A 72089-nucleotide genomic window follows, 5' to 3' on the forward strand; every position below is an offset into this window, starting at 1 on the left:
ATTACACTTCAACTGTTTTTACCTTTTCCGTGATGGCCATTATCCGCTGTATAACGTTGATCACGTGACTGTAGACCGCTCACCGCGGCCCTCGGTCACTGCTTCAGGCTCTCGGCTACCTTTAGTAGCCAGGAGCAAGGAGATTTTAAATTTCCTGAGCCCTCCTCAGCTTCTGCGTTCGGCGTCCCTCATTTTGGCGACAAGCGCATGCGCCGAAGCTAGGGAAAGGTCAGCGGATAAGAATCCCGTCGGGGATTTTCCTAGAGGCCTTAGGTAAGTTATTTCGCCTCCCCTCACGGTTCAGATTCGTGACGGGAGGTGAAACTTTAGGTTTTTTTTTACTTTTACGTGATCGCCGTTATCCATTGCCATAATGGTGATTACGTGACTAAGAACCGCGTAACGCGGACCCCGTGAGATCTCCAGGCTCTCAGCTACGTTTAGTAGCCAGGAGCAGGGAGATTTTAAATTACCCCTTTAATCCGTGGTTTTTGTGTATGCGTCCGCCATTTTGGCAATTGATGCATGCACAGAAGCCGGGTTATATCCGGGCGCCTTAGGTACATAATTTCATCCCCCCTCATGGATGTGATCTGTGAGGGGAGGTGAAATTTAATCTTAATAAACTTTTTCTTTCTTTTTTTACTTTAAATGATCACTGTTATCCATTGGATAGCAGCGATCATGTGACCGGAAACTGCATACATCAGTCCCCAGAGATATCTCTCTGCTCTCAGCTTGGGGCGCGAACCGTTCTGTGTATGCGCCTGACGTATGATGTCCGGCATGCATGTGCAGAAGGCGACATCAGGTCCGAGAAGGACCAGAACGTTGCGGGACATCATGGAGGATGGGTTTGAGTACTTTCACCTCCCCTCATTGATCCGATCCATGAGGGGAGCTGAATCTTTAACTTATATTTCCTTTTTTTTACACTTTTATGCGATGTGACTGAGGGGGCTTCCTGCGGACCCCCATGACCGCTGCTGGTTGTCGGCTACCTCCGGCTAGCCGACAGCATGGAGCTGTCACGTCCACAGCCCATGTGGCTTTAAAGGAGATGTCCCGCGCCGAAACGGGTTTTTTTTTTTTTTAACCCCCCCCCCCCCCCGTTCGGCGCGAGACAACCCCGATGCAGGGGTTAAAAAACCCACCCGCACAGCGCTTACCTGAATCCCGGCGGTCCGGCGTCTTCATACTCACCTGCTGAAGATGGCCGCCGGGATCCTCTGTCTTCATGGACCGCAGGGCTTCTGTGCGGTCCATTGCCGATTCCAGCCTCCTGATTGGCTGGAATCGGCACGTGACGGGGTGGAGCTACACGGAGCCCCATAGAGAAGAGGAGAAGACCCGGACTGCGCAAGCGCGGCTAATTTGGCCATCGGAGGGCGAAAATTAGTCGGCACCATGGAGACGAGGACGCCAGCAACGGAGCAGGTAAGTATAAAACTTTTGATAACTTCTGTATGGCTCATAATTAATGCACAATGTACATTACAAAGTGCATTAATATGGCCATACAGAAGTGTATAGACCCACTTGCTGCCTCGGGACAACCCCTTTAATTCCCAGAGCGAGCGTGTTTTTACATCCCTGGGGAATAAAACCCACTAAACTAGGATGTAAAAAGTCTATAGGGTGGTCACAAAGGGGTTAAGAGGCATAAACCAGTCACAGTTACTGGTCCTAATAAATCAGCCCCATTGTATTTGAACATAGATGAAAACCATGTTGTGTCCCAGTCCAGCATAAGGACAGTCCTGGAACTGGTTGGGGAAAAGTTGGGTGGATCCCCAACCCTCATTCCATCCCATGAATTACACCTGCTGCTCTGACTGACCAGGTGAGCCGAGCTGACTCTTTATATAGGAGTACTAGTGAGTGATGGCTGTAAGACCGGAGCAGACGAGGGGTAAGAACAGGGCAGAGACTGCTGATGGGGCTGTGCTGCTAGTATGACCCTGCTAGCATGAAGGAGTACTAGTGAGTGATGGCTATAAGACAGGAGGGGTATGACCAGTGCATAGATTGCTGTTGGGGCTGTGCTGCTAGTATGACCCTGCTAGCATGAAGGAGTACTAGTGAGTGATGGCTGTAAGACCGGAGCAGACAAGAGGGGTAAGACCAATGCAGATACGTCTGATGGGTCTGTGCTGCTAGTATGGCCCTGCTAGCACGGAGGAGTACTAGTGAGTGATGGCTCTAAGACCGGAGCAGACAAGAGCGGTAAGAACAGGGCAGAGACTGCTGATGGGGCTGTGCTGCTAGTATGACCCTGCTAGCACGGAGTACTAGTAATGACCATAAGACCGGAGGAGACAGGAGGGGTAAGAACAGTGCAGGCTGCTGATGGGTCTGTGCTGCTAGTATGACCCTGCTAGCATGGAGGAGTACTAGTGAGTGATGGCTATAAGACAGGAGGGGTATGACCAGTGCATACATTGCTGTTGGGTCTGTGCTGCTAGTATGACCCTGCTAGCATGGAGGAGTACTAGTGAGTGATGGCTGTAAGACTGGAGCAGACAGGAGGGGTATGACCAGTGCATAGTCTGCTGTTGGGTCTGTGCTGCTAGTATGACCCTGCTAGCATGGAGGAGTACTAGTGAGTGATGGCTGTAAGACTGGAGCAGACAGGAGGGGTAAGACCAATGCAGATACGTCTGATGGGTCTGTGCTGCTAGTATGACCCTGCTAGCACGGAGGAGTACTAGTGAGTGATGGCTCTAAGACCGGAGCAGACAAGAGCGGTAAGAACAGGGCAGAGACTGCTGATGGGGCTGTGCTGCTAGTATGACCCTGCTAGCATGGAGGAGTACTAGTGAGTGATGGCTATAAGACTGGAGCAGACAGGAGGGGTATGACCAGTGCATAGTCTGCTGTTGGGTCTGTGCTGCTAGTATGACCCTGCTAGCGCTCAGGAGGTATTTTGGGTTGCTGGGATGAGTTGTTACTTATGTTGCTGTGAGAAATGTCCCCTCCATACAGCGGGATAATATACTGTAACATACAGAGAGGAGCCTCTGCTGGACTGTATAACCCCTTCGGAGATGGGAACACTGGAAATGCTGTGGATTCCCCATTGCAGTTTGTTGGGAACAATCTGCAGTATTTCACAGAACCAGGAATGTGGATGAGACTTCAGGAAACCTCGTCCACTGGAAAAATTAATTTCACTTATCTACTTTATGCTAGTAATTGGCATTTATGGTGTAAATGTGATATTCTGGTGCATGGACGGGCACACCAAGATGTGGCATAACGATTAATGGGCTCTTAATAAGCTAGGAGCATCATGTGCACTGGCGTAACTATAGAGGATGCAGGGAATGCGGTTGCACCCGGGCCCAGGACCCTTAGGGGGCCCATAAGGCCTCTCTTCCCCATATAGGGAGCCCAGTAATGTGAATAAACCATTATAGTTGGGGGCCCTGTTACAGGTTTTGTATTGGGGCCCAGAAGCTTCAAGTTACGCCTCTGATCATGTGGCAAGGTTTGTAACACATTCCAGTATTAGTAAAATCTCCCCCACAGCTTAATACTCCTAGTGACATCGCTGTGGAGGCTTTGTGGCGTTGCTCAGAATGAGTTGGTAGTAAAAACCGCAGTTGCTCTCTCTCTTTCTTGTTTTAGTTTCTTAAAGTTAGCACTTGGGCCGAATGCCCACGGATGGATTTTCAGTGCGGAATTTGTGGTCAGACGCCCACCGTAAATTCCGCAGCAATGTCCGTCCATAGCATGCTATGTATAGAAGATTCCCCCCTGCCCACGAGCGGAAATCAACTGCAATTTTCCGCTCACAGGCAAAAATTGCAGCATGCTTTATTTGGTGCGGAAAATCGCGCGGATGGCTTCCATTGTAATCAATGGAAGACGTCCGTCCTGCGGCACTTCTGCAATGAGCGCTGCAGAAGTATTGCGGGAATCCGCGTCATAGCCCAGCTCCAGCATGTCATGCCCTGCATTGCACACCGGCTGAGACACTCGTGGCGGATTCAGACAGGTGAGTATGGGTCTCTGGGGGTCACTGCCGGGGCACCGGGTCTGAATCCAAGCCGGCCGTGGGCATGAGGCCTTATACTGCACAATATATTCTCCCAGTTAAGACTACTTTGATACCTTGTATTTAATTTTTATGTTGAATAATTCAAAGGGTTTGTCCAGTTGTAAACTATTTATGGACTGTCCTCGGCGTAGAGCATCAATAGTAGATTGAAAGAAGCCTGTTATTCAGGAATCCTACTGATTATCTGTTCACTGGGCTAATGTACTTGTGCGCTGAGCTGATTTCCGCAGGAAGCGAACAGCTCTGTTCTCACTGCAGTGGCCAGGCTTGGTATTGCAGGCCAAGTTCCTATTTGTTTCAAGGGGAACTTGGCCAGCAATACCAGGCCTGGCCACTGCAGTGAAAACGGAGCTGTCTGTTTCCTGCAGAAATCAGGGCAGTACAGAAGTGTGCCAGCTCAGCATACAGCTGATTAGCAAAAGGTATGTCATTCAGGACCCACCCCCTCCACCCCACACCAATCTACTATTGATGATCTATCATAAGGAACTGGCCATGAATAATTGACAATTTGAAAACTTCTTTAAGGGCTCAGTGATACTAGAGTTTTACCTACATTCAGGCTTTCCATGTTTCTCTAGTTGGTCCAGAACAAAGGAATTAAGACTGAATTAAATGGCTCCACCCCCCACTTTGTTTTCAATGGGATTTTAAAAAACTAAAAGCAGACTGAAAACTGCTTTCATTACTTCCGTTCTGTTTAAAAAAAATTAAAATTTAGTGAAAAAAGATCGATTTAATTCAGTTGTAATTTTGTTGCTGTGTTCCAAAAATGGATCAGCCTAAACTGAGGCAAAACTGCTAGCGTGACCCATAACTGTCTCTTTGTGTTCTAAATTGTACAGTACCATGTGGTACAACATGTTACCCGTATTCTAGGGCTCGGTACAATTATGGTGGTTCACAATATATATGAGGCTTGTAATACTATTGTGCAATAACACATTTGCATACTGCATACTTTAAACTTACTACCCTTATCCACAAAGCTCTCCACAGTACCGCGCTGCCCTATATTGCTTCCCTCATCTCAATTCACCACCCAGCCCGCGCCCTCCTCTCCACTATCAAAATCAGACTAAGAGCGCCTTTAATTCGAACCTCTCATTCCCGCCTCCAAGACTTCTCCAGAGCAGCATCTGCCCTCTGGAATGCACTACCAAAAGCTATCCTGGTAATCACTGACACACTAAACTTCAGGCATGCTCTAAAAACGTACCTCTTCAGGGAGGCATACCACATCTCCTAAACCAAACCCGTCTGTACTCTGCCTGATAACATGCCCCCTGTCCTACCTACTGAAATTCCTGATAACCGTAATCAACTGCCACCTGCAGTCATACTGATTAAGCGCTGCGGAATATAAATATATAAAGAAAGCTAATTATTTTGGTGATTTGAAAAGAATTGCAAGGGTGGAATCCACTGTAGGGGTCTACAAGAATCTGCAACAAAATCCACAGCAAATCAGTCATATGTGAAAACGCCCTTAGTGGTACATTCACACATAGCCGAATTAGTGCAGAATTCCATACAGATTTTCTGCTGTGGAAAGTCTGCATCATTTACACAGGTTTTGATGCAGATCTACAGCAGACCTAACCCCTTTAATTTAGCCCCGGCAATCAACTGTTCAGCAGGGATCCCAAGTAGCAGATCCCAGCCAATCAAGTATTTATGACCTATCCTAAGGAAGAGACCGTAAATTGTAAAAATTCCAGACTGCTCCAAAATGTGATATCCCCCCCCCCCCCCTCTGCTTCTCATGGCCAAGATGCAAAAACATGGCAATTCTTGGAGTATCAGTAAAAATAACCCAGAACTGAGCGCTTTTTGTTTTTGTAGATCTCATTGAAATGAATGGGGGCTACAGAAACGGTGTAGCCCAGCGCACTACACTGTTAACAAAATTCTGTGAATTACGGAAACTGCATGGTGTACTGTGCTATGCAGTCCTTGTCACTTTCATTCATTTCAATGAGACCTACAGAAGCAGTGCTGCGCTAAACTATCTGCAAGCTCTGGACGGGTGGCTGGTAGCAATGCCAGTGGTTTCCCCCTTTAAGTAGTTGCCTAGCAATGAATGCCAATATGCCTTCTCATCAACCTTCATCTTGCTCTTGAGCCTGCCAGAGTATGATCCCCAGCTCAGAGCCTAGAGGGCCCGTAGGTAACAGCCAAGTCACAGGCTACTACTGTAAATATGTGTACCCCATGTACAGGTGGATTAAAAAACTGCACACATTGCAGTAAACAATAGGACTTTAATTGTCAGCTAAATTGGTGTTCGCTACAAACTTGGCAAAGTTTCAAATACTTTGGCAATGCTGACTTCACAATTCGTAAACATTCTGCCTGCCAGCCATTATAGGTACAAATAGTCACTTAAACTATGGGGTGGCGTCTGTGTTGGGTGCAGCCGGCAGACGTCTCTCCTGGATGGAGCCGGGCGGCATCGGTCTTGGGTGAGACCTCTGGCTTGGGTGGAGCAGGGCGGCTTCTGTTTTGGTAGAAGCCTCTTGCTTGGGTGAAGCAGGGTGGCTTTTGTCTTGGGTGGAGCCTCTGTCTTGGGTGGAGCTGGGTGGAGCTTCTCTCTTGGGTGGAGCAGGGTGGCTTTTGGCTTGGGTGGAACCTCAGGTTTGGATGGAGCAGGGTGGCTTCTGACTTGGGTGGAGCAGGGTGGAGCCTCTGTCTTGGGTGGAGCATGGTGGCTTCTAGTTTGGGTGGAGCCTTTGGCTTGGGTGGAGCAGGGTGGCTTCTGGCTTGGGTGGAACCTCTGGCTTGGATGGAGCAGGGGGGCTTCTGGCTTGGGTGGAGCCTTTGGCTTGGGTGGAGCAGGGTGGCTTCTGGCTTGGGTGGAGCAGGGTGGCTTCTGGCTTGGGTGGAACCTCTGGCTTGGATGGAGCAGGGGGGCTTCTGGCTTGGGTGGAGCTAATCTGGGAAAAAAGAAAGATAAGTGAGTATAGTAAATTAAATGTCTCGGCCGGTCTGCCCCGCGCCGGGGCCCCCCTCGGCCGGTCTGCCCCGCGCCGGGGCCCCCCTCGGCCGGTCTGCCCCGCGCCGGGGCCCCCCTCGGCCGGTCTGCCCCGCGCCGGGGCCCCCCTCGGTCGGACCCCCCCCCCCCCCCCCGGCCGGTCTGCCCCCTCGGCCGGACCCCCCCCCCCCCACAGTGGCCCTAGTAGTAAGGGTGACACCCACAGTGGCCTCAGTAGTAACACTATTACTACTGGGGCTGATATAGAGAACACTATTAATAATAGTGTCCCCTATGTCGACCCCAATAGTAATAAAGCCCCCTGAAAGCCATGTACTTACCCTCCCCTCCTGGTCTTCTGAGCACCACTGCTCCTCTTCTTGGCGCTGCTGCGTGCAGAAGTGTGTGTGTGCGCGCCTGCGGCAGTGCCTCCTCCCTTCTCCTCTCCTCTTGTGAAACCAAGGAGGAGAGGTCATGGGAGGAGGAGAGGAAGATCCCAGATGCAAATGCTGTCGTCGGTGTGTGCATTCCACAGCGGCACCACAGAGTGATTACAGGCCAGGGAGCTGCGGCACTCCGTTTGGTAGCCACTTTAAGGTTGACAGACGTCCTGAACGTGGGACAAATGGCTGTTCCAACTGGGACCCTGGGGAAAGCAGGACACAGGGTCCAAAAGTGGGACTGTCCTACCTAAATCGGGGCATCATGGAGTAACTCATTATGGAAAGATGGAGAAGAGATTGCAGCACAGAATAGCAGACCAGAAGCTGCAGGATGGAATTACAGAACCAAAGTTGCAGCATGGTACACATTTAAGATACCAGGATACCAGGCCAAGGCTTCCGGGGTTAGAGAGATGTAGTGTACAGAAGTTAGTGTACAGAACTTTCTAGACGTTTCTGAATGATCTATGTATGTCTTGTGCTGTCAGTGTCTTCTATGTGAGTGAATATGATGTGTATTGCACCTCTGCAGCACTGAATAGGTTACTGTCTGGGTTATGTCTGGAAATGTATCTTTTGTATGTCACGTGACCTTGATGTATATATGTAATTGCAAGGTACATAATTGGGGGTCTTGTCTGGTCTTTTTATTAGTCTGCTACTTGGTGTGATCGAGAGAGGAGCCTGTCTGCACACAGACACTTACAGTTTGTGTGTAGGAAAGATGGAAGAAGCAGAATGAATGACCTGTGTGTCCTGGCCCTATCTACCCAGGTCTCTTTGCTAAGAACCAAGAGAGAAACCGCAAGTCCGTGAAAGCCCATCGTGCAACGCTGAGTGCCTATCCCAGAAAGTAAGTGTGCACCGGTAGAGAGTTTGAGAGAGTGAGAAGAAGAGTGCCTGGGAAAAGATCTCCTCAGATAACTTGGTCTGTGGATTCATCTGTCCTCCCGTGTTTTCCACCATGTCACACTACTAAAACTTCTGCTTTCCTGCAGTATTGAAGGATGGGCCATCACCTGTCAAGCGGTACTGTGCTCAGTACAGACCACTGCATACTGGGGAAAGGAGTGCGCTGATAGCTGAAGACCTATTGCCACTAGTGAGCTCAATGCTGCTGGTCAGGTGATGTGGAAGTGGCAAGTGGTGCTGCACTGCACTCACTCTAAGCTGTCAGGTGCCCAGAATATCAGAAGTAAATTCATACATCGTGATAAACCATGCCCTAGCTACCCCCCTGCCACACACCCTTTTTGGTAGGGGTGTCTCCTGGTAAAGAAAATTTTCTCCAGGGATGCCCTAAGGCTGAAAAGGTTGGGAAACACTGTCCTATGGAGTGAAAGCCAGGCATAAAGTTACTTTTGTTAAGTAAAGTTTTTTTTGAAATAAAAGTGTGCTGCCTCTGCCGCCGTCTGTCACTGTCGCACCAAACATAGCATCACCTGGCTTTAATGACATTCATAGAAGTCAATGAGTTTCAGAAACAGCCTAGGCCGGTACGCTATGCTGAATTTGCAGCTCTTGAGTTATGGAAACTGAAGTCCTATTGACTTCTATGGGAGAACATTGTAGCACAGTCGGATTTGTTTCCTTAAGTCCTGACCACCCCCAGCTACTGTATTCCGCTAAGCTGAAGTCTGTGAGGGGCTAGAACTAGAGATAGATGCAGCTCCCAATGATGGGACCTGCATCTATCAGACTTTCATGGCATATCCTGTGGATATGCCATGAAAGTCTCCTTTTTGGTAAGTAGCTCTAAATGTGTAGCATAAAAAACAAAGGCAATGTATTATGACTAGAATTACGAATACCATTTCACCTTGAAAAAAATGTTTCAGAAAATCTATTTTAATGTTTACCTATTATACAAATTGATACCATCAGTAAGTACCATAACACTATTACCTAACAACAGAGGCCTAAAAGTTTGTAATGGAAGCCTTCTCAATGCAAGATATAGAACTTGTCTGTCTTCGGCAATCCCATAGAAGAGAATGAAGCAGAAGTGCCCATGAGTGTCCTCCGCTATACCAAAACTGGAATGTGCAGGGCTATTTTCCCAAAAAAGGCTTTGGTGAGCCAATCCCTTTAAGTCCATATCCAATAAATGTCATGGGGATAAAAAGTACTTCAGTATTCTGTATCATAATCCTCATCATCATCTATGTGAGGTTTCCCATTTGATACCTCAGGAACCTTCAGTTTTTTCTTAATTTCTTTGCCTTTGTCAAAAGTATAGGAAGTTTCACACTGTCTTAGCATGGAATTAGAAGACATCCACCTCTCCCCACGGCAATATGGTGGCTCTGCACACTCCCCTTCCTTAATGTCAGTTCCTTTTTCTAGTAGCAATCTTCTAACAGTAAGAAGACTGCAGGTGCAATTCCAGGGGTTCCCATCTAAGTAGAGGTGTCTCAAGCGAGGCAGGGATTCTAAAACTTTATTACCTATAGAAGTGAGCTTATTGTTTCGAAGGTTCAGAACTTGAAGTTGGTTCAAATGTTTTACATCATGGACTCCAACATGATCTATCTTGTTTCCTTTAAGGTCCAACCTTGTAAGAGTAAATGGAAGCCTAAAAGTTGCCAAGAAACAGAAGGATGTACAAAAAAAATGAAAACCCTGTTTTACAATAAGAGTTTTTGGTCAAAGTATCCCACAGAAAGCCTATAAGGTGGCATATGTTGGAGGCCTCCATTAGCGGTATATGTTGGTGAATACTTCTGATGTAGACCACTGACTGAAGCAAAATAATGACTATTGACAGGAGTGTTGAAATTAGTCCCACATCCCAGTTGTGTTGGATAATGCATTGGCCCTAGCTCGTCTACTCCCACAGATGTAATCATTGTGACACATCTGATTGGCATGTCAGACTTTGTTACAATGAGAAAATCCTCTTATAAGGGGTTTCTGTGATTCCAATATCAATGATCTATCCTTAGAATATGTCACCAATTTCTGATTAGTGGGGGTCTGCCATTCAGGACCCTCACCATTCACCTGTGTAAAGAGACGAGAGCACTCAGGTGAGCACTGTGGCCTACTCTTAGGCCAGCGATGTCGCATTAATTCGTCATGTCGCCTGACAAGTGAATGGGATTGAGCTGGCATAGCCGGCACCCGCATTATGACGTGTGATGTTCTGCCTGGTATGCAGTGAAGAAGCTGTGGCCTCTTCAAACAGCTCATTGGCATGGTCCCAAGTGGCGGACTCCAACTGATCAAATATTGATATCAATATTGGACTTCTGGAAAGCCCCTTTAAATTACTACAATTTAATATGAAAACATTCAATTTAATGGCTTAATAAGTACTTACCGTAACGGAATAGAAGTTAGAAGATTCTGCTCCATAGCCAAGTTGGACAAGTGAACACACCACTGAAGTGATTTGTCCTCAAATACAACCATGCCATTATTATCCAGGAAAAGATGTTGAAGGTTGGTCAGGTCTCTCATGTCTTTCTCTGTTACTCTTTAGTCAAGTCTCTGTAATTTAGAGGGTAGTTTTTGAGGGATAGCGGAGAGTTGGTTCTTAGAGAGATCTAAAGATGTAAGATTGGTGACAACTTGTAGACCATCTGCTGAAAACAACTGATTTACAGAAAGATTAAGATTAGAGATGAGCGAACGTACTCGTCCGAGCTTGATATTCGTGCGAATATTAGGGTGTTCGGGATGCTCGTTACTCGTAACGAGTACCACGCGGTGTTCCGGTTACTTTCAGTTTCCTCTCTGAGACGTTAGCGCGCTTTTCTGGCCAATTGAAAGACGGGGAAGGCATTACAACTTCCCCCTGTGACGTTCAAGCCCTATACCACCCCCCTGCTGTGAGTGGCTGGGGAGATCTGATGTCACCCGAGTATAAAAATCGGCCCCTCCCGCGGCTCGCCACACATGCCTTGTGACTTAGCTGAGGGAAAGTACTATCGTGCTGGAGCTGCTGTAGGGAGAGCGTTAGGAGTTAGTGTAGGCTTCAAGAACCCCAACGGCCCTTCTTAGGGCCACATCTACTAGTGTGCAGTACTGTGTTAGCACAGTATTTTTTCTTTTTTTTCCCAAAATTGGATCTGCAGAGCATTGCGCCCTGCAATAGGGACAGAAGTGGGGGTTAGGCAGGGAGAGTGTTAGGAGTTAGTGTAGGCTTCAAGAACCCCAACGGTCCTTTCTAGGGCCACATCTATCCGTGTGCAGTACTGTCCAGGCTGCTGTTAGCAGTGTTGCATTTTTTTTTTTTCTTCTCAAAATCGGCTGTGCAGACCATTGCACCCGGCATTAATACTACAGGGATAGAATTGTGTAGGCAGGGCCAGAAGACATACATTATATATTGAATACACGCAGTGTGGGTGTTCCTTGTAAAAAGCAGGGAAAAAATTCTATTTGGCCTGCCTCTGACAGTACTCAGGGCTCTGTGTACGTGTGTGCTGTGCGCTGAACGTTCAGAAAAAATCAGACGCAACCAGCTACGGTTGAGTGCAGCCTTACGCCAATTTCTTTCCTGCCTGGGAAATACCTGCTCTGCCACAGTTAGTAACTCTGCAACAGTAAATTTCTGTGACACTTTTGCAGGGCCGCAACACAGTTATTAAAATTATTATTCAGTGAATAGACGCAGTGGGCCTATCCTTTTAAACAAAAGGGAAGAAAGTATATTTGCCCTGCCTCTGTCAGTCCTAAGGGCTCTGGGTACGTGTGTGCTGCGTGGAGAACGTAAAAAAATCAGACGCAACCAGCTACAGTTGAGTGCAGCCTTGCGCCAATTTCTTTCCTGCCTGGGAAATCAAATCACTTGTAATACAGCATGCTGAGGGATAGGGGTAGGCCTAGAGGACGTGGACGCGGCCGAGGACGCGGAGGGCCAAGTGAGGGTGTGGGCACAGGCCGAGCTCCTGATCCAGGTGTGTCGCAGCCGACAGCTGCGCGATTAGGAGAGAGGCACGTTTCTGGCGTCCCCACATTCATCGCCCAATTAATGGGTCCACGCGGGAGACCTTTATTAGAAAATGAGCAGTGTGAGCAGGTCCTGTCCTGGATGGCAGAAAGTGCTTCGAGCAACCTATCGTCCAGCCACAGTTCTGCGCCGTCCACTGCTGCAAATCCGAATCCTCTGTCTGCTGCTCCTCCTTCCTCCCAGCCTCCTCACTCCACTACAATGACACATGCTCAGGAGCGGGAACACTCCCAGGAACTTTTCTCGGGCCCCTGCTCAGATTGGGCAGCAGTGGTTCCTCTACCACCAGAGGAGTTTATCGTCACTGATGCCCAACCATTGGAAAGTTCCCGGGGTCCGGGGGATGAGGCTGGGGACTTCCGGCAACTGTCTCAAGACCTTTCAGTGGGTGAGGAGGACGATGACGATGAGACACAGTTGTCTTGCAGTGAGGTAGTAGTAAGGGCAGTAAGTCCGAGGGAGCAGCGCACAGAGGATTCGGAGGAAGAGCAGCAGGACGATGAGGTGACTGACCCCACCTGGTTTGCAACGCCAACACAGGACAGGTCTTCAGAGGGAGAGGCACGGGCAGCAGCAGGGCAGGTTGCAAGAGGCAGTGCGGTGGCCAGGGGTAGAGGCAGGGCCAGACCGAATAATCCACCAAGTGTTTCCCAAAGCGCCCCCTCGCGCCATGCCACCCTGCAGAGGCCGAGGTGCTCTAAGGTCTGGCAGTTTTTCACCGAGACGCCTGACGAACAGTGGTGTGCAACCTTTGTCGCGCGAAGATCAGCCGGGGAGCCACCACCAACAGCCTGACCACCACCAGCATGCGCAGACATATGATGGCCAAGCACCCCACAAGGTGGGACGAAGGCCGTTCACCGCCTCCGGTTTGCACCGCTGCCTCTCCCCCTGTGCCCCAACCTGCCACTGAGATCCAACCCCCCTCTCAGGACACAGGCACGACCGTCTCATGGCCTGCACCCACACCCTCACCTCCGCTGTCCTCGGCCCCATCCAGCAATGTCTCGCACCGCACAGTCCAGCCGTCGCTAGCGCAAGTGTTGGAGCGCAAGTACGCCGCCACGCACCTGCACGCTCAATCGTTAACCGTCCACATAGCCAAATTTATCAGCCTTGAGATGCTGCCGTATAGGGTTGTGGAAACGGAGTCCTTCAAAGCTATGATGGCGGCGGCGGCCCCGCGCTACTCAGTTCCCAGTCGCCACTACTTCTCCCGATGTGCCGTCCCAGCCCTGCACGACCACGTCTCCCGCAACATTGTACGCGCCCTCACCAATGCGGTTAGTGGCAAGGTCCACTTAACTACGGACACGTGGACAAGCACAGGCGGGCAGGGCCACTACATCTCCCTGACGGCACATTGGGTGAATTTAGTGGAGGCTGGGACAGAGTCAGAGCCTGGGACCGCTCACGTCCTACCCACCCCCAGAATTGTGGGCCCCCAGCTCGGTGGTGGTATCTGCGGCGGTGTATGCTTCTTCCACTAAAGCACCCTCCTCCTCCAACGCAACCTCTGTCTCGCAATCTAGATGTGTCAGCAGCAGCAGGACGTCGCCAGCAGTTGGTGTCGCGCGGCGTGGCAGCACAGCGGTGGGCAAGCGTCAGCAGGCCGTGCTGAAACTACTCAGCTTATGAGATAGGAGGTACACGGCCCACGAACTGCTGCAGGGTCTGACAGAGCAGACCGACCGTTGGCTTGCGCCGCTTAGCCTCCAACCGGGCATGGTCGTGTGTGACAACGGCCGTAACCTGGTGGCGGCTCTGCAGCTCGGCAGCCTCACGCACGTGCCATGCCTGGCCCACGTCTTTAATTTGGTGGTTCAGCGCTTTCTGAAAAGCTACCCACGCTTGTCAGACCTGCTCGTAAAGGTGCGCCGGCTCTGCGCACATTTCCGCAAGTCCCACACGGACGCTGCCACCCTGCAACATCGGTTTAATCTGCCAGTGCACCGACTGCTGTGCGACGTGCCCACACGGTGGAACTCTACGCTCCACATGTTGGCTAGGCTCTATGAGCAGCGTAGAGCTATAGTGGAATACCAACTCCAACATGGGCGGCGCAGTGGGAGTCAGCCTCCTCAATTCTTTTCAGAAGAGTGGGCCTGGTTGGCAGACATCTGCCAGGTCCTTCGAAACTTTGAGCAGTCTACCCAGGTGGTGAGCGGCGATGCTGCAATCATTAGCGTCACCATTCCTCTGCTATGCATCTTGAGAAGTTCCCTGCAAACGATAAAGGCAGCCGCTTTGCGCTCGGAAACCGAGCCGGGGGAAGACAGTATGTCGCTGGATAGTCAGAGCACCCTCCTGTCTATATCTCAGCGCGTTCAGGAGGAGGATGAGGAGGAGGGGGAAGAGACACCTTGGCCCACTGCTGACGGTACCCATGCTGCTTGCCTGTCATCATTTCATCGTGTATGGCCTGAGGAGGAGGAGGATCCTGAAAGTGATCTTCCTAGTGCGGACAGCCATGTGTTGCGTACAGGTACCCTGGCACACATGGCTGACTTCATGTTAGGATGCCTTTCTCGTGACCCTCGCATTCAACGCATTCTGGCCACTACAGATTACTGGGTGTACACACACTGCTCGACCCACGCTATAAGGAGAACCTTCCCACTCTCATTCCCGAAGAGGAAAGGGGTTCGAGAGTGTTGCTATACCACAGGACCCTGGCGGACAAGCTGATGGTAAAATTCCCATCCGACAGCGGTAGTGGCAGAAGGCGCAGTTCCGAGGGCCAGGTAGCAGGGGAGGTGCGTAGATCGAGCAGCATGTACAGCCCAGGCAGTGCAACAGTCTTTAAGGGCCTGGCCAGCTTTATGGCTCCCCAGTAAGACACTGTCACCGCTCCCCAGTCAAGGCTGAGTCGGCGGGAGCACTGTAAAAGGATGGTGAGGGAGTACGTAGCCGATCGCACGACCGTCCTCGGTGACGCCTCTGCCCCCTACAACTACTGGGTGTCGAAGCTGGACACGTGGCCTGAACTAGCGCTGTATGCCCTGGAGGTGCTTGCTTGTCCTGCGGCTAGCGTCTTGTCGGAAAGGGTGTTTAGTGCGGCTGGGGGAATCATCACAGATAAGCGTACCCGCCTGTCAACTGACAGTGCCGACAGGCTAACACTCATCAAGATGAACAAAGCCTGGATTTCCCCAGACTTCTCTTCTCCACCAGCGGACAGCAGCTATACGTAAGCAATACGTAGGCTGCACCCGCGGATGGAAGCTACGTTCTCTCTCACCATCCAAAACGGGGACATTTCTGCTTCATCAATCTGTGTCTAATATTCCTCCTCCTCCTCCTCCTATCACGCTGAACGGGCAATTTTTCTTAGGGCCACAAGGCTCACTCATAATTTTTCTAAACAATTTTTATGTTTCAATGCTCTTAAAAGCGTTGAAACTTTAACTTGAACCAATTTTTAGTTAAACTGGGCTGCCTCCAGGCCTAGTTACCACTTAAGCCACATTAACCAAAGCGATTAATGGGTTTCACCTGCCCTCTTGGTTGGCCATGGCCAATTTTTTTGATGTACATTAGTACTGTTGATACAGCAATTTTTGTGGGCCCTCGCCTACAGTGTAATCAAATGAATTTTTAGCCCACCTGCATTACAGCTGACGTTACATCCGCTGTGTTGGGCAATGCAATGTGATATTTCTGTGTACCGCCGGTGGCTTCCTGGCACCCACCCATGCTGTGGGTCCACAGGGAATTATAAATGCATCTGATTCCACTTGTAAAGAACCCCAGTCTGACTGGGGCATGCAGTGTGGGCCGAAGCCCACCTGCATTAAGCACGACATTACTACCTCAGCTGTGTTGGGCAATGCAATGGGATATTTTTGTGTACCGCCGGTGGGTTCCAGGGAGCCACCCATGCTGTAGGTGCACACGGAGTTTAACCTACATGTGTCCACTTGTAAAGAACCCCAGTCTGACTGGGGCATGCAGTGTGGGCCGAAGCCCACCTGCATTAAGCACGACATTACTACCTCAGCTGTGTTGGGCAATGCGATGGGATATTTTTGTGTATCGCCGGTGGGTTCCAGGGAGCCACCCATGCTGTCGGTCGACAGGGACTTCACAATAGGGAGTTGTACCTGCCTGTGTCTATGAATTAAAAAGCCCGGTCTGACTGGGGCATGCAGAGACACCTTGACAGAATGAATAGTGTGTGGCACATAGGTTCCCCATTGCTATGCCCACATGTGCAGCTCCTGATGGCGGTGGCACAGGATTCTATTTCTCATTGCTTCTGTACAGCATTGTGGGCTATCGCCCCGCCCCTTTTAAAGAGGGTCGCTGCCTAGCCGTGCCAACCCTCTGCAGTGTGTGCCTGCGGTTGCTCGTCATGGAAGACGCACTTCTAAATAGACATGAGGGTGGTGTGGCATGAGGGCAGCTGAAGGCTGCGCAGGGACACTTTGGTGTGCGCTGTGGGGGGGAGGGGGGGGCGGTTGGGCAGCATGTAACCCAGGAGAAGTGGCAGCGGAGTGTCATGCAGGCAGTGATTGTGCTTTGTTGGAGGTAGTGTGGTGCTTAGCAAAGGTATGCCATGCTAATGAGGGCTTTTCAGAAGTAAAAGTTTTTGGGAGGGGGGGGGGGCCACTCTTGCCGCTATTGTGGCTTAATAGTGGGACCTGTGAACTTGAGATGCAGCCCAACATGTAGCCCCTCGCCTGCCCTATCCGTTGCTGTGTCGTTCCCATCACTTTCTTGAATTGCCCAGATTTTCATACATGAAAACCTTAGCGAGCATCGGCGAAATACAAAAATGCTCGGGTCGCCCATTGACTTCAATGGGGTTCGTTATTCGAAACGAACCCTCGAGCATCGCGATAATTTCGTCCCGAGTAACGAGCACCCGAGCATTTTGGTGCTCGCTCATCTCTAATTAAGATCAAAAAGATTTTCCAGTTGCTTTAAATCTCTTATAGACACACTTTTTATAAGATTCCTCTCTAAGCTCAAGGACAGGAGGGATTTAAGTAGTCGTGGTGGAACTTTAACAAATTGGTTTCCAGCTAACCTGAGATACTGTAAGCTTGGAAAATGTGTGAAGAAGTTTTCATAGAAGAACATCAGTTTGTTGTTCTCCATATTCAGATACTTGAGATTGGGAAGTCTAGCCACTCCAGTTATTGTGTGCATACTAGAGATGAGCGAGCATACTCGTCCGAGCTTGATGCTCGTTCGAGTATTAGGGTGTTCAAGATGCTCGTTACTCGAGACGAGCACCACGCGATGTTCGAGTTACTTTCACTTTCTTCCCTGAGAAATTAGTGCGCTTTTCTGGCCAATAGAAAGACAGGGAAGGCATTACAACTTCCTCCTGTGACGTTCCAGCCCTATACCACCCCCTGCAGTGAGTGGCTGGGGAGATCAGCTGACACACGAGTATTAAAATCTGCCCCGCCCGCGGCTCACCACAGATGCATGCTGACAGAGATCAGGGAAAGTGCTGTCTTGCTGGAGCTGTTATAGGGAGAGCATTAGGTGTTATTTTAGTCTTCAAGAACCCCAACGTTCCTTCTTAGGGCCACATCTGACCGTGTGCAGTACTGTTGAGGCTGCTCGGAGCAGTGTTGCACAATTTTTTTGTCTGCAGTCATTTTACAGAGTATAGGGGCAGTACTGGTGAGGCAGGGACAGTGGGAAAGGTGAAAGAGATATACTGGCTATATAGGCAGTGGGGTTGTTCCCAAAAAGTTCAAAAATATACAATATTTGGCCTGCCTGTCACTGCCTTCAGTTTACTGCGTCTCTGCTGGGGGTAGTAGTTGGTGAATTAATACCCAGCCTTGCGCATAATTGTTTCCTGCCTCTGCTGAGCGTTACGTACGCGAAGTCAGCCTCCAACAGGGAAATGGAAATACAGTGTATATCACAGGCAGTGTGGTTGTTCCCAAAAAGTTCAAAAATATACAATATTTGGCTTGCTGTCACTGCCTTCAGTTTACTGCGTCTCTGCTGGGGGTAGTAGTTGGTGAATTAATACCCAGCCTTGCGCATAATTGTTTCCTGCCTCTGCTGTGCGTTACGTACGCGAAGTCAGCCTCCAAGAGGGAAATCGAAATACAGTGTATATTACAGGCAGTGTGGTTGTTCCCAAAAAGTTCAAAAATATACAATATTTGTGCGTCTCAGCTGGGGGTAGTAGTTGGTGAATTAATACCCAGCCTTGCGCATAATTGTTTCCTGCCTCTGCTGTGCGTTACGTACACGAAGTCAGCCTCCAACCACAGGCCAATAAGCGGCACATTTAAATACAGCGTTCTGTTACTGTTAATCTCGTAATACACCATGCTGAGGGGTAGGGGTAGGCCTAGAGGATGCGGGCGAGGACGCGGAGGCCCAAGTCAGGGTGTGGCCACAGGCCGAGCTCCTGATCCAGGTGTATCGCAGCCGACTGCTGCGGGATTAGGAGAGAGGCACGTTTCTGGCGTCCCCAGATTCATCTGATAATTAATGGGTCCACGCGGTAGACCGTTATTAGAAAGTGAGCAGTGTGAGCAGGTCCTGTCGTGGATGGCAGAAAGTGCATCCAGCAATCTATCGACCACACAGTCTTCTACGCCGTCCACAGCTGCAACTCTAAATCCTCTGGTTGCTGCTCCTCCTTCCTCCCAGCCTCCTCACTCCATTACAATGACACATTCTGAGGAGCAGGCAGACTCCCAGGAACTGTTCTCGGGCCCCTGCCGAGATTGGGCAGCAATGGTTCCTCTCCCACCGGAGGAGTTTGTCGTGAACGATGCCCAACCTTTGGAAAGTTCCCGGGGTCCGGGGGATGAGGCTGGGGACTTCCGGCAACTGTCTCAAGACCTTTCAGTGGCTGAGGAGGACGATGACGATGAGACACAGTTGTCTATCAGTGAGGTAGTAGTAAGGGCAGTAAGTCCGAGGGAGGAGCGCACAGAGGATTTGGAGGAAGAGCAGCTGGACGATGAGGTGACTGACCCCACCTGCTTTGCTAGGCCTACTGAGGACAGGTCTTCAGAGGGGGAGGCAAGTGCAGCAGCAGGGCAGGTTGGAAGAGGCAGTGTGGTGGCCAGGGGTAGAGGCAGGGCCAGACTGAATAATTGACCAACTGTATGCAGTGCTAAGCTCTTGCTTCACGACCTGAGATGTGCAGGTTCAAACCCCGCGTACGTCAGGTAGCCGGCTCAGGGTCGACTCAGCCTTCTGTCCTTCCGAGGTCAGTGCAATGAGTACCCACTGGGGGGTAGAGTGACAGCTGAAGGCATACTGCCATCGCGACTAGGCGGATTACTGCCCGGCGCGCTCTACTTTTTACCTTAGTGGCCTAGGCTTCCTACCACACCCAACCCTCTGTGCTCTGTAATAAATGAACGGCTCATCTCACAGCCTTTTACTCTAATTAGAGAAGAATTCAAAACCGACAAAACTCAAACCATCACCGCACAACATAGTTCCGTTACACACTGCAATCTCCCTACCACACTCCCGTGGACGTACATTTTAACCCAAACAGTTTGTACATACAGAAGACCACAGAAAATCATTACAGGCCTCTTACATTCTGCACATGTCGCCAAGGCGCCATTTTTACCCGGAACCCGAACGCTGCACTGCCCACCACGCTGTTAGCCACCAAAAACGTAGGTGGCTATGGGTGACGCTGACCCTCACCTGGCTTGGCTCGCCGGGCCTCACAGCTCCACTGCCGCACCCCCTTGCCGTTGTGGCGGTCGACCCATAGTACCGCCCAATCGTGACTGTAAACCTGAGCACTATCTCTATGCCGCCAACCGCAGAGTCTTTGCCCTTGGGGAGACGCGCGCATTTTACTTATCACAACAGAACACAAAATTTGTGCTGAAATATTAGCTCCGCGTGCTGAAAACCCTGAAAGAGCCAACCGAAATTAACCATTAGGAGATTGCCATTGGAAAAACAGTGGCTTTGTCCCCTGCCTATCTGCTTATTCCACCAGCTCCTTAGCGTGCGTCACTACGCAAGCGCTGCGATTGACTGACACTGTAGCTTTACGGTTAGTGTAGCACCACCCGCAAGGCGATTCATTATGGGCATCTCAAAGCAGCCATAGGCCCGGGCCCAGGGTAACGGCTCCAAATTGGCATTAGAACACAGTGCGGCCGGTGGCGCTGCAGCTGAACCCCAGGGGCCTGAAAACTGAAAGCATTGTCGGAAGGGAGCTGATGACGGCTCATCTGTCAGAGGTGGTACAGCAGTGAACTGGAGCCTCCGTGCCCAACCGTATCACATCTTCTATGAAACCTGGAGCAACAGGGCACTAGAGAGTCCATGCCAGCCCGTATGACATCTTGCATCCAAGCAAAAGGTGGCCCTGCTTAGCACTAGAGCATCCATGCCCCCCGGGATCACATCTCGTATCCAAGCTAAAGGCGGTGAAACAGGCTGCTGCAGCTACCTTCCCCTTCTCCCACCCCCGTATCACATCTTATACGAAAGCTGGAGGTGTCCCAGCAGGGCACTAGGGATTCCATGCCCGCCCGTATCACATTCTGAATCCAAGCAAGAGGTGGCCCAACTTAGCACTACAGCATCCATGCCCCACCACACCGTAGCACATCTTGTATCCAAGCTAGAGGTGGTACAGCAGGGTACCAGAGCCTCCACGCCTGTCTATATGGCATCTCGTTTCCAAGCTAGACACTGGACCAGGATTATAGATGTAAACGGGCACCTAGTTACATTGTGAGCCTCGTGTGGCGCAGAGCATTAGGGCAGTGGTAGTGCTGCAGTGCTAAGCTCTCGCTCACGACCTGAGATGTGCAGGTTCAATCCCCGCGTACGTCAGGTAGCCGGCTCAGGGTCGACTCAGCCTTCTGTCCTTCCGAGGTCGGTGCAATGAGTACCCACTGGGCCCACTGGGGGGTAAAGTGACAGCTAAAGGCATACCGCCATCACGACTAGGTGGATTACTGCCCAGCGCGCTTTACTTTTACCTTAGTGGCCTAGGCTTCCTACCACACCCAACCCTCTGGGCTCTGTAATAAATGAACGGCTCTAATTAGAGAAGAATCACCGCACAACATAGTTCCGTTACATCTGCGGGCCACCTCAAGACTGCTGGCCACCTCCCGCAGTCTTGATTTTCCTTTTGGAACTACATTACGCATATATATATTAGTAGGCTGCTCCCTACTTATTGCAATGCAGGACTGATTGATATTTGCATTATAAAGCACAGCCACAATTGATTTATGCTTTGATCAGGGGGCTCATTCACTAAAAGAAGAAAAAGAGAAAGAAATGAAGCCTTGTTTTCTCTTTTTTTCATTCCTCTTTTCCTTTATTTCTGAATATGGATTCACAAGAGGGACATGTATTACAATCTCGGATGCAAAAATTGACACAAATGTTCAACATGACTGATACAGCATCTTCTTCCTCTGATCAGGATATAAAATTATTAAGATATAACCTGGAAAAACAAAAGAGGAGTGAAATTAAAACCTGGTGGGACAGGAACTCACTGGTTAAGTATCTGGAACTAAGTATGATTCCTAGAGGATTGCGCCTCAAAAAAATCCCCACCACACTATATAATGGGGAATTTTTAAATAAATGGAATCAAGCCCTATCCACCTGCTCTTTGGAATTAATTAAATTAATAGTGGACCAGGAACAGATTAAGCTGGACACTCTAAAACAGGAGATTAAACTATCTGAAGAAAAACTTATAAAATCAATGGGAAAAGATGAATATACAAAGTTTTTGGATAACATCAATATTAATATGCAGAAATTGGAAGAGAATATATTAAAAACAAAACGTTCCAAACTTGAACGGGATAAAAAGGACTATATGGAAAATAAAGTCTATGGTTGGAGAGATGGGCTTGCTCATCGCCCTAGATCCATTTTAAAAACTAGGAGGGGTCCCACACGACGTAACTCTACAGTCACCTTTTCCTCCTCAGATCAGGAAGGATCAGATAGAACGTATGATACCTCCAGCTGGGAATGCTCATATTCTGAAGAACAGGACCATAGAGTCCAGCATAAGTCATCTACTTCAAAAAACGACGCAAGCGATACAGACATAAGAAGAAGATATCCATCCAGGAGAAACAAATAGAGGACAATAACATCATAGTCCTCACACCACGGGTTTTGACACAAAATCAGATCAATGCACTTAATAAAGGACTCAATTTTGTTCCTGATATATCTTTCAACCTGTTTCATACTCTCCTGGATCTCAACAAATTTGTCCGCAATCTAATGGTGAAAAAACATTTCATTGAGGGTGCGGGCAGACGAGCGTAGGCGTATTTACGTTCGCACGAGCGCAACGTATAATCGCCCGAGCGATCGTTTTTCACCAATCACGACCAGAGCTAGAAAGCGTATTTTCGTTTGTTCCTACTTTGCAAACGGTCTTTTCGGCGATCGAATATGCGTTGGCGCGTATTTCGGTCGCATATGTTCCATTTTTTTTCGAATTGCCGTTTTTACGCGCCGTAAAATCGCCCATGTGAACGAATACATTCGAAACCATTGCCTCAGATGGTCACGTATATACGTTTGGTCGCAAAAACGCGCCGTTTATGCGCTCGTCTGCCCGCACCCTAATAGTGATGACTCTTCTACTCCAGCTACTAAAGGAGAATTTATACAGGACACCTTTGAGGATTTAACCCCGAAAGACACAGCTGCCCTTTTGGACTTACATCATTTACATAGGGAGTCAGTTACAGCTGATGTCCTTACACACAGGATCAACATAAAAACACCCAATCCTGACTTCTATCCAACACAAACCCGCACACAGGTTGTAGAAGATTTCCAAATGATTATGGAAAAAGAACTGAAGTCGTTACAAGCACAAACTAAGGACAATCAATATGGACATTCTGGATCCAATAATATGACGAAGAGGGAGAGAATTGAGCTATCGTGGTTATCTAAAGATGAAGACATCAGGATTTGTCAGTCAGATAAAGGGGGAAATATTACTATCATGGACACTACCCTATACATTAATTGTATTAACCACATCCTTGAGGATAGGATTACTTATAAAAAATTACAGGGAGACCCCACGACTGCTTTTTCAAAAAAATTGCATGAAATATTACAATTGGGATCCAACTCAGGTGTTATTACTACTAATATGGGAGAATATCTTATCCCTACTAACCCAAAAGGGAGTGAATTTCTTACCGAAAATTCCTTTTTCCCGAGTCATCCTGACGGCAGACATGGAGGTTGCACCTTGACCTCGTAGGGACAGGAAGCAAGAGACTTTAAAAAGGCTCCTCCCGTCTCCCATTCACAAGTGTCTTCTAAATTACTTACATGGACATGTCGTGGTTAATCAAGGAAGATATTTATTTGCTCCGAAAAAAATAACATGGTTAGTTTCATTTGAACATAAACAATAAGAGGGTAGCTTACCCGGACATAACACAAGATAATATGCACAAATTTTCCGCATAAAAGGAAATGTCCAACATAGGAGCCTCTGGGCTACAGATTCGTGCCCGCATAAACGTTAATATAAACGTGTGAATTTTTGGGAGGGAAATACGTGCTGTCAGGATGACTCGGGAAAAAGGAATTTTCGGTAAGAAATTCACTCCCTTTTCCCGGCGTCATCCTGACGGCAGACATGGAGTATACCAGATTAACTCTTTAGGAGAGGGACCACTGCCTGCAGGACCTTTCTCCCGAAAGAGAGATCGGAGGAGAGGTCCGCATTCGGCCTGTAATGTTTTGCGAATGTGTGCAGGTTGGACCATGTGGCTGCCTTACAGATTTGGTCCGGCGTCGCCATAGCCCTCTCTGCCCAGGAGCAGGATACTGCCCTGGTAGAATGGGCCTTGAGTCCCTCCGGGATAGCGCTGTTGCAGGACGAGTAGGCCTGCTGGATGGTGGATTTTATCAGGTGGCTAATGGGTCTCCTAGAAGCCGCTCTTCCTCTGCCTGGCCCCTGAAATTGAACAAAAGACAGTAAGCCTTCCTAAAAGGATAATGTCTGCTCTGGGTAGCATAGCATGGCCTTCCTTGCATCCAGGCTATGGTAGTCTCTTTCCCTATCGTTTTGGCGATTTTGACAGAAGGATGGGAGAATAATTTCTTGCTGTCTGTGGAATTTTGAGGCTACCTTTGGAAGAAAAACGGGGGTCTGTTTTTTTTGTATGACCCTATCGTCCTGGCTTAATAGGTAAGACATCTTACAAGATAAGGCCTGGAGCTCGCTTCCGTGCCTTGCTGCTGTGATAGCTACCAGGAACACAGTTTTAAACGTGAGGAACCTAATTGGAATCTGATCGATAGGTTGAGGGGGTCTTTGCAGAGGCTTTGGAGAACTAGGTTCAGGTCCCATGGGGGGGGGGGGGGGGGAACTGTACTACGGCTAACTGACCGCATTCTTTCTGCCGCTTTCATGAACCTGCGGATCAGTCTATGATCTGCCCAAGGTTGGTCTAGAATGGCTGAGAGCGCTGCTACCTGTACTTCCAGGGTTCCTGGTCTCAGGTTCTTATCTGAAGGAAGTCCAAAATCTCCGCCACCAAAGTGTCAGGATTGGAGACCTCAAGCCCCCTCCAGGAGGAGAATTTTTTCCCCGATCTTATTATAAGTAGCTGAGGTTACAGGTTTTCGGGACTGGCGTAGAGTCGCGATAACTCTGGAGGACAGACCTTGTCTTAGCGTCTGTTCCTCAATATCCACACTGCGAGGTTCAGTCTCTCTAGGTTGGGGCGCAGAACTGGGCCCTGCGCTAGAAGGTCCTTCCTGGATGGAAGGCGGATTGGCTCCGAGATGGCGAGCTTTAGGAGCACCGGAAACCATGCCCTTTTTTCCCCAGTGTTGGGTGATCAGGATCAGCGTGATGTTGCTCTGCTGGACCTTCTGAAGAACTCTCGGGATCAGGGGTATGGGGAAGGGGGAAGGCGTACGCCAGACTGAAATCCCAACTATGGGAAAAGGCGTCCAACCCCTCGGACTTGTCCCTCGGATCTAGGGAAAAATAGGCGGGACATTCTGAATTTTTGCTGCTCGCAAACAGGTCCACCTGTGGACTGCCCCAGGTTTCTGTAATGAGACGAAATTCCTCTTGATTCAGAGACCATTCCCTGGGGTCTAGGCCTCCTTGACTTAGAAAGTCGTCTGTTAGGATCTGGGATCCTTTGAGATGGACCGCTGTCAGGGACTGTACCGTGGACTCGGCCCCTCGGAAAATCCAGGCTGTTAATTTCAGCAGGTGGAAGTTTCTGGTGCCTCCCTGGTGGTGAATAAGTGAAACGGAGGTCCCGTTATCCGAGAAGATCTTAACATGCTCCCCGATGGCCCTAAGCTCTCTGAAATGTGAGGTCTAGGCACGCAATGTCGGACCCCATTTGCCCTGGAGCAAACGCTGCCCCACTTGCGCTCCCCAGCCAGGCTGGCTTGCGTTGGTGACTACGGAGATGAAGGGCTCTGTCACCCATGGGGACTCCGCCTCTAGGTTGCCAGTTGACCGCCACCAGCGGAGGGACCTTGTGACCGCTGATGACACGGGCATTCTGTGGTCCAGAGAGGTTGTTGCCCCATCCCAGTTGCCCAGGGTGGCTCTCTGTAGCGTCCTTGGGTGAGCCTGGGCCCAAGGAATAATACCGACACAGGAGGTCATGAGGCCCAGGAGCCTCGTTGCGTCCCTAATCGTTATTTGTTTCTTCTGGCCGCATTGCTGTGCTGCCAGCCTGAGGTTTTCCTGCCTGGGTGGAGGCAAAGACAAGATCTGAGACGCTGAGTCTATCTGTACCCCCAGGAGGTCTTTCGCGTCTCGGGGAGAAGACTAGATTTAGGGAAGTTAACTATCCACCCCAGTCTCTGACATAGGGAGATGATTCGGCTGGTATCCTCTTTGAGGATCTTCGGCGCGGATGCCATTACCAGGAAAGCGTCCAGGTATGGGACAATGTTTATGCCTGCCACCTGGAGATGCGCCACCATCTCTGCCACTATTTTAGAGAATATCCTGGGTGCCGATGAAACTCCGAGGGGTAGGCACTGGAATTGAAAATGGTGTACACGGCTGCGCATCCTGATGGCAAACCGCAGGTACTTGTGATGTTCCGACAGGACTGGGACGTGGTAGTACGCGTCCTTTAGATTGACGGTACTCATAAAGTCCCCTCTTTTGATCAGAGTTACTGCAGACCTGATGGTTTCCATCTTAAACCTTTTGTAGGTAATCAACCTGTTCAGGCCCTTCAGATTAAGGATCATCTGAAACTGTTGTTCGGTTTTTTTGATCAGAAATAGGGGTGGGTAGAACCCCAAGCCCTGTTCTACTGCGGGGACCTGGACTACCGCCCCCATCTGTAGTACCTTAGAAATTTCATTTCTAAAGATACCCTGCAGGGCAGGGGATTACGTGGGGGCCGGGAAAGCTCAATAGTCTGCCCCCCATCTGGTACTTGCCTACAGGGGAAGGGGTTGTTTTTGTCTTACTCCTGCCTCCTTTGGGGTAGGACCAGCACCCCGTCTTTCCTTTGCCTCGTTATGGCTTGAAGGGTGGCTGAGGTTTGTGGGGAAATCCCGTTCTTGCTTGGTCCAGGAAACTGTAGGTCCTGTCGGTAGCTCTTTTTAGGATCTCCTCCAAGTTCGCGCCAAAGATGTGCTGGCCATGAAACCGAGATGTTACACGGCCTTCCTTTGGAAGCCATATCTGCTTTCCATGTTTTCAGCCAGACCGCCTGTTGCTGATCTAAGTAGAGGCAAGCATTCCAGTAACGCAACTCTAGGGGCCTTCTGTTTACTCTGGTCGTCGAGTTCCCCCAACCAGAGGAACATCGACCTCGCCACAGAAGTCGCTGCGATATTGGACTTCAGCGTATAGGCCGTTGTTTGCCAGGCTCGTTTCATCAAGGCGTCAACCCTGTCCATCAGGTCTTTAAGATGAGGAGTCCTCGAATGGCAGGGCTGTCTTTTTGGCCATTATGGCCACCTGTGCCCGATGCCGCGCGCGACCGCGCTGGCATGCCTGGAGGAGAGAGGCATCTGAGCCTGTGGCCCGCCGCTCTTCCCAGCTGAAAACAACTGCGCCGAGCTGTGGCAGAGGAAGGAGGGGCCCAAGGACCTCTGGTCCGCCGCTCCGACGGTGGACCCTGGGCGGTCAGACCTGTGGCCCGCCGTGCTCCCGGACCGCGCATAGATGCTCATGTCTTTCTCCGCAAAGCGGAGTCCCTCTTTATATTCGCGGGACAAATAGAGGTGTTTGTCCGCGCAGCGCACTCATCCCTGATTACTTTCTTCAGGGTATCATTAACCGGAAACACTGTGCGGTTCCTTGGTCTGAGCCCGCCGGACATGTCGTCCTGTACGGACCTTTGCTCGACCACATCCTCGACCTTCATCGTATCCCTGACTGCTTTGATCGGGTCAACCAGGTCCCCAGATGAGAAATAGTACTTTTTATTCTCATCCCTGGCGTCAGGGGGACGGTCAAAGAGTTCGCCATCTGACAGATCGCCCAGGGATTGCTCAAACTCTGAGCTCATTAGCGGTATGTGGCTCGCCCTTTTAGCGGCCCTTCCTTCCCGCTGAGCTGGGGGGAGACTGGAAATTGATGCCCGGACCTCCTCTCTAACCAGGGATCTAATATCTTCCCTGAATGCGGCCTGTTCATCCGTAAGGATCTTGGAGATACAATCGGGGCATAGCGGGTTTTTTTTTTTTTTTTTAAAGACACAGAGCGCCTTCCCTGTGTTTTTTCTTTAGGTCCTGTTTAGACCGGGTGGATTCCCTGTCCTGCAGAATATACATGCATGCACATAAGGGAAAACCCCCCACACAATGCTAAATCCCTGAGCATAACATTCCTGCAACAAGTAACACTTACAGTTTGCAGGGCTTCCATCTCTGGTTCCTTTATAGTCATGATGCAGAAACACAGACAGAACCAGATTAGACAGATGAATCCTTCTCTGAAGGTGTGCTGTCAGTGGAAGCTTGCCGGGGGGTCTCCATTTTCAAATATCCCACTGTTCCGGGTCAGCTGACGGCGTCTGACGTCACGCCGTGTCATTGGCTCCGCCCCCCGCCGGCGTGCCTGGAGGAGAGAGGCATCTGAGCCTGTGGCCCGCCGCTCTCCCCGGCTGAAACAACTCCGAACTGGAAGAGGAAGGAGGGGACTCAAGGACCTCTGGTCCGCCGCTGCGGTGGTGAACCCCGGGCGGTCAGACCTGTGGCCCGCCGTGCTCCCGGACCGCGCTGACTCTCCGGAGGGGAGGTAAACGGGGAAGCAGCCCTGTGGACCGTCAGCCCCGCTTGTCAGCAAGATTCCTCTTGGGAAGGTGAGAGGGGAAGCGGCCCTGTGGACCGTCGATCCCGGTTGTTATACTGCAGCTCCCTGGAGGGAGCTCCTCTTGCATGTCCCTGTAGGGACAGGAAGCACTGGTGAATGGGAGACGGGAGGAGCCTTTTAAAGTCTCTTGCTTCCTGTCCCTACGAGGTCAAGGTGCAACCTCCATGTCTGCCGTCAGGATGACGCCGGGAAAAGTCCCATTTATGTATGGCCTCCCCAAAACGCACAAGGACTCTTTCCCTCCTCCTATGCGCCCTATTATTTCAGGAATTGACTCTCTATGTGAAAGACTTAGTGCTTGGGTAGACAAATCTTTACAACCACTACCTATGTGAGTACCGGGTTACCTGAAAGACAGCAGTAGTGTTTTGAAAAAATTGGATAAATTTGTGTGGCAGGAGGATTACATTTGGGTAACATGCGATGTTGTCAGTCTCTATACTTGTATACCACACCACGCTGCCTTACAAGCTTTACACCACCATTTGAGAGAGTATAGCGAATACAGTAGTGAACTGAGAGAATTTATTATGCTTTGCACAGAGTTTCTTCTCACTCATAATTTTTTCATTTTTAATAATCAATTTTTCTTGCAATTGGTAGGAGCTCCTATGGGGTCGAAATTCTCTCCCACTTTAGCCATACTTAATATGGCTTGGTGGGAAGAATCTTATATTTTCTCTATATCTAATCCATTCATTGACAGCGTGGTGTGGTATGCCAGATACTTGGATGACATCATTATTATTTGGAGACAGGGATCTCTCCATTCCCATGATGTCACCATTTCTGGTGCCCACTCAGAATTATCAGAATTCCTGAGTTATATCAATAAGAATAATTGCAACTTACAGTTTACCATCAACAGTGATCAGAACAAAATTAATTTCCTGGATCTCCTATTAGAGGTCAGTTGCTCTAGGGACAGTATCAATGCTTCAGTATACCGTAAACCCAGCAGTGGCAACACGATACTTAAAGCGACTAGTTGTCACCCCCGACATACAATTAATGCTACACCACTTACGGAATTCATTAGGGCAAAACGTATATGTACCAATACATCAAGTTATAATATATCAGCAAACCAAATCTGTACCCACTTGGCGAATAGAAGTTATAACTCACAAACTTTGAATAATGCTAGGGACAAGGTTAACAAAATGGACAGAGAGACATTATTATATAAGGATAAAGACTTATCTGATGGTATATCCAACAAAATTGTCTTCACTACACCATACAGTAGGGAATTCCCACAGATAAGAAAATTATTTTTCTCCTATCTTCCAATTTTAAAACAGGACGACGATTTAAAATCTATCTTAGACAAAGGCGTGTTATGTACCTCTCGCAGAAATCGTACTATTGGAGACAGGGTATCTAAGAATTTCATATGTCAGAAACCCAAAAACAACTGGATTAATATTAATGGATTTTTTAAATGTGTGACCCACGTTGTGGTTGTTGTCAGTACACCCTTAATAAATCTAGGGAATTTAATAACCCCCAGAACAACAAAAAATACAAAATCAATAGCTTTATTAACTGTAAAACTAGTGGAATAATCTATATAATAGTATGCACCCTATGTAATTTACTTTATGTAGGATGCACCTCTAGGAGATTACACACTAGAATAGCAGAACATCTGAGGGACATCCAAAAAAATCTATTAGGAAAATCAGGGGTTGCAAATCACTTCATTCTAAAACATGGTGGTGAAACAAAAAATTTCTCATGTTTGGGTATAGACAGAGTTTGGAAAAATAGGAAACAAAAAGTAGAAATGAAGGATATTCTTCGTAGGGAAGCGTATTGGATTTTGGAATTAAATACTAGATTCCCATTTGGTATGAATTATAGAACGTATTTATTCTGTGTTTATTAACAAACAGTAAGGGGGGAGTATAGGTAAAAAAGAAAGAAGAAAATGTGTATATATATATATATGTGTAATTTTTTTTTTTTTTGTCTTGCTTTTTTCTCTTGAAACTCTGGTGAATTTATATACCCTGCAATCGCTTTATGATTATGCGGGAACAGCTTGTGCAACTATATATTTGAAAAAAGAGATAAGAATGGGAGAGAAAAAGAAAAGATCTAAAAAATTTTTTTTTTTAAATAGATTTTTTTTTTTTTCTCTTTCTTTCTTTTTTTTCCCCCTTAGATTCTTTACCTATTTATCGCTATGTAAATGTATTGAAGTATTGTTTCCCAGATATCCACATGCATACTTGTTTCTCTATCTGTCTGTTTTGAATCCTCCTGCCACAAATCTCTGTATGCTGGTTGTAACATGTGCTGTAATTAGCTCTTGAACACACCCTCTATACCAGTGATGGCGAACCTTTTAGGGACCGAGTGCCCAAACTACAACCCAAAACCCACTTATGTATCGCAAAGTGCCAACATGTCAGGGGGCGGGGCTTATCACAATGTATGATTTTACCCCCGTCGTTATAAAAAGGACAAGGCTGTTTCAGAATAGACCGGGTGCAGATTCTGACTGCTTTTTGGACGCGGAAATACTGCAGAATGTCCTAAGCGGAGATTTCTGTGGAAAATTCTGCAGCGTTTTTGCATCTAAAAAGCAGTCAAAATCTGCACCCGGTCTATTTTGAAACAGCCCTGCCCATTTCTGCCGCATGTAAACATACCCCAGCGGTAATAGTGACATCCCACAGCAGTAATAATAGTGACACCCCCCCCCCCATTAGTAATAAGAGTGACATACTCCAGCGGTCCCCCAGCAGTAATAATGCCCGCTCCCCCCCCAGCAGTCATAATACCCCCCCAGTGGTCCACCAGCAGTCACAATGCCACCCCCAGCTGTCCGCCAGCAATAATAATGCCCCCCTCTCCCCAAGCGGTTCCCCCAGCAGTCATAATGGCTCCCCCCCAGCGGTTCTCCTGGCAGTCTGCATGCCCCCCTTCCCCCACAGCGATTTTCTTGGCAGTCACCATGCCCCCCCTCCCCCCCAGTGATTCTCCCAGCAGTCATAATGCCTCCCCCAACGATTCTCCCAGCAGTCATGCCTCCGCTCCCCCGCCAGCGATTCTCCCAGCAGTCAGAATGTCTCCCATCCCCCCCCCCAGCAATTCCCCCAGCAGTCAGAATGTCTCCCATCCCCCCCCCCCAGCGATTCCCCCAGCAGTCAGAATGTCTCCCATCCCCCCCCCAGCGATTCCCCCAGCAGTCAGAATGTCTCCCATCCCCCTCCCAGCGATTCTCCCAGCAGTCAGAATGTCTCCCATCCCCCCCCCAGCGATTCTCCCAGCAGTCAGAATGTCTCCCATCCCCCCCCCAGCGATTCCCCCAGCAGTCAGAATGTCTCCCATCCCCCCCAGCGATTCTCCGAGCAGTCAGAATGTCTCCCCCTCCCCCCCCCCCAGCGATTCTCCCAGCAGTCAGAATGTCTCCCCCTCCCCCCCCCCAGCGATTCTCCCAGCAGTCAGAATGTCTCCCCCTCCCCCCCCAGCGATTCTCCCAGCAGTCAGAATGTCTCCCATCCCCCCCCCAGCGATTCTCCCAGCAGTCAGAATGTCTCCCATCCCCCCCCCCCCAGCGATTCCCCCAGCAGTCAGAATGTCTCCCATCCCCCCCCCCAGCGATTCTCCCAGCAGTCAGAATGTCTCCCATCCCCCCCCAGCGATTCTCCGAGCAGTCAGAATGTCTCCCCCTCCCCCCCGAGCGATTCTCCCAGCAGTCAGAATGTCTCCCCCTCCCCCCCCAGCGATTCTCCCAGCAGTCAGAATGTCTCCCCCTCCCCCCCAGCGATTCTCCCAGCAGTCAGAATGTCTCCCATCCCCCCCCAGCGATTCTCCCAGCAGTCAGAATGTCTCCCATCCCCCCCCCCAGCGATTCCCCCAGCAGTCAGAATGTCTCCCATCCCCCCCCCAGCGATTCTCCCAGCAGTCAGAATGTCTCCCATCCCCCCCAGCGATTCTCCGAGCAGTCAGAATGTCTCCCCCTCCCCCCCCAGCGATTCTCCCAGCAGTCAGAATGTCTCCCCCTCCCCCCCCAGCGATTCTCCCAGCAGTCAGAATGTCTCCCCCTCCCCCCCAGCGATTGTCCCAGCAGTAAGAATGTCTCCCCCCCCCAGCGATTCTCCCAGCAGTAAGAATGTCTCCCCCCCCCCAGCAGTAAGAATGTCTCCCCCCCCCCCGCCTCTCCCAGCAGTAAGAATGTCTCCCCCCCCCCCCCCGCCTCTCCCAGCAGTCAGAATACCCGCCCCCTGCCCCACATACTTACCCCTCCTCCTCGTAGGAGCGCCGCTCCTCTCCTGCTTGCTCTCAGGTGCACACTGAAAGCAGTGTGCTTCTGTTGGATGCCTTCTCCCCCTGCTCTTGCGGAACCAAAGTAGGAGACGTCGGGGGACGGGGGAGGAGGATCCTGGTGCACACCGGCATCAGCACAGATAGCAGCGCTGAGTGAATGTCAGCAGGGGAGCCGCGGCCCCTGCAGGCATTCACTAAGGTGGTGAGCGGCCGATGGCGGCGCGTGCCAGCAGGTAGGGCTCTGCGTGCCGCCTCTGGCACGCGTGCCATAGGTTCGCCACCACTGCTCTATACCATCCCTCAACCATTTTTCCCCCTGACAAGCTAACATACACAAGTATCTCTCCATTGATTTTAATTTGTATTTGGTCTATAAATGTCTTATGCACTCCATACCTCATAGCTGCTGACAAAGGCTTTTTGCCGAAAAGCGTTCAGCGTGTACCTGTGAGCTGTATGCTTTGTTTTATTCAATAAAGAAGAAAATTTTTAACGGTAGTAGCTCCCCTCCATCTCTATTTTCTGCTCATATAGTTCCGTTACACACTGCAATCTCCCTACCGCACTCCCGTGGACGTCCATTTAACCCAAACAGTTTGCACATACAGAAGACCAGAGAAAATCGTTACAGGCCTCTTACATTCTGCACATGTGGCCAAGGCGCCATTTTTACCCGGAACCCGAACGCTGCACTGTCCACCACGCTGTTAGCCACCAAAAACGTAGGTGGCTATGGGTGACGCTGACCCTCACCTGGCTTGGCTCGCCGGGCCTCACAGCTCCACTGCCGCACCCCCTTGCCGTTGTGGCGGTCGACCCATAGTACCGCCCAATCGTGACTGTAAACCTGAGCGCTATCTCTATGCCGCCAACCGCAGAGTCTTTGCCCTTAGGGAGACGCGCGCATTTTCCTTATCACAACGGAACGCAAAATTTGCGCCGAAATATTAGCTCCGCGTGCTGAAAACCCCGAAAGAGCTAACCGAAATTAACCATTAGGAGATTGCCATTGGAAAAACAGTGGCTTTGTCACCTGCCTATCTGCTTATTCCACCAGCTCCTTAGCGTGCGTCACTAAGCAAGCGCTGCGATTGACTGACACTGTAGCTTTACGGTTAGTGTAGCACCACCCGCAAGGCGATTCATTATGGGCATCTCAAAGCAGCCACAGGCCCGGGCCCGGGGTAACGGCTCCAAATTGGCATTAGAACACAGTGCGGCCGGTGGCGCTGCAGCTGAACCCCAGGGGCCTGAAAACTGAAAGCATTGTCGGAAGGGATCTGATGACGGCTCATCTGTCAGAGGTGGTACAGCAGTGAACTGGAGCCTCCGTGCCCAACCGTATGACATCTTCTATGAAAGCTGGAGCAACAGGGCACTAGAGAGTCCATGCCAGCCCGTATGACATCTTGCATCCAAGCAAAAGGTGGCCCTGCTTAGCACTAGAGCATCCATGCCCCCCCCCCCGGTATCACATCTCGTATCCAAGCTAAAGGCGGTGAAACAGGCTGCTGCAGCTACCTTCCCCTTCTCCCACCCCCGTATCACATCTTATACGAAAGCTGGAGGTGTCCCAGCAGGGCACTAGGGATTCCATGCCCGCCCGTATCACATTCTGAATCCAAGCAAGAGGTGGCCCAACTTAGCACTACAGCATCCATGCCCCACCACACCGTAGCACATCTTGTATCCAAGCTAGAGGCGGTACGGCAGGGTACCAGAGCCTCCACGCCTGTCTATATGGCATCTCGTTTCCAAGCTAGACACTGGACCAGGATTATAGATGTAAACGGGCACCTAGTTACATTGTGAGCCTCGTGTGGCGCAGAGCATTAGGGCAGTGGTAGTGCTGCAGTGCTAAGCTCTCGCTCACGACCTGAGATGTGCGGGTTCAATCCCCACGTACGTCAGGTGGTCGACTCAGCCTTCTGTCCTTCCGAGGTCGGTGCAATGAGTACCCACTGGGCCCACTGGGGGATAAAGTGACAGCTAAAGGCATACCGCCATCCAGCTAGGTGGATTACTTCCCAGCGCGCTTTACTTTTACCTTAGTGGCCTAGGCTTCCTACCACACCCAACCCTCTGGGCTCTGTAATAAATGAACGGCTCATCTCACAGCCTTTTACTCTAATTAGAGAAGAATTCAAAACCGACAAAACTCAAACCATCACAGCACAACATAGTTCCGTTACACACTGCAATCTCCCTACCGCACTCCCGTGGACGTCCATTTAACCCAAACAGTTTGCACATACAGAAGACCACAGAAAATCATTACAGGCCTCTTACATTCTGCACATGTCGCCAAGGCGCCATTTTTACCCGGAACCCGAACGCTGCATTGCCCACCACGCTGTTAGCCACCAAAAACGTAGGTGGCTATGGGTGACGCTGACCCTCACCTGGCTTGGCTCGCCGGGCCTCACAGCTCCACTGCCGCACCCCCCTTGCCGTTGTGGCGGTCGACCCATAGTACCGCCCAATCGTGACTGTAAACCTGAGCACTATCTCTATGCCGACAACCGCAGAGTCTTTGCCCTTAGGGAGACGCGCGCATTTTACTTATCACAACAGAATGCAAAATTTGTGCCGAAATATTAGCTCCGCGTGCTGAAAACCCCGAAAGAGCCAACCGAAATTAACCGTTAGGAGATTGCCATTGGAAAAACAGTGGCTTTGTCACCTGCCTATCTGCTTATTCCACCAGCTCCTTAGCGTGCGTCACTAAGCAAGCGCTGCGATTGACTGACACTGTAGCTTTACGGTTAGTGTAGCACCACCCGCAAGGCGATTCATTATGGGCATCTCAAAGCAGCCATAGGCCCGGGCCCAGGGTAATGGCTCCAAATTGGCATTAGAACACAGTGCGGCCGGTGGCGCTGCAGCTGAACCCCAGGGGCCCGAAAACTGAAAGCATTGTCGGAAGGGAGCTGATGACGGCTCATCTGTCAGAGGTGGTACAGCAGTGAACTGGAGCCTCCGTGCCCAACCGTATCCCATCTTCTATGAAAACTGGAGCAACAGGGCACTAGAGAGTCCATGCCAGCCCGTATGACATCTTGCATCCAAGCAAAAGTTTGGCCCTGCTTAGCACTAGAGCATCCATGCCCCCCGGGATGACATCTCGTATCCAAGCTAAAGGCGGTGAAACAGGCTGCTACAATCAAGGTAGAAATTTTAAAACTATTTTCAGTATATTATATAGTACATTCGATAATACTATTGAAAAATATAATTCTCCCCACAAAAAAAAACAAGTCCTCAAACAGCTCTGGCAATGGAAAAATAAAAGAGTTTTTAAAAGTGGAGAGGAGAAACCAAAATTTAAAAAAGAAAAAATGGCCTTAAGGGGTTAATGCCCCACAGTTCTATGCTGTGGCTGGCGATAGGGGGGTATATGAAAGTCCCCTCAGATTGCCCATGTTTCAGACCACAAAGCCTATAGATCTATAATATGGACTCTGTGGGACTCCATGTACCGCCATACATGCAGCATTGTCATGTGAATGAACCCGTACTTGAACTTTTTTCATACCTTGTTAAAAGGTCACACCCCTTCACTGAAGATGTCGTTTTGGGAAATATTGGAGCCATAATCATTATCAACATTATAAGATCAACGCTGTGACTTAAAGAGGGTTTCCAGGGAAAGGAAATAGTTAACCACTTACCCAGTCTAGCCGTTTTGGATCTGACACCGGTTCACGGGGTATGGTCCTTCCGTTGCCTGTAATGTCATCACAGGAGGCTAGCTGTTTGGCTTATTCTAAAGGCCCTTTTACACTGAATGATTATTAAGATTCCTGTTGGATGGCGGGAATCTGAACAATATTCATTCAGTGTAAATTCCTGCGCAATCTGAAAGACGAATGAATTTGTTCATCGTTAGGATCGTGCAGGCATAAAAATCAAACGACAACCAACCTGTGTAAAGGCCCATTTACACGGGCAGATGTTCGCTCAAAGATCGCTCAAATGACAGTCTGAGTGACAGCTTTGAGAGATCATTTTGCATAAAGTATTAAGTAGCTACTCAGCTACTTAACAACTAATTAGGTGTGCAAATGAAGCCTTCAATGAAAGCCGTTAGTAGCCTCAAATCTTTTGTTCTCCATGGGGAAACCATGCCATTAGCACTCCCCGTGGAGAACTTCTGATAAGAGGGAAGAACGATTTTTAGGTTGCCCGAAAAGCACGCGATGGGCGCATATTTACACGCACCGATTATCGCTAAAACGATCGCTGATTAGCAATTTTTTTAGCGATCATCGGCTGGTGTAAATGGGCCTTAAGGAGGCAATCATATATCTATGAATGATTGCCTGTTTACTGTGAACGGAGGCAAGCAGGCAGCAGTGATCTCCGGCCCGCCTTTGTCCATTCACGGAGCGATGATAACTTCTGTGTAAAAGCACAGGAACAATTACTGCTGGGACGACTGTTGAGCGCTTTTGTGCCTGACTGTCATCCCATGTAAAAGGGGTCTAAGCCGACTCCCTTCTCTGTCATGACCAATGCAGAAGCAGAGACGCGGGCTGGTTTTAGTTACTCAAGTTAGTTGAAAAGCTAGCTCCTTGTAATGACATCATGAGCTATAGAAGGGCCATACCATGTAATCCTGTGTCGGAAGTTGCCAGAAGTGGAACTTTCGACATTGATGGACTGACTATTTCCACTCCCTGGACAAGCACTTTAAATGACACAGGGCATACAGTTAGGTCCTGTGCATTCAGTGTTTGTATGGAGGGGGATCAGGAGCTGATCCGGCTCCATACAATGCGGGTGCCGGCTGTTTCTTATAGCTGACACCTGCCGGCAACAGTCAGTATCAGAGTAAATGCTGATTGCAGCTGTTAACCCTTTAAATATCGCGGTAAGTGGCATTCAAATCCCCACATGGAAGTCTGGGGCTCCTAAATATGCCCCCATTATGTGAATGCAGAGTGATGTTTGGTTGTCCTGTGAGGGCTCCTAGAGCTGCAATGGCTGATCAAACCATGCCTGTAGTGTGGCTTGGTAGAATGCCTGCCACATTGTAGTACAATGTAATACTATGGTATTACATTATACTGCATGAGTAGGCAAACGATTGCAAGTTCAAGTCCCTTGTAGGGATTTTTTTAAAAAAAAAGCAAAAACAAGTAAAAAAAAACCCTTAGTAATAGTGACCCCCACAGTGACCCCAGTAGTAATAGTGTCCCCTATATTGGCCTCAGTAGTAACCGGCTTCCAGTTCACAGGGGTTTGATCAGGTGCGGTGCGGCTGGTCAGGTGAGGCCACTATGGCCGCTAGGAACCAGAAGCCAGAGGAGGTAAGAGAGGAGGGGGGAGCGCCGCATAGTATGAAATCAGCTGCAGAAACGTGGCTGATTTCCAGTCAAAATCCGCACCAACGGTACAGATTTGGACCGTTTTTGGATATGAAAATGCTGCATAATTTGCCATGGAAATGTCCACTGCAGACATTTCACATTTCAGCCACATGTAACCATACCCTATGTCAGCTTGAGGTATGCTGCCATGTGCAGAGTGGCCTCAGTAGTAATAGTGATCCCTATTGTGAATTCCACAAATCAGATCCGTCCGTGGCCATTGGGCTTTAGATTGTGCTTATATGGGACGGAAATGCTGTGGAATGTCCGCAACAAATTCCGCACCATTTCTGCATCCAAAACAGAGTCAAAATCCGTACCTGAGGCTGATTTCAGAAGATATGGCGTTCACTGCTGAAGTCTTTGGCTGTCAGCGCACTCCTTCAGCCGATACCTGGTGGCCTGTACTGTGCGCAGTGCCATTCGTCAGATAATGAGGAAGTGCCATCACCTGTCAAGCGGTACTGCATACCGGAGAAAGGAGTGCGCTGATAGCTGAAGACTTCGGAAGACAGCATCATTTTGACTTTGTTGTGGATGCGGAAATGCTGCGGAAGGCCCCCTGTCCAATCACGCTGGCCAACGCTTCCCATAGCATTGCTATGGAAAGCGCCGACACCTGTCGGTGGTTCTGAGCCAATCTCTTTAAGTCCATATCCAATAAATGTCATGGGGATAAAAAGTACTTCAGTATTCTGTATCATAATCATAATCCTCATCATCATCTATGTGAGGTTTCCCATTTGATACCTCAGGAACCTTCAGTTTTTTCTTACTGTCTTTGCCTTTGTCAAAAGTATAGGAAGTTTGACACTGTCTTAGCATGGAATTAGAAGACATCCACCTCTCCCCACGGCAATATGGGGGCTCTGCACACTCCCCTTCCTTAATGTCAGTTCCTTTTTCTAGTAGCAATCTTCTAACAGTAAGAAGACTGCAGGTACAATTCCAGGGGTTCCCATCTAAGTAGAGGTGTCTCAAGCGAGGCAGGGATTCTAAAACTTCACGTATACAAGTGAGCTTATTGTTTCGAAGGTTCAGAACTTGAAGTTAGTTCAAATGTTTTACATCATGGACTCCAACATGATCTATCTTTTTTCCTTTAACCCCTTCCCGCCCCATGACGTAAGGGTACGTCATGGGGATAGCGCGAGATCATAGCAGATTTCGCGCTATCCCGCAGCGGGAGCCGGCTGTCACTAGTAGCTGGCGTCCCGCTGCAACAGCGGGGGGCATCGGAGATGCGCCCCCTGCTGTTGACCCCTTCCCTGCCGCGATCTAAGTAGATTGCGGCAGGGAAAGGGTTCACAGAGTAAGCTCGCTCCCTCTGTGACTCCAGCCGGCTCTCGCGATAACATCGCGAGAGCCCGGCTGGTTGCTGTGGCAACAGGATGCCAGATACCAGCGTCCTGTATTGCCATGGCCTGTATTCGCTATAATAAGAGATAAGGCATGGCAGGAGATAAGTCCTGCCATGCCTTATCATAGCAATCTGCAGTGCTGCAGTAAAAGTCCCTCAGAGGGACACAGACTGTGTAAAAAAAAGAGAAAAATAAAGTACAAAAAATAAAAATGTTTTTTCTCATATTAGCATAAAATTTATTTTTTTTTAATTAAAAATCCCACATATTTGGTATCGACGCGTTTGCAACGATGCGTACAATACATTGAATGCACTTATTATCCTGCACAGCAAAAAGCATTAAAAAAAATGCTAAAAAACTGAGGTCAAATGCTACTTTTTAGCATTTTGCCTCCCAAAAAACGCACTAAAACTGATTTAAAAAAACATGTGTACCCCAAAATGGTACCAATAAAAAGTACAGCTCGTCTCGCAAAAAATAAGCCCCCAGAGTGCTCCGTCCATGGAAAAATAAAAAAGTTATAGCACTTTGAATGCAGCAAGTTTAGAAAAAAATAATAATTTCCAAAAAAAAGGGTTTTTATTGTGGAAAAACCTAAAAAAAATATAAGAATTTTGGTATCGTTGTAACCGTTCCGACCCGCAGGAAAAAAATGTGTGTGTCATTTATGCTACATAATTAACACTTTAAAAAACCAAAAAAATCTATGGCAGAATTGATGCATTTTCTCTCCCTACGATCATAAAAAAAATAATAAAAGTTTTACAATGTAGTCTATGTACCAAAAATTGTACCAATAAAAACTACAGTTCGCCACACAAAAAACAAGCCCTTATACAGCCGCGTCAACGGAAAAATAAAAAAGTTATGGCTTTTGAAAAATGGAGATGAAAAAATACCAAAAATCGTTTGGTCCTCAACGCCAAAATAGGCGGTGTCATTAAGGGGTTAAAATCCAACCTTGTAAGAGTAAATGGAAGCCTAAAAATTGCAAAGAAACAGAAGGATGTAAAAAAAAATGAAAACCCTGTTTTACAATAAGAGTTTTTGGTCAAAGTATCCCACAGAAAGCCTATAGGGTGGCAAATGTTGGAGGCCTCCATTAGCGGTATATGTTGGTGAATACTTCTGATGTAGACCACTGACTGAAGCAACATAATGACTATTGACAGGAGTGTTGAAATTAGTCCCACATCCCAGTTGTGTTGGATAATGCATTGGCCCTAGCTCGTCTACTCCCACAGATGTAATCATTGTGACACACCTGATTGGCATGTCAGACTTTGTTACAATGAGAAAATCCTCTTATAAGGGGTTTCTGTGATTCCAATATCAATGATCTATCCTTAGAATATATCACCAATTTCTGATTAGTGGGGGTCTGTCATCCAGGACCCCCACCGTTCACTTGTCTGAAGAGACCATGGGACTCAGGTAAGCACTGTGGCCTACTCTTAAGCATTCATTCGTCATGTCGCCTGACAAGTGGATGGGATTGAGCTGGCATCGCCGGCACCCGCATTATGACATGTGTGATGTTCTGCCTGGTATGCAGTGAAGAAGCTGTGGCCTCCTCAAACAGCTCATTGGCAGGGTCCCAAGTGGCGGACTCCGACTGATCAAATATTGATATCAATATTGGACTTCTGGAAAGCCCCTTTAAATTACTACAATTTAATATGAAAACATTTCATTTCATGGCTTAATAAGTACTTACCCCAACGGAATAGAAGTTAGAAGATTCTGCTCCATAGCCAAGTTGGACAAGTGAACACACCACTGAAGTGATTTGTCCTCAAATACAACCATGCCATTATTATCCAGGAAAAGATGTTGAAGGTTGGTCAGGTCTCTCATGTCTTTCTCTGTTACTCTTGAAACCTGATTATTGCTGTAGTCAAGTCTCTGTAATTTAGAGGGTAGTTTTTGAGGGATAGCAGAGAGTTGGTTCTTGGAGAGATCTAAAGATGTAAGATTGGTGACAACTAGAGATGAGCGAGTATACTCGCTAAAGGCAATTGCTCGAGTGAGCATTGCCTTTAGCGAGTACCTCCCCCGCTCGAGACTGCAGGTTCGGGTGCCGGTGTAGGGGAGCGGTGAGTAGCGGCTGTCAGCAGGAGGGAGCGGGCGGAGAGAGAGAAATCTCCCCTCCGTTCTGCCCCGCTTTCCCCCACAGCTCCGTGCCCGCTGCCGGCACCCAAACCTGCAGTCTCGAGCGGGCAGGTACTCGCTAAAGGCAATGCTCGCTCGAGCAATTGCCTTTAGCGAGTATACTCGCTCATCTATAGTGACAACTTGTAGACCATCTGCTGAAAACAACTGATTTCCAGAAAGATTAAGATCAAAAAGATTTTCCAGTTGCTTTAAATCTCTTATAGACACACTTTTTATAAGATTTCTCTCTAACCTCGAGGAGAGGAGGGATTTAGGTAGTCGTGGTGGAACTTTAACAAATTGGTTTCCAGCTAACCTGAGATACTGTAAGCTTGGGAAATGTGTGAAGAAGTTTTCATAGAAGAACATCAGCTTGTTGTTCTCCATATTCAGATACTTGAGATTGGGAAGGAAGCAGATTGGTGACTGAATGAAGGAATTGAATTATCACCCAATTTTAGGACTTCCAGTGTTGAGGGTAGTGATCTGGGAATTGCAGTCAGTCTATTGTTCCATACTTCCAACATCTTCAAGTTATTCATTGCTTTAAACGTATTTTTTTCAATGGTTTCTATGCCACTGGAAAATAGTACCAATTCTTCCAAGCCTTGCATCTCACTGAAGCCTGAAAACTGACAGAAAATATGATATATCAAAAGCTGGTACTGTACTGGAGCGGTTATTATTGTCACACTATCATGGGTACATAAGACATGAATAGACCTTACAATAACTTACTAGCGCTGAATAGGTTGCATTCGAGATTTCTCTAAAGTGCATGGCATAGCAACATGATCACCCCATGACCACAATCAAAAGCTTGAAAACCAACATAGAGAAAACTGATGCCCTCCAGGTTGTGCCTGGCAAAACATATACTTATATATTCATCCAGGGTCATTCCACGTGTCTATTATAGGACTTAGGCTTCCTAATATACTGTCATCCATATAATCTCTCCCACTAGCCGCAGAAATAATCGCATTGTACAGTGGTCTTTTCTAGCCAGGATGGCTGCCCTTCATTATTTATTGGAACATTCTAGCTGCTGGCAATATTGAACATCTTATGTAAGAGACCATAAAACCAGAGTTACTATCATGTTTACACTCATTGTAAAAATAATCCCTTCCCTAGAAGTAGTTGTCGGAATCGAATGAAGCTTTCTATGTTAGACTGTAACATTGATATAAGTAAGTGATTACAATATCAGAGGAAAAGGATGATTTATTGCAGAAAACTGAACACTTGAAGGGAGGCTCTAGTACCCTGTTGTACCACCTCTAGCTTCGATACAAGATGTGATACAGGTGGGCATGGAGGCTCTAGTACCCTGTTGTACCACCTCTAGCTTCGATACAAGATGTGATACAGGTCGGCATGGAGGCTCTAGTACCCTGTTGTACCACCTCTAGCTTGGATACAAGATATGATACAGGCAAGCATGGAGGCTCTAGTATCCTGTTGTACCGCCTCTAGCTTCGATACAAGATGTGATACAGGTGGGCATGGAGGCTCTAGTACCCTGTTGTACCGCCTCTAGCTTGGATACAAGATGTGATACAGGTGGGCATGGAGGCTCTAGTACCCTGTTGTACCGCCTCTAGCTTCGATACAAGATGTTATACAGGCAGGCATGGAGGCTCTAGTATCCTGTTGTACCACCTCTAGCTTCGATACAAGATGTGATACAGGTCGGCATGGAGGCTCTAGTACCCTGTTGTACCGCCTCTAGCTTGGATACAAGATGTGATACAGGTGGGCATGGAGGCTCTAGTACCCTGTTGTACCGCCTCTAGCTTGGATACAAGATGTGATACAGGTGGGCATGGAGGCTCTAGTACCCTGTTGTACCACCTCTAGCTTGGATACAAGATATGATACAGGCAGGCATGGAGGCTCTAGTACCCTGTTGTACCACCTCTAGCTTCGATACAAGATGTTATACAGGTGGGCATGGAGGCTCTAGTATCCTGTTGTACCACCTCCAGCTTGGATACAAGATGTGATACAGGTAGGCATGGAGGCTCTAGTACCCTGTTGTACCGCCTCTAGCTTGGATACAAGATGTGATACAGGTAGGCATGGAGGCTCTAGTATCCTGTTGTACCGCCTCTAGCTTGGATACAAGATGTGATACAGGTAGGCATGGAGGCTCTAGTACCCTGTTGTACGGCCCCTAGCTTGGATACAAGTTGTTATACAGGCAGGCATGGAGGCTCTAGTACCCTGTTGTACAGCCTCTAGCTTGGATACAAGATGTGATACAGGCAGGCATGGAGGCTCTAGTACCCTGTTGTACCACCTCTAGCTTGGATACAAGATGTGATACAGGTGGGCATGGAGGTTCTAGTACCCTGTTGTACCGCCTCTAGCTTGGATACAAGATATGATACAGGCGAGCATGGAGGCTCTAGTACCCTGTTGTACCGCCTCTAGCTTGGATACAAGATGTAATACAGGCGGGCATGGAGGCTCTAGTACCCTGTTGTACCACCTCTAGCTTGGATACAAGATGTGATACAGGTAGGCATGGAGGCTCTAGTATCCTGTTGTACCGCCTCTAGCTTGGATACAAGATGTGATACAGGCGGGCATGGAGGCTCTAGTTCGCTGTTGTACCGCCTCTAGCTTGGATACAAGATGTGATACAGGTAGGCATGGAGGCTCTAGTATCCTGTTGTACCACCTCTAGCTTGGATACAAGATGTGATACAGGTAGGCATGGAGGCTCTAGTACCCTGTTGTACGGCCCCTAGCTTGGAAACAAGTTGTTATACAGGCAGGCATGGAGGCTCTAGTACCCTGTTGTACAGCCTCTAGCTTGGATACAAGATGTGATACAGGCAGGCATGGAGGCTCTAGTACCCTGTTGTACTGCCTCTAGCTCGGATACATGATGTGATAGGGGTGGGCATGGAGGCTCTAGTACTCTAGATTGGAAACAACATGTGATTGCTTCATTCGCAGCCATTCATCAACCGCTGGCTGTGATTGGCTAAGTGTCAGCCAATCACAGCCAGCGCTTCATAAAGGCAGGGATTTTTTAATTCCCGTCCAGAAGAGAAGAAGATCAGTGCCGGGACCCGAGGAGAAGATGTGGCTGGGCTGACAGCGCGTCTAAGGTGATGTATGTGCATTTTTTCCCCCTGCAGCTAAGGCTTAGTTTAGGCCTTGACAGTAGGTTTTCCTACTATCAAAGTTGCATCGCACCGCACAAAAACCGCGTTTTTCTGCAATGTGATGCAATAGAGAAGAACGCTCCAAAGGGAAACATGGTCTACAAAACCTCACGAGTTGCATGCATATCGCCGAACCTGCATGGTTTTTGTTTTGGGGTGTTGCATGTTACAAAACATGGCATGTGTGAAGAATCCATAGGAAAGCATGGGGTTCTCATACATGCAATTTGTAGCAACGCTACAAAATCACGCGACTTTGTCGCCCGTGTGAACGAGGCCTTACTCCCGCAGCATACATAAGCTTTATGTTGTCAACATTGAATTTCTACTGGTTGGTACTCTTCTTCATCTTGCACAGTTTGAGCTTTTTGAGATGTGGGGGCACTATTAGTATTGGGGCCACCCCAGGGGGCGCTGTTAATATTGGGGCCACTCCAGGGGGCAGTGTTACTATTGGGGCCACTGCAGAAGGCACTGTTACTATTAGGGACACGAGGGGAGCAGGGCACTGTTACTATTGGGGTTGTTCCAGAGGGAATGGCCATTCTACACAAGAATTTGCAGAATTGTGGGCCTGTACAGAGCGGCCATTCCGCCTGGAGCAGGGGCGTAACTAGAGGCTCATGGGCCCGGGTGCAGAAGTTTAGCTTGGGCCCCCCTCCCCATGCTCTTAGGCTAGATTTACAAGGGCGATCGCAAAATTGCAGCAATATTGCAGTTTTTCTCATAGAGCGTCAGCGATGCTTTTTTCACAAAACCATCGCCGTCGTTTGCAGTTTTCATGCGAGAAAGACAATAGGAGTTTCTAATGTTAAAAATCGCATTGCACTAAAATCGCAAGTTCGTGCGATACGATAAAACGAAGACTCCATAGGGAAACATGGGCGATAAAAAAGAGCAGAACGCACAAAGATAGGGCAGGCAGCGATTTGTTTTCCCACGCAACATCACATCAGTGAAAACATCGAAAATGTGAAAGAAAGCATTGAAAAGCCGGGGCTTCATAATTCTGCGTTATCACCCGTGTGAGACTGGTCTTGGGGTCTGTGCCCAAGTAGTGGAAAACAGCTCTTGTTTCAGTCGGCCGATCCGCACAAAATTTTGCATCAAAACCGCAAAAGAAAATTGGAAAGGTGAAATCTGCTGCGGATACACATAAAACCTGCGCCAAAGCCTTCACCAATGGCGAGGATTTTGACATTTTTTTCTGATGTGGTTTTGATGCGGAACTTGTGTGAATTCTCCGCTGCGGACAATCTGCGCCATTTTATGTACTTAGGAATATACCCTTAGGCCACATTCACACACAGCGCTTTTTTACAGCGTTTACCGCGGCGTTTCAAACACGGCAGTAAACGCTGTACAACGCCTTCATTGATTTCAATGGAACTTGGCAGACTGACGTTCGGATGAGGCGTTTCTAACTCCGCGACTTTCGAGAGCTGCTGCTCTATTTTCATGTGTTTAAGCACTTTTTAACACCCCTCATCTCCCCTTATAATGGTGGGGTGCGTATAAATCGCAGTGTAGAGCTGTACAATGTGTTCTTAACCCCTTACTGACACGACCTATTTTGGGCTTAAGGACGCAACGATTTTTGGCAGATTTTCATCTCCAATTTTTAAAAGCCATAACTTTTTTACTTTTCCGTCGACGCGGCCGTATAAGGGTTTGTTTTTTGCGTGGCGAACTGTAGTTTTTGATGGTGCCATTTTTGGGAACATAGACTATGTTGTAAAACATTTATTATTTTTTTTAATAACAGGGAGAGAAAATGCATCAATTCTGCCATAGATTATTTTTTTTACAGCGTTAATCATGCAGCATAAATGACACAATCCATTTTTTCTGCGGGTCGGTACGATTACAACAATACCAAAATTCTTATTTTTTTTAGATTTTTCAACTTTTCTGCAATGAAAACCCTTTTTTTTTTTTTCTAAATCGCTGCATTTAAAGTCCTGTAACTTTTTTTATTTTTCTATGTACGGAGCTCTGTGAGGGCTTATTTTTTGCGAGACGAGCTGTACTTTCTATTGGTACCATTTTCGGGAATTTATGGCTCTTTTGATCACGTTTATTGCATTTTTTGGGAGGCAAAATGCTAAAAATTAGCATTTTGCCTCTGTTTTTTAGCGTTTTTTTTACGCTTTTTGCTATGCAGAATTAAAAGCGTGTTTAACTGATTATACAAGTCGTTACGGACGCGTCGATACCAAATATGTGCCATTTTATTTATTTTTTTACCCTTTTTATGCCAATATGAGAAAAAGCGTAAAACAAAAGGTGCTTTTTTACATTTTTCTTTTTTTCACATTTTTTTTTTTCTTTTTTTTTTTACACAACTTGTGTCCCTCCGAGGGACTTACAGCACAGCACTGATGATCGCTGTGATAAGGCATGGCAGGACTTCTGTCCTGCCATGCCTTATCGCTTATACAGTGATCATAGGCTCTGGCAACACAGACGCCGGTATCTGGCATCCTGTTGCCATGGCAACCAGCCAGGCTCTCTGCAATTATATCGCGAGAGCCCGGCAACTTCACAGAGGCAGCGCGCTCCCTCTGTGAACCCTTCCCATGCCGCGATCTACATACATCGCGACAGGGAAGGGGTTAACAGCAGGGAGCGCATCTCCGATGCACCCCCGCTGCTGCAGCAGGAGGCCGGCTATGACTGACAGCCGCCTCCCGCTGTGGGATAGAGTGACATCAGTCATGATCTCGCGCTATCCCTACGACGTAAGGGTAGTCATTTTGCGGGAAGTACCCGGCTCCCATGACGTACCCTTACGTCATGGGGCGGGAAGGGGTTAAACACCACTCAAAATCGCGTCTTTAAATGCAGCGTTTTACTGATGGTGTGTGTGACCGTGGCTTCAGGCCGCTCTCACACAGGCGCTCGGCAAAACTCTGCCATTTGGATTGCGGTGTTTTGCTGGATTTTACGTTCATTTTTGGTCCATACTGGGGTTTAGCGCACGTCACTGATGAGGAGCGCGAAAACCGGCAAAATACAGCAAACAGCGCTTCAAATCGAGCAAATGTCTGCGAGGCCCCATGGAAAACAATGGGAGTGTTTTACTGCGATTACCGCAGCGTTCAAAGAGCCGCAGTAATCAGCGCCAGTGTGAGAACGGGCTTATGGCTCTGCCATCACACAGGATGCCCATGCATGGTACATCCCATGCCCCTTCATGGCTGTCTCTCCCCCTTCTGACACAGGATGCCCTAGCATGGTACATCCCATGCCCCTTCATGGCTGTCTCTGCCCCTTCTGACACAGGATGCCCTAGCATGGTACATCCCATGCCCCTTCATGGCTGTCTCTACCCCTTCTGACACAGGATGCCCTAGCATGGTACATCCCATGCCCCTTCATGGCTGTCTCTACCCCTTCTGACACAGGATGCCCACGCATGGTACATCCCATGCCCCTTCATGGCTGTCTCTGCCCCTTCTGACACAGGATGCCCTAGCATGGTACATCCCATGCCCCTTCATGGCTGTCTCTGCCCCTTCTGACACAGGATGCCCTAGCATGGTACATCCCATGCCCCTTCATGGCTGTCTCTGCCCCTTCTGACACAGGATGCCCATGCATAGTTCACCCCATGCCCCTTCATGGCTGTCTCCCCCTTCTGACACAGGATGCCCATGCATGGTACATCCCATGCCCCTTCATGGCTGTCTCTGCCCCTTCTGACACAGGATGCCCTAGCATGGTCCATCCCATGCCCCTTCATGGCTGTCTCTGCCCCTTCTGACACAGGATGCCCTAGCATGGTCCATCCCATGCCCCTTCATGGCTGTCTCTGCCCCTTCTGACACAGGATGCCCTAGCATGGTACATCCCATGCCCCTTCATGGCTGTCTCTGCCCCTTCTGACACAGGATGCCCTAGCATGGTACATCCCATGCCCCTTCATGGCTGTCTCCCCCTTCTGACACAGGATGCCCTAGCATGGTACATCCCATGCCCCTTCATGGCTGTCTCCCCCTTCTGACACAGGATGCCCTAGCATGGTACATCCCATGCCCCTTCATGGCTGTCTCCCCCCTTCTGACACAGGATGCCCTAGCATGGTTCATCCCATGCCCCTTCATGGCTGTCTCCCCCTTCTGACACAGGATGCCCCTACCTGATTCCCTTCCCCTCTCACGCTGCCTGCTGCTCTGACCCCCCTCCCCCACTGAGACAGACATGTGTGAGTCAGTACTTACACTTTCTGTCAGGCTGCTGCTGGACGATCTACATCCGCTCCCCTGCTGGCTGAGGATGACTGTAGGAGTCGGGGAGGGCGGCACGATGTAGAGCCCTCGGTCTGCCTATCACTAGGCACTGTGTGCACCGCGGGGAGCTTCTCCTGCACGGAGACACTTCCTCCCGGACCTCCGCTCAGACTCCTCCCCTCTGGTGATCGTGGAGGAGAACAAGACAGGGGAGGAGACTGAGCGGAGGTCCGGGAGGAGGCGCCGGCGTGCAGGAGAGGCCGCAGAGCGCCAAGTGACAGTAACTCTGCAGTCAGTCAGCGAGTGGAAAGGGCGCCCTCTGGGCCCTCCTGGCTTAGGGGCCGGGCCCCAGCGACTCCTCTATGTACGCCAGTGAGCTGGAGATAACGGGTTGCGGTGTCCTGTCTCTATTATTCCTGACACAGAAACAGAAGAAGGAAACTTGTCAAATGAAGCCACATATTTCTCATCCTTTCTGTAGGTATCAGTTCCTGAGCAGATAGAAATAGATACTATAGTGTGTGCCAATTATAAGACGTCTCTCAGACTAAGGGCTCGTTCACATGCAGTGAATAGAACTCATTGATTTACAATCGCAGGGAAACAATAAGTGGCATGTCCTATCTCAGTGTGTATTATGTACATGGATATATAGTGTGTATTATGTACATGGATATATAGTGTGTATTATGTACATGGATATATAGTGTGTATTATGTACAGGGATATATAGTGTGTATTATGTACATGACTATATAGTGTGTATTATGTACATGGATATATAGTGTGTATTATGTACAGGGATATATAGTGTGTATTATGTACATGGATATATAGTGTGTATTATGTACATGGATATATAGGGTGTATTATGTACAGGGATATATAGTGTGTATTATGTACATGACTATATAGTGTGTATTATGTACATGGATATATAGTGTGTATTATGTACATGGATATATAGTGTGTATTATGTACATGGATATATAGTGTGTATTATGCACATGGATATATAGTGCGTATTATGTACATGGATATATAGTGCGTATTATGTACATGGATATATAGTGCGTATTATGTACAGGGATATATAGTGTGTATTATGTACATGGATATATAGTGTGTATTATGTACAGGGATATATAGTGTGTATTATGTACAGGGATATATAGTGTGTATTATGTACAGGGATATATAGTGTGTATTATGTACAGGGATATATAGTGTGTATTATGTACAGGGATATATAGTGTGTATTATGTACAGGGATATATAGTGTGTATTATGTACAGGGATATATAGTGTGTATTATGTACATGGATATATAGTGTGTATTATGCACATGGGTATATAGTGTGTATTATGCACATGGGTATATAGTGTGTATTATGTACATGGGTATATAGTGTGTATTATGTACATGGGTATATAGTGTGTATTATGTACATGGGTATATAGTGTGTATTATGCACATGGGTATATAGTGTGTATTATGCACATGGGTATATAGTGTGTATTATGCACATGGATATATAGTGTGTATTATGCACATGGATATATAGTGTGTATTATGTACAGGGATATATAGTGCGTATTATGTACATGGATATATAGTGTGTATTATGTACATGGGTATATAGTGTGTATTATGTACATGGGTATATAGTGTGTATTATGCACATGGGTATATAGTGTGTATTATGCACATGGGTATATAGTGTGTATTATGCACATGGGTATATAGTGTGTATTATGCACATGGATATATAGTGTGTATTATGCACATGGATATATAGTGTGTATTATGCACATGGATATATAGTGTGTATTATGCACATGGATATATAGTGTGTATTATGCACATGGATATATAGTGTGTATTATGCACATGGATATATAGTGTGTATTATGCACATGGATATATAGTGTGTATTATGCACATGGATATATAGTGTGTATTATGCACATGGATATATAGTGTGTATTATGCACATGGATATATAGTGTGTATTATGTACATGGATATATAGTGTGTATTATGTACAGGGATATATAGTGTGTATTATGTACAGGGATATATAGTGTGTATTATGTACAGGGATATATAGTGTGTATTATGTACAGGGATATATAGTGTGTATTATGTACAGGGATATATAGTGTGTATTATGTACAGGGATATATAGTGTGTATTATGTACAGGGATATATAGTGTGTATTATGGACATGGATATATAGTGCGTATTATGGACATGGATATATAGTGCGTATTATGGACAGGGATATATAGTGCGTATTATGTACAGGGATATATAGTGCGTATTATGTACAGGGATATATAGTGTGTATTATGCACATGGATATATAGGGTGTATTATGCACATGGATATATAGGGTGTATTATGTACATGGATATATAGTGTGTATTATGTACTTGGATATATAGTGTGTATTATGTACAGGGATATATAGTGCGTATTATGTACAGGGATATATAGTGTGTATTATGTACAGGGATATATAGTGTGTATTATGCACATGGATATATAGGGTGTATTATGCACATGGATATATAGGGTGTATTATGTACATGGATATATAGTGTGTATTATGTACTTGGATATATAGTGTGTATTATGTACTTGGATATATAGTGTGTATTATGTACAGGGATATATAGTGTGTATTATGTACATGGATATATAGTGTGTATTATGTACATGGATATATAGTGTGTATTATGCACATGGATATATAGTGTGTATTATGTACATGGATATATAGTGTGTATTATGTACATGGATATATAGTGTGTATTATGCACATGGATATATAGTGTGTATTATGTACATGGATATATAGTGTGTATTATGCACAGGGATATATAGTGTGTATTATGTACATGGATATATAGTGTGTATTATGCACATGGATATATAGTGTGTATTATGCACATGGATATATAGTGTGTATTATGTACATGGATATATAGTGTGTATTATGTACATGGATATATAGTGTGTATTATGCACAGGGATATATAGTGTGTATTATGTACATGGATATATAGTGTGTATTATGCACATGGATATATAGTGTGTATTATGCACATGGATATATAGTGTGTATTATGCACATGGATATATAGTGTGTATTATGTACATGGATATATAGTGTGTATTATGCACATGGATATATAGTGCGTATTATGTACAGGGATATATAGTGCGTATTATGTACAGGGATATATAGTGCGTATTATGTACAGGGATATATAGTGCGTATTATGTACAGGGATATATAGTGTGTATTATGTACAGGGATATATAGTGTGTATTATGTACAGGGATATATAGTGTGTATTATGTACAGGGATATATAGTGTGTATTATGTACAGGGATATATAGTGTGTATTATGTACAGGGATATATAGTGTGTATTATGTACAGGGATATATAGTGTGTATTATGTACAGGGATATATAGTGTGTATTATGTACAGGGATATATAGTGTGTATTATGGACATGGATATATAGTGCGTATTATGGACATGGATATATAGTGCGTATTATGTACAGGGATATATAGTGCGTATTATGTACAGGGATATATAGTGCGTATTATGTACATGGATATATAGTGCGTATTATGTACAGGGATATATAGTGCGTATTATGTACAGGGATATATAGTGCGTATTATGTACAGGGATATATAGTGCGTATTATGTACAGGGATATATAGTGTGTATTATGTACAGGGATATATAGTGTGTATTATGTACAGGGATATATAGTGTGTATTATGTACAGGGATATATAGTGTGTATTATGTACAGGGATATATAGTGTGTATTATGTACAGGGATATATAGTGTGTATTATGTACAGGGATATATAGTGTGTATTATGTACAGGGATATATAGTGTGTATTATGTACAGGGATATATAGTGTGTATTATGTACATGGATATATAGTGCGTATTATGTACATGGATATATAGTGCGTATTATGCACATGGATATATAGTGTGTATTATGTACATGGATATATAGTGTGTATTATGTACATGGATATATAGTGTGTATTATGTACATGGATATATAGTGTGTATTATGTACAGGGATATATAGTGTGTATTATGCACATGGATATATAGTGTGTATTATGCACATGGATATATAGTGTGTATTATGTACATGGATATATAGTGTGTATTATGTACATGGATATATAGTGTGTATTATGTACATGGATATATAGTGCGTATTATGTACATGGATATATAGTGCGTATTATGTACATGGATATATAGTGTGTATTATGTACATGGATATATAGTGTGTATTATGTACATGGATATATAGTGTGTATTATGTACATGGATATATAGTGTGTATTATGCACATGGATATATAGTGTGTATTATGCACATGGATATATAGTGTGTATTATGCACATGGATATATAGTGTGTATTATGCACATGGATATATAGTGTGTATTATGCACATGGATATATAGTGCGTATTATGTACATGGATATATAGTGTGTATTATGCACATGGATATATAGTGTGTATTATGTACAGGGATATATAGTGTGTATTATGTACAGGGATATATAGTGTGTATTATGTACAGGGATATATAGTGCGTATTATGCACATGGATATATAGTGCGTATTATGCTCTGAGGGGATATGCACATGGACAAACAGAAAGCTGAACCTGAGATTCTCTGGCACAACTTGGACAAGTGGTGAGAAAAGAAAAGTAGCACATTGCAGTAAGGCCGCCTGCAGACGAGCGGGTCGGATCCGTTGGCGAGGATTCTCACTGCGCGATCCGACCCCAGCGCCTGCAGGGACGAGCGCGTACTCACCCTTTCATGTGCCGGAAGCCGGCGCAGACCGGAGCCGGCGGCCAGGTGAGTGATGTTTCTGTGCTAGGGTCTGCGAGCCCCGCACAGAAATAGGACATGCCGCGGTTTGTTTGCTGCGCGAGATTTCGCGGGGCCAAACCACGGCCGTCTGCATAGGAGTGCGTATTGTAATGCACTCCTATGCAGGCTTTCAGTGGCGGAAATCCCGCGGATAATCCCGCCGCGGGATTTCCGCCTGTGTGCAGGCGGCCTAAGACTTGTAACTTTTGGTCTTTCTGCACCCCACTCCACACTTTTAGAAAAGTAGGTGGGGGTAACCCACTATAATAAGTAGAATTTATACCAGAGAACTGCCTCATAGCTGGTAAAGATTTCTTCTTCGGGCCTATGAGCCGCCCATTGCACATGGATTAACCCCTTACTGACCATAATGACCAGGCCAAATTTTGGAAGTCTGACGTGTCCACAAAGGTTTTGCATATCCAAGTGGTTCTGACATGGGTTTTTTGCCACATATTGTACTTCATTTAGGTGGTAAAAATAGACTGATAGAATTTGTGTATATTTATTAAAAGCGCCAAAATTGTGAAAACTAGACCCCTTAATGAATTCATCTAGGGGTGTACTGCGTATTTTGACTCCACAGTCTTTGAATGAATCTACTAAGCACAGCAGAAGGAAAAAATTACAATTTTCGTTTTCTCTGCAATTCTGTCATTTTAAAAACTGTTTTTTTTGTACAGCACACATAGGAAAGAAGACTTTCACCCCAAAATGGATCCCCCTGTTTGTCCCGTGTTCAGAAACATACCCATTGTAGCCCTAATCTTATGTCCGGATTCACAACGGGGCCCAAACCGAAAGGAGCATTACACTTCAACTGTTTTTACCTTTTCCGTGATGGCCATTATCCGCTGTATAACGTTGATCACGTGGCTGTAGACCGCTCACCGCGGCCCTCGGTCACTGCTTCAGGCTCTCGGCTACCTTTAGTAGCCAGGAGCAAGGAGATTTTAAATTTCCTGAGCCCTCCTCAGCTTCTGCGTTCGGCGTCCCTCATTTTGGCGACAAGCGCATGCGCCGAAGCTAGGGAAAGGTCAGCGGAAAAGAATCCCATCAGGGATTTCCCTAGAGGCCTTAGGTAAGTTATTTCACCTCCCCTCACGGTTCAGATTCGTGACGGGAGGTGAAACTTTAGGGTTTTTTTTACTTTTACGTGATCGCCGTTATCCATTGCCATAATGGTGATTACGTGACTAAGAACTGCGTAACGTGGACCCCGTGAGATCTCCAGGCTCTCAGCTACGTTTAGTAGCCAGGAGCAGGGAGATTTTAAATGCGCCGGGCCGAAGCAAAATGATCCGGCCGCGACTGAGAGAAGATGGCGCGGCGCCGAAGAGAAGAACCGGAGCGTGTGAGTAAAATATGATTTTTGTCTCCCGCGGATCCGGACGGCTTCCATAGGCTTCAATAGAAGCCCGCGGGAGCCGTCCCCGCGGGAGATCCGCATGAAAGTGGAGCATGGTCCGGATTTTTTCATGCTCCATTTTTTTTAAAATCACTTTTATTGACGATCCGCGGGTATTTATCTACCCGCGGGTGGTCAATGCATCCCTATGGGGTGCGGATCCGCGTGCGGGAGAAGAGTTAAAATCCGCTGCGGATTTTAATTCTTATTTTCCCCGTGGACATGAGGCCTTAGGAGATGGGAACACTGGAAATTCTGTGGATTCCCCATTGCAGAGTTTGTTGGGAACAATCTGCAGTATTTCACAGAACCAGGAATGTGGATGAGACTTCGGGAAACCTCGTCCACTGGAAAAATTAATTTCACTTATCTATTTTATGCTAGTAATTAGCATAATTTATAGTGTAAATGTGATATTCTGGTGCATGGACGGGCACACCAAGATGTGGCATAACGATTAATGGGCCTCTTAATAAGCTAGGAGCATCATGTGCACTGGCGTAACTATAGAGGATGCAGGGGATGTGGTTGCACCCGGGCCCAGGACCCTTAGGGGGCCCATAAGGCCTCTCTTCCCCATATAGGGAGCCCAGTAATGTGAATAAACCATTATAGTTGGGGGCCCTGTTACAGGTTTTGCATTGGGGCCCAGAAGCTTCAAGTTACGCCTCTGATCATGTGGCAAGGTTTGTAACACATTCCAGTATTAGTAAAATCTCCCCCACAACTTAATACTCCTGGTGACATCGCTGTGGAGGCTTTGTGGCTTTGCTCAGAATGAGTTGGTAGTAAAAACCGCAGTTGCACTCTTTCTTGTTTTAATTTCTTAAAGTTAGCACTTGGGCCGAATGCCCACGGATGGATTTTCAGTGCGGAATTTGTGGTCAGATGCCCACTGTAAATTCCGCAGCAATGTCCGTCCATAGCATGCTATGTATAGAAGATTCCCCCCTGCCCACGAGCGGAAATCAACTGCAATTTTCCGCTCACGGGCAAAAATTGCAGCATGCTTTATTTGGTGCGGAAAATCGCGCGGATGGCTTCCATTGTAATCAATGGAAGACGTCCGTCCTGCGGCACTTCTGCAGTGAGCGCTGCAGAAGTATTGCGGGAATCCGCGTCATAGCCCAGCTCCAGCACGTCATGCCCTGCACTGCACACCGGCTGAGACACTCGTGGCGGATTCAGACAGGTGAGTATGGGTCTCTGGGGGTCACTGCCGGGGCAGCGGGTCTGAATCCAACCCGGCCGTGGGCATGAGGCCTTATACTGCACAATATATTCTCCCAGTTAAGACTACTTTGATACCTTGTATTTAATTTTTATGTTGAATAATTCAAAGGGTTTGTCCAGTTGCAAACTATTTATGGACTGTCCTCGGCGTAGAGCATCAATAGTAGATTGAAAGAAGCCTGTTATTCAGGAATCCTACTGATTATCTGTTCACTGGGCTAATGTACTTGTGCGCTGAGCTGATTTCTGCAGGAAGCGAACAGCTCTGTTCTCACTGCAGTGGCCAGGCTTGGTATTGCAGGCCAAGTTCCTATTTATTTCAAGGGGAACTTTGCCAGCAATACCAGGCCTGGCCACTGCAGTGAAAACGGAGCTGTCTGTTTCCTGCAGAAATCAGGGCAGTACAGAAGTGTGCCAGCTCAGCATACAGCTGATTAGCAAAAGGTATGTCATTCAGGACCCACCCCCTCCACCCCACACCAATCTACTATTGATGATCTATCATAAGGAACTGGCCATGAATAATTGACAATTTGAAAACTTCTTTAAGGGCTCAGTGATACTAGAGTTTTACCTACATTCAGGCTTTCCATGTTTCTCTAGTTGGTCCAGAACAAAGGAATTAAGACTGAATTAAATGGCTCCACCCCCCACTTTGTTTTCAATGGGATTTTAAAAAACTAAAAGCAGACTGAAAACTGCTTTCATTACTTCCGTTCTGTTTAAAAAAAATTAAAACTTAGTGAAAAAAGATCGATTTAATTCAGTTGTAATTTTGTTGCTGTGTTCCAAAAATGGATCAGCCTAAACTGAGGCAAAACTGCTAGCGTGACCCATAACTGTCTCTTTGTGTTCTAAATTGTACAGTACCATGTGGTACAACATGTTACCCGTATTCTAGGGCTCGGTACAATTATGGTGGTTCACAATATGTATGAGGCTTGTAATACTATTGTGCAATAACACATTTGCATACTGCATACTTTAAACTTACTACCCTTATCCACAAAGCTCTCCACAGTACCGCGCTGCCCTATATTGCTTCCCTCATCTCAATTCACCACCCAGCCCGCGCCCTCCTCTCCACTATCAAAATCAGACTAAGTGCGCCTTTAATTCGAACCTCTCATTCCCGCCTCCAAGACTTCTCCAGAGCAGCATCTGCCCTCTGGAATGCACTACCAAAAGCTATCCTGGTAATCACTGACACACTAAACTTCAGGCATGCTCTAAAAACGCACCTCTTCAGGGAGGCATACCACATCTCCTAAACCAAACCCGTCTGTACTCTGCCTGATAACATGCCCCCTGTCCTACCTACTGAAATTCCTGATAACCGTAATCAACCGCCACCTGCAGTCATACTGATTAAGCGCTGCGGAATATAAATATATAAAGAAAGCTAATTATTTTGGTGATTTGAAAGCAATTGCAAGGGTGGAATCTACTGTAGGGGTCTACAAGAATCTGCAACAAAATCCACAGCAAATCAGTCATATGTGAAAACGCCCTTAGTGGTACATTCACACATAGCCGAATTAGTGCAGACTTTCCACAGCAGAAAATCTGTAATAAATTCTGCATCATTGACACAGGTTTTGATGCAGATCTACAGCAGACCTAACCCCTTTAATTTAGCCCCGGCAATCAACTGTTCAGCAGGGATCCCAAGTAGCAGATCCCAGCCAATCAAGTATTTATCACCTATCCTAAGGAAGAGACCGTAAATTGTAAAAATTCCAGACTGCTCCAAAATGTGATATCCCCCCCCCCCCCTCTGCTTCTCATGGCCAAGATGCAAAAACATGGCAATTCTTGGAGTATCAGTAAAAATAACCCAGAACTGAGCGCTTTTTGTTTTTGTAGATCTCATTGAAATGAATGGGGGCTACAGAAACGGTGTAGCCCAGCGCACTACACTGTTAACAAAATTCTGTGAATTACGGAAACTGCATGGTGTACTGTGCTATGCAGTCCTTGTCACTTTCATTCATTTCAATGAGACCTACAGAAGCAGTGCTGCGCTAAACTATCTGCAAGGTCTGGAGGGGTGGCCGGTAGCAATGCCAGTGGTTTCCCCCTTTAAGTACTTGCCTAGCAATGAATGCCAATATGCCTTCTCATCAACCTTCATCTTGCTCTTGAGCCTGCCAGAGTATGATCCCCAGCTCAGAGCCTAGAGGGCCCGTAGGTAACAGCCAAGTCACAGGCTACTACTGTAAATATGTGTACCCCATGTACAGGTGGATTAAAAAACTGCACACATTGCAGTAAACAATAGGACTTTAATTGTCAGCTAAATTGGTGTTCGCTACAAACTTGGCAAAGTTTCAAATACTTTGGCAATGCTGACTTCACAATTCGTAAACATTCTGCCTGCCAGCCATTATAGGTACAAATAGTCACTTAAACTATGGGGTGGCGTCTGTGTTGGGTGCAGCCGGCAGACGTCTCTCCTGGATGGAGCCGGGCGGCATCGGTCTTGGGTGAGACCTCTGGCTTGGGTGGAGCAGGGCGGCTTTTGTCTTGGGTGGAGCCTCTGTCTTGGGTGGAGCCTCTGTCTTGGGTGGAGCTGGGTGGAGCTTCTCTCTTGGGTGGAGCAGGGTGGCTTTTGGCTTGGGTGGAACCTCAGGTTTGGATGGAGCAGGGTGGCTTCTGACTTGGGTGGAGCAGGGTGGAGCCTCTGTCTTGGGTGGAGCAGGGTGGATCCTCTGTCTTGGGTGGAGCCTTTGGCTTGGGTGGAGCCTCTGTCTTGGGTGGAGCTTCTCTCTTGGGTGGAGCAGGGTGGCTTTTGGCTTGGGTGGAACCTCAGGTTTGGATGGAGCAGGGTGGCTTCTGACTTGGGTGGAGCAGGGTGGAGCCTCTGTCTTGGGTGGAGCAGGGTGGATCCTCTGTCTTGGGTGGAGCATGGTGGCTTCTAGCTTGGGTGGAGCCTTTGGCTTGGGTGGAGCAGGGTGGCTTCTGGCTTGGGTGGAGCAGGGTGGCTTCTGGCTTGGGTGGAACCTCTGGCTTGGATGGAGCAGGGTGGCTTCTGGCTTGGGTGGAGCAGGGTGGCTTCTGGCTTGGGTGGAACCTCTGGCTTGGATGGAGCAGGGGGGCTTCTGGCTTGGGTGGAGCTAATCTGTCCAGCATCTGGGAAAAAAGAAAGATAAGTGAGTATAGTAAATTAAATGTCTCGGCCGGTCTGCCCCGCGTCGGGCCCCCCTCGGCCGGTCTGCCCCGCGTCGGGCCCCCCTCGGCCGGTCTGCCCCGCGTCGGGCCCCCCTCGGCCGGTCTGCCCCGCGTCGGGCCCCCCTCGGCCGGTCTGCCCCGCGTCGGGCCCCCCTCGGCCGGTCTGCCCCGCGTCGGGCCCCCCTCGGCCGGTCTGCCCCGCGTCGGGCCCCCCTCGGCCGGTCTGCCCCGCGTCGGGCCCCCCTCGGCCGGTCTGCCCCCCCTCGGCCGGTCTGCCCCGCGTCTGGCCCCCCTCGGCCGGTCTGCCCCCCCTCGGCCGGTCTGCCCCCCCTCGGCCGGTCTGGCCCCCCTCGGCCGGTCTGCCCCCCCTCGGCCGGTCTGCCCCCCCTCGGCCGGTCTGCCCCCCCTCGGCCGGTCTGCCCCCCCTCGGCCGGTCTGCCCCCCCTCGGCCGGGGCCCCCCCCCCCACAGTGGCCCTAGTAGTAAGGGTGACACCCACAGTGGCCTCAGTAGTAACACTATTACTACTGGGGCTGATATAGAGAACACTATTAATAATAGTGTCCCCTATGTCGACCCCAATAGTAATAAAGCCCCCTGAAAGCCATGTACTTACCCTCCCCTCCTGGTCTTCTGAGCACCATTGCTCCTCTTCTTGGCGCTGCTGCGTGCAGAAGTGTGTGTGTGCGCGCCTGCGGCAGTGCCTCCTCCCTTCTCCTCTCCTCTTGTGAAACCAAGGAGGAGAGGTCATGGGAGGAGGAGAGGAAGATCCCAGATGCAAATGCTGTCGTCGGTGTGTGCATTCCACAGCGGCACCACAGAGTGATTACAGGCCAGGGAGCTGCGGCACTCCGTTTGGTAGCCATTTTAAGGTTGACAGACGTCCTGAACGTGGGACAAATGGCTGTTCCAACTGGCACCCTGGGGAAAGCAGGACACAGGGTCCAAAAGTGGGACTGTCCTACCTAAATCGGGGCATCATGGAGTAACTCATTATGGAAAGATGGAGAAGAGATTGCAGCACAGAATAGCAGACCAGAAGCTGCAGGATGGAATTACAGAACCAAAGTTGCAGCATGGTACACATTTAAGATACCAGGATACTAGGCCTAGGCTTCCGGGGTTAGAGAGATGTAGTGTACAGAAGTTAGTGTACAGAACTTTCTAGACGTTTCTGAATGATCTATGTATGTCTTGTGCTGTCAGTGTCTTCTATGTGAGTGAATATGATGTGTATTGCACCTCTGCAGCACTGAATAGGTTACTGTCTGGGTTATGTCTGGAAATGTATCTTTTGTATGTCACGTGACCTTGATGTATATATGTAATTGCAAGGTACATAATTGGGGGTCTTGTCTGGTCTTTTTATTAGTCTGCTACTTGGTGTGATCGAGAGAGGAGCCTGTCTGCACACAGACACTTACAGTTTGTGTGTAGGAAAGATGGAAGAAGCAGAATGAATGACCTGTGTGTCCTGGCCCTATCTACCCAGGTCTCTTTGCTAAGAACCAAGAGAGAAACCGCAAGTCCGTGAAAGCCCATCGTGCAACGCTGAGTGCCTATCCCAGAAAGTAAGTGTGCACCGGTAGAGAGTTTGAGAGAGTGAGAAGAAGAGTGCCTGGGAAAAGATCTCCTCAGATAACTTGGTCTGTGGATTCATCTGTCCTCCCGTGTTTTCCACCATGTCACACTACTAAAACTTCTGCTTTCCTGCAGTATTGAAGGATGGGCCATCACCTGTCAAGCGGTACTGTGCTCAGTACAGACCACTGCATACTGGGGAAAGGAGTGCGCTGATAGCTGAAGACCTATTGCCACTAGTGAGCTCAATGCTGCTGGTCAGGTGATGTGGAAGTGGCAAGTGGTGCTGCACTGCACTCACTCTAAGCTGTCAGGTGCCCAGAATATCAGAAGTAAATTCATACATCGTGATAAACCATGCCCTAGCTACCCCCCTGCCACACACCCTTTTTGGTAGGGGTGTCTCCTGGTAAAGAAAATTTTCTCCAGGGATGCCCTAAGGCTGAAAAGGTTGGGAAACACTGTCCTATGGAGTGAAAGCCAGGCATAAAGTTACTTTTGTTAAGTAAAGTTTGATTTGAAATAAAAGTGTGCTGCCTCTGCCGCCGTCTGTCACTGTCGCACCAAACATAGCATCACCTGGCTTTAATGACATTCATAGAAGTCAATGAGTTTCAGAAACAGCCTAGGCCGGTACGCTATGCTGAATTTGCAGCTCTTGAGTTATGGAAACTGAAGTCCTATTGACTTCTATGGGAGAACATTGTAGCACAGTCGGATTTGTTTCCTTAAGTCCTGACCACCCCCAGCTACTGTATTCCGCTAAGCTGAAGTCTGTGAGGGGCTAGAACTAGAGATAGATGCAGGTCCCAATGATGGGACCTGCATCTATCAGACTTTCATGGCATATCCTGTGGATTTGCCATGAAAGTCTCCTTTTTGGTAAGTAGCTCTAAATGTGTAGCATAAAAAACAAAGGCAATGTATTATGACTAGAATTACGAATACCATTTCACCTTGAAAAAAATGTTTCAGAAAATCTATTTTAATGTTTACCTATTATACAAATTGATACCATCAGTAAGTACCATAACACTATTGCCTAACAACAGAGGCCTAAAAGTTTGTAATGGAAGCCTTCTCAATGCAAGATATAGAACTTGTCTGTCTTCGGCAATCCCATAGAAGAGAATGAAGCAGAAGTGCCCATGAGTGTCCTCCGCTATACCAAAACTGGAATGTGCAGGGCTATTTTCCCAAAAAAGGCTTTGGTGGGCCAATCCCTTTAAGTCCATATCCAATAAATGTCATGGGGATAAAAAGTACTTCAGTATTCTGTATCATAATCATAATCCTCATCATCATCTATGTGAGGTTTCCCATTTGATACCTCAGGAACCTTCAGTTTTTTCTTAATTTCTTTGCCTTTGTCAAAAGTATAGGAAGTTTCACACTGTCTTAGCATGGAATTAGAAGACATCCACCTCTCCCCACGGCAATATGGTGGCTCTGCACACTCCCCTTCCTTAATGTCAGTTCCTTTTTCTAGTAGCAATCTTCTAACAGTAAGAAGACTGCAGGTGCAATTCCAGGGGTTCCCATCTAAGTAGAGGTGTCTCAAGCGAGGCAGGGATTCTAAAACTTTATTACCTATAGAAGTGAGCTTATTGTTTCGAAGGTTCAGAACTTGAAGTTGGTTCAAATGTTTTACATCATGGACTCCAACATGATCTATCTTGTTTCCTTTAAGGTCCAACCTTGTAAGAGTAAATGGAAGCCTAAAAGTTGCCAAGAAACAGAAGGATGTACAAAAAAATGAAAACCCTGTTTTACAATAAGAGTTTTTGGTCAAAGTATCCCACAGAAAGCCTATAAGGTGGCATATGTTGGAGGCCTCCATTAGCGGTATATGTTGGTGAATACTTCTGATGTAGACCACTGACTGAAGCAAAATAATGACTATTGACAGGAGTGTTGAAATTAGTCCCACATCCCAGTTGTGTTGGATAATGCATTGGCCCTAGCTCGTCTACTCCCACAGATGTAATCATTGTGACACATCTGATTGGCATGTCAGACTTTGTTACAATGAGAAAATCCTCTTATAAGGGGTTTCTGTGATTCCAATATCAATGATCTATCCTTAGAATATGTCACCAATTTCTGATTAGTGGGGGTCTGCCATTCAGGACCCTCACCATTCACCTGTGTAAAGAGACGAGAGCACTCAGGTGAGCACTGTGGCCTACTCTTAGGCCAGCGATGCCGCATTAATTCGTCATGTCGCCTGACAAGTGAATGGGATTGAGCTGGCATAGCCGGCACCCGCATTATGACATGTGTGATGTTCTGCCTGGTATGCAGTGAAGAAGCTGTGGCCTCTTCAAACAGCTCATTGGCAGGGTCCCAAGTGGCGGACTCCAACTGATCAAATATTGATATCAATATTGGACTTCTGGAAAGCCCCTTTAAATTACTACAATTTAATATGAAAACATTCAATTTAATGGCTTAATAAGTACTTACCGTAACGGAATAGAAGTTAGAAGATTCTGCTCCATAGCCAAGTTGGACAAGTGAACACACCACTGAAGTGATTTGTCCTCAAATACAACCATGCCATTATTATCCAGGAAAAGATGTTGAAGGTTGGTCAGGTCTCTCATGTCTTTCTCTGTTACTCTTTAAACCTGATTATTGCTGTAGTCAAGTCTCTGTAATTTAGAGGGTAGTTTTTGAGGGATAGCGGAGAGTTGGTTCTTAGAGAGATCTAAAGATGTAAGATTGGTGACAACTTGTAGACCATCTGCTGAAAACAACTGATTTACAGAAAGATTAAGATTAGAGATGAGCGAACGTACTCGTCCGAGCTTGATATTCGTGCGAATATTAGGGTGTTCGGGATGCTCGTTACTCGTAACGAGTACCACGCGGTGTTCCGGTTACTTTCAGTTTCCTCTCTGAGACGTTAGCGTGCTTTTCTGGCCAATTGAAAGACAGGGAAGGCATTACAACTTCCCCCTGTGACGTTCAAGCCCTATACCACCCCCCTGCTGTGAGTGGCTGGGGAGATCTGATGTCACCCGAGTATAAAAATCGGCCCCTCCCGCGGCTCGCCACACATGCCTTGTGACTTAGCTGAGGGAAAGTACTATCGTGCTGGAGCTGCTGTAGGGAGAGCGTTAGGAGTTAGTGTAGGCTTCAAGAACCCCAACGGCCCTTCTTAGGGCCACATCTACTAGTGTGCAGTACTGTGTTAGCACAGTATTTTTTCTTTTTTTTTCTCCAAAATTGGATCTGCAGAGCATTGCACCCTGCACTAGGGACAGAAGTGGGGGTTAGGCAGGGAGAGTGTTAGGAGTTAGTGTAGGCTTCAAGAACCCCAATGGTCCTTTCTAGGGCCACATCTATCCGTGTGCAGTACTGTCCAGGCTGCTGTTAGCAGTGTTGCATTTTTTTTTTTTTTTTCTCAAAACCGGCTGTGCAGACCATTGCACCCGGCATTAATACTACAGGGATAGAATTGTGTAGGCAGGGCCAGAAGACATACATTATATATTGAATACACGCAGTGTGGGTGTTCCTTGTAAAAAGCAGGGAAAAAATTCTATTTGGCCTGCCTCTGACAGTACTCAGGGCTCTGTGTACGTGTGTGCTGTGCGCTGAACGTTCAGAAAAATTCAGACGCAACCAGCTACGGTTGAGTGCAGCCTTACGCCAATTTCTTTCCTGCCTGGGAAATACCTGCTCTGCCACAGTTAGTAACTCTGCAACAGTAAATTTCTGTGACACTTTTGTAGGGCCGCAACACAGTGTCAGTTATTAAACTTATTATTCAGTGAATAGACGCAGTGGGCCTATCCTTTTAAACAAAAGGGAAGAAAGTATATTTGCCCTGCCTGTGTCAGTCCTAAGGGCTCTGGGTACGTGTGTGCTGCGTGGAGAATGTAAAAAAAATCAGATGCAACCAGCTACGGTTGAGTGCAGCCTTGCGCCAATTTCTTTCCTGCCTGGGAAATACCTGCTCTGCCACAGTTAGTAACTCTGCAACAGTAAAGTTCTGTGACAGTTTTGCAGGGCCGCAACACAGTTATTAAAATTATTATTCAGTGAATAGACGCAGTGGGCCTATCCTTTTAAACAAAAGGGAAGAAAGTATATTTGCCCTGCCTCTGTCAGTCCTAAGGGCTCTGGGTACGTGTGTGCTGCGTGGAGAACGTAAAAAAATCAGACGCAACCAGCTACAGTTCAGTGCAGCCTTGCGCCAATTTCTTTCCTGCCTGGGAAATCAAATCACTGGTAATACAGCATGCTGAGGGGTAGGGGTAGGCCTAGAGGACGCGGCCGAGGACGCGGTGGGCCAAGTGAGGGTGTGGGCACAGGCCGAGCTCCTGATCCAGGTGTGTCGCAGCCGACAGCTGCGCGATTAGGAGAGAGGCACGTTTCTGGCGTCACCACATTCATCGCCCAATTAATGGGTCCACGCGGGAGACCTTTATTAGAAAATGAGCAGTGTGAGCAGGTCCTGTCCTGGATGGCAGAAAGTGCTTCGAGCAACCTATCGTCCAGCCACAGTTCTGCGCCGTCCACTGCTGCAAATCCGAATCCTCTGTCTGCTGCTCCTCCTTCCTCCCAGCCTCCTCATTCCACTACAATGACACATGCTCAGGAGCGGGAACACTCCCAGGAACTTTTCTCGGGCCCCTGCTCAGATTGGGCAGCAGTGGTTCCTCTACCACCAGAGGAGTTTATCGTCACTGATGCCCAACCATTGGAAAGTTCCCGGGGTCCGGGGGATGAGGCTGGGGACTTCCGGCAACTGTCTCAAGACCTTTCAGTGGGTGAGGAGGACGATGACGATGAGACACAGTTGTCTTGCAGTGAGGTAGTAGTAAGGGCAGTAAGTCCGAGGGAGCAGCGCACAGAGGATTCGGAGGAAGAGCAGCAGGACGATGAGGTGACTGACCCCATCTGGTGTGCAACGCCTACACAGGACAGGTCTTCAGAGGGAGAGACACGGGCAGCAGCAGGGCAGGTTGCAAGAGGCAGTGCGGTGGCCAGGGGTAGAGGCAGGGCCAGACCGAATAATCCACCAAGTGTTTCCCAAAGCGCCCCCTCGCGCCATGCCACCCTGCAGAGGCCGAGGTGCTCTAAGGTCTGGCAGTTTTTCACCGAGACGCCTGACGAACAGTGGTGTGCAACCTTTGTCGCGCGAAGATCAGCCGGGGAGCCACCACCAACAGCCTGACCACCACCAGCATGCGCAGACATATGATGGCCAAGCACCCCACAAGGTGGGACGAAGGCCGTTCACCGCCTCCGGTTTGCACCGCTGCCTCTCCCCCTGTGCCCCAACCTGCCACTGAGATCCAACCCCCCTCTCAGGACACAGGCACGACCGTCTCATGGCCTGCACCCACACCCTCACCTCCGCTGTCCTCGGCCCCATCCAGCAATGTCTCGCACCACACAGTCCAGCCGTCGCTAGCGCAAGTGTTGGAGCGCAAGCGCAAGTACGCCGCCACGCACCCGCACGCTCAATCGTTAACCGTCCACATAGCCAAATTTATCAGCCTTGAGATGCTGCCGTATAGGGTTGTGGAAACGGAGTCCTTCAAAGCTATGATGGCGGCGGCGGCCCCGCGCTACTCAGTTCCCAGTCGCCACTACTTTTCCCGATGTGCCGTCCCAGCCCTGCACGACCACGTCTCCCGCAACATTGTACGCGCCCTCACCAATGTGGTTAGTGGCAAGGTCCACTTAACTACGGACACGTGGACAAGCACAGGCGGGCAGGGCCACTACATCTCCCTGACGGCACATTGGGTGAATTTAGTGGAGGCTGGGACAGAGTCAGAGCCTGGGACCGCTCACGTCCTACCCACCCCCAGAATTGTGGGCCCCCAGCTCGGTGGTGGTATCTGCGGCGGTGTATGCTTCTTCCACTAAAGCACCCTCCTCCTCCAACGCAACCTCTGTCTCGCAATCTAGATGTGTCAGCAGCAGCAGGACGTCGCCAGCAGTCGGTGTCGCGCGGCGTGGCAGCACAGCGGTGGGCAAGCGTCAGCAGGCCGTGCTGAAACTACTCAGCTTAGGAGATAGGAGGCACACGGCCCACGAACTGCTGCAGGGTCTGACAGAGCAGACCGACCGTTGGCTTGCGCCGCTTAGCCTCCAACAGGGCATGGTCGTGTGTGACAACGGCCGTAACCTGGTGGCGGCTCTGCAGCTCGGCAGCCTCACGCACGTGCCATGCCTGGCCCACGTCTTTAATTTGGTGGTTCAGCGCTTTCTGAAAAGCTACCCACGCTTGTCAGACCTGCTCGTAAAGGTGCGCCGGCTCTGCGCACATTTCCGCAAGTCCCACACGGACGCTGCCACCCTGCGCACCCTGCAACATCGGTTTAATCTGCCAGTGCACCGACTGCTGTGCGACGTGCCCACACGGTGGAACTCTACGCTCCACATGTTGGCTAGGCTCTATGAGCAGCGTAGAGCTATAGTGGAATACCAACTCCAACATGGACGGCGCAGTGGGAGTCAGCCTCCTCAATTCTTTTCAGAAGAGTGGGCCTGGTTGGCAGACATCTGCCAGGTCCTTCGAAACTTTGAGCAGTCTACCCAGGTGGTGAGCGGCGATGCTGCAATCATTAGCGTCACCATTCCTCTGCTATGCATCTTGAGAAGTTCCCTGCAAAGCATAAAGGCAGCCGCTTTGCGCTCGGAAACCGAGCCGGGGGAAGACAGTATGTCGCTGGATAGTCAGAGCACCCTCCTGTCTATATCTCAGCGCGTTCAGGAGGAGGAGGAGGAGGATGAGGGGGAAGAGACACCTTGGCCCACTGCTGACGGTACCCATGCTGCTTGCCTGTCATCATTTCATCGTGTATGGCCTGAGGAGGAGGAGGATCCTGAAAGTGATCTTCCTAGTGCGGACAGCCATGTGTTGCGTACAGGTACCCTGGCACACATGGCTGACTTCATGTTAGGATGCCTTTCTCGTGACCCTCGCATTCAACGCATTCTGGCCACTACAGATTACTGGGTGTACACACTGCTTGACCCACGCTATAAGGAGAACCTTCCCACTCTCATTCCCGAAGAGGAAAGGGGTTCGAGAGTGTTGCTATACCACAGGACCCTGGCGGACAAGCTGAAGGTAAAATTCCCATCCGACAGCGGTAGTGGCAGAAGGCGCAGTTCCGAGGGCCAGGTAGCAGGGGAGGTGCGTAGATCGAGCAGCATGTACAGCCCAGGCAGTGCAACAGTCTTTAAAGGCCTGGACAGCTTTATGGCTCCCCAGCAAGACTGTGTCACCGCTCCCCAGTCAAGGCTGAGTCGGCGGGAGCACTGTAAAAGGATGGTGAGGGAGTACGTAGCCGATCGCACGACCGTCCTCGGTGACGCCTCTGCCCCCTACAACTACTGGGTGTCGAAGCTGGACACGTGGCCTGAACTAGCGCTGTATGCCCTGGAGGTGCTTGCTTGTCCTGCGGCTAGCGTCTTGTCGGAAAGGGTGTTTAGTGCGGCTGGGGGAATCATCACAGATAAGCGTACCCGCCTGTCAACCGACAGTGCCGACAGGCTAACACTCATCAAGATGAACAAAGCCTGGATTTCCCCAGACTTCTCTTCTCCACCAGCGGACAGCAGCGATACGTAAGCAATACGTAGGCTGCACCCGCGGATGGAAGCTACGTTCTCTCTCACCATCCAAAATGGGGACATTTCTGCTTCATCAATCTGTGTCTAATATTCCTCCTCCTCCTGAAACCTCACGTAATCACGCTGAACGGGCAATTTTTCTTAGGGCCACATGGCTCACTCATAATTTTTCTAAACAATTTTTATATGTTTCAATGCTCTTAAAAGCGTTGAAACTTTAACTTGAACCAATTTTTAGTTAAACTGGGCTGCCTCCAGGCCTAGTTACCACTTAAGCCACATTAACCAAAGCGATTAATGGGTTTCACCTGCCCTCTTGGTTGGCCATGGCCAATTTTTTTGATGTACATTAGTACTGTTGATACAGCAATTTTTGTGGGCCCTCGCCTACAGTGTAATCAAATGAATTTTTAGCCCACCTGCATTACAGCTGACGTTACATCCGCTGTGTTGGGCAATGCAATGTGATATTTCTGTGTACCGCCGGTGGCTTCCTGGCACCCACCCATGCTGTGGGTCCACAGGGAATTATAAATGCATCTGATTCCACTTGTAAAGAACCCCAGTCTGACAGGGGCATGCAGTGTGGGCCGAAGCCCACCTGCATTAAGCACGACATTACTACCTCAGCTGTGTTGGGCAATGCAATGGGATATTTTTGTGTACCGCCGGTGGGTTCCAGGGAGCCACCCATGCTGTAGGTGCACACGGAGTTTAGCCTACATGTGTCCACTTGTAAAGAACCCCAGTCTGACTGGGGCATGCAGTGTGGGCCGAAGCCCACCTGCATTAAGCACGACATTACTACCTCAGCTGTGTTGGGCAATGCGATGGGATATTTTTGTGTATCGCCGGTGGGTTCCAGGGAGCCACCCATGCTGTCGGTCGACAGGGACTTCACAATAGGGAGTTGTACCTGCCTGTGTCTATGAATTAAAAAGCCCGGTCTGACTGGGGCATGCAGAGACACCTTGACAGAATGAATAGTGTGTGGCACATAGGTTCCCCATTGCTATGCCCACATGTGCAGCTCCTGATGGCGGTGGCACAGGATTCTATTTCTCATTGCTTCTGTACAGCATTGTGGGCTATCGCCCCGCCCCTTTTAAAGAGGGTCGCTGCCTAGCCGTGCCAACCCTCTGCAGTGTGTGCCTGCGGTTGCTCGTCATGGAAGACGCACTTCTAAATAGACATGAGGGTGGTGTGGCATGAGGGCAGCTGAAGGCTGCGCAGGGACACTTTGGTGTGCGCTGTGGGGGGGGAGGGGGGGCGGTTGGGCAGCATGTAACCCAGGAGAAGTGGCAGCGGAGTGTCATGCAGGCAGTGATTGTGCTTTGTTGGAGGTAGTGTGGTGCTTAGCAAAGGTATGCCATGCTAATGAGGGCTTTTCAGAAGTAAAAGTTTTTGGGAGGGGGGGGGCCCACTCTTGCCGCTATTGTGGCTTAATAGTGGGACCTGTGAACTTGAGATGCAGCCCAACATGTAGCCCCTCGCCTGCCCTATCCGTTGCTGTGTCGTTCCCATCACTTTCTTGAATTGCCCAGATTTTCATACATGAAAACCTTAGCGAGCATCGGCGAAATACAAAAATGCTCGGGTCGCCCATTGACTTCAATGGGGTTCGTTATTCGAAACGAACCCTCGAGCATCGCGATAATTTCGTCCCGAGTAACGAGCACCCGAGCATTTTGGTGCTCGCTCATCTCTAATTAAGATCAAAAAGATTTTCCAGTTGCTTTAAATCTCTTATAGACACACTTTTTATAAGATTCCTCTCTAAGCTCAAGGACAGGAGGGATTTAAGTAGTCGTGGTGGAACTTTAACAAATTGGTTTCCAGCTAACCTGAGATACTGTAAGCTTGGAAAATGTGTGAAGAAGTTTTCATAGAAGAACATCAGTTTGTTGTTCTCCATATTCAGATACTTGAGATTGGGAAGTCTAGCCACTCCAGTTATTGTGTGCATACTAGAGATGAGCGAGCATACTCGTCCGAGCTTGATGCTCGTTCGAGTATTAGGGTGTTCAAGATGCTCGTTACTCGAGACGAGCACCACGCGATGTTCGAGTTACTTTCACTTTCTTCCCTGAGAAATTAGTGCGCTTTTCTGGCCAATAGAAAGACAGGGAAGGCATTACAACTTCCTCCTGTGACGTTCCAGCCCTATACCACCCCCTGCAGTGAGTGGCTGGGGAGATCAGGTGACACCCGAGTATTAAAATCTGCCCCGCCCGCGGCTCACCACAGATGCATGCTGACAGAGATCAGGGAAAGTGCTGTCTTGCTGGAGCTGTTATAGGGAGAGCATTAGGTGTTATTTTAGTCTTCAAGAACCCCAACGGTCTTTCTTAGGGCCACATCTGACCGTGTGCAGTACTGTTGAGGCTGCTGGGAGCAGTGTTGCACAATTTTTTTGTCTGCAGTCATTTTACAGAGTATAGGGGCTGTACTGGTGGGGCAGTACTGGTGAGGCAGGGACAGTGGGAAAGGTGAAAGAGATATACTGGCTATATAGGCAGTGGGGTTGTTCCCAAAAAGTTCAAAAATATACAATATTTGGCCTGCTTGTCACTGCCTTCAGTTTACTGCGTCTCTGCTGGGGGTAGTAGTTGGTGAATTAATACCCAGCCTTGCGCATAATTGTTTCCTGCCTCTGCTGTGCGTTACGTACGCGAAGTCAGCCTCCAACAGGGAAATCGAAATACAGTGTATATCGCAGGCAGTCTGGTTGTTCCCAAAAAGTTCAAAAATATACAATATTTGGCTTGCTGTCACTGCCTTCAGTTTACTGCATCGCTGCTGGGGGTA

General features: G+C 48.2%; 3 pseudogenes; all 3 read right to left on the reverse strand.

The window, feature by feature from the left end:
* Window positions 1-9610: 9610 nt before the first annotated feature.
* Window positions 9611-27943, reverse strand: LOC136633064 (nephrocan-like; annotated as a pseudogene).
* Window positions 27944-39089: 11146 nt separating this feature from the next.
* LOC136633127 (nephrocan-like) lies at window positions 39090-41800 on the reverse strand (annotated as a pseudogene).
* Window positions 41801-62943: 21143 nt separating this feature from the next.
* LOC136633201 (nephrocan-like) overlaps window positions 62944-72089 on the reverse strand; it is an 18663-nt pseudogene continuing 9517 nt past the window's right edge.

This window comes from Eleutherodactylus coqui, chromosome 1, assembly GCF_035609145.1.
Source record: "Eleutherodactylus coqui strain aEleCoq1 chromosome 1, aEleCoq1.hap1, whole genome shotgun sequence".
NCBI classification, from domain to species: Eukaryota; Metazoa; Chordata; class Amphibia; order Anura; family Eleutherodactylidae; genus Eleutherodactylus; species Eleutherodactylus coqui.